At 47.3% G+C, this 71,738-nt stretch overlaps 1 protein-coding gene across 1 annotated transcript; it reads left to right on the top strand.

Annotated features, from left to right (window-relative positions):
- The first annotated feature begins 19,037 nt into the window (after positions 1–19,037).
- Positions 19,038–59,538, top strand: LOC144270103 (Krueppel-like factor 5). The gene is made up of 5 exons (XM_077826342.1): positions 19,038–19,205; positions 47,093–47,137; positions 51,189–52,083; positions 55,017–55,076; positions 59,360–59,538. Exons 1-5 carry the CDS (start codon positions 19,038–19,040, stop codon positions 59,536–59,538), a joined length of 1,347 nt encoding a protein of 448 aa, XP_077682468.1.
- Positions 59,539–71,738: the final 12,200 nt, after the last annotated feature.

Raw genomic sequence — 71,738 nt, 5'->3', positions numbered from 1 at the left:
GTGACACAGGAACTAGAGAATCAGGTCCCCAGACTCTAGGCATGATGGCGAGAGGGGGGTGTGTGTCTGAGAAGGGTGTGTATGGGGATGGATAGATGGAAGGATGTGTATGCGGATGGAGCTCTAGATAGATATCTTAACCTGAAACAGAGAAGATGGATCAATAGAGGGGAAGGTAGGGGATGGATAGATGGGTCTCTTTTCCCCCACCTACTGCCTGTCCTATTTAAATTTTAAGCTCTTTGGAGCAGGAGCCATCTGCTACTCATGGTTTGTAGAGCACCTAGCACAATGGGGCCCATTCTTGGTTGGACCTTAGGCACTTCCACAGTAAATGTGATTAGCAATAATAGGTATTGCTTAAGGTACATCAAGGAATTTAGAAGTCACTTTAATCTTACTAATATTACACCCAAAATGGCTGGGTAGCCCCAACTATCTCCTCACTATCCCCATCCCCGTCACATGACTCCAGAAGGGACCCTCCCTGCTTTTACATTTACTAACTTACCTCTCCCTGAAATCTTTATCAAGCAAGATGCCCCGAGGAAAGAAATCTGCTTGTGGAAAGCCAACAGTGTAAACAAGTTGTTGCATTCCTGTCAACCAGCCCTTGAACCTTCTGCTGCTAGGGCCCTGACTCCAGACAGCACTTGCACGGGAGCTGACGGTCAGGTAGGTTCCAGCTTTAGAGTCACTTGTGTCTGGCGGTTAGAGTAGAGGACTGGGACACAGGATGGGGGCATCAACTACCCAGACATCTGTGGGGAAAATAACACAGCTGGGCACAGAGTATCACAAGTTCTTGGAAGGTTCTGGAGACAATTTTTTAGTTCAGAAGGTGGAGAAAGCAATTAGGGGAGAGGATTTTGACAAACTGGCAGGAACTGGCTGAGCATTTGAAAGTGGAAGGCAGCTTGGGTGAAAGTGATCATGTAATGATAGAGTTCCTGATTCCAAGGAATGGTGGGAGGGAAAGCAGCAGAATAAAGATAAGGGATTTCAAGAAGGCAGACATCAGCAAACTCAGGGAATTGGTAAGTAAGCTCCCATGGGAAGCAAGTCTAAGAGGAAAAATGGGATGAGAGAGTTGGCAAAGACAGGGCAGGCTCCAAGCACCAGCGAACCAAGCAGGTGCCTGGGGCGGCAAATGTAAAGGGGCGGCAGGAGGTCGGGCTCTGGGGTGGCAATCCGTCCTCGGTGGTGGTGGGAATTTGTTGGCTGCTCCGTCACAGCGCATTTTGCGCTCGGCGGCAATTCGGCAGCGGGGACACGACTTTTCTTCAGTCACCTGTGGCAATTCGGCGGCCGCACCATCACTCCGCCTCTGTGTTTGGTGGCAAGGTGTTTTTTTTGTTTTGTTTTTTTTTTTTGCCACTTGGGGCTGCAAAAACACTGGAGCTGGCCCTGGGCAAAGAGCATAGGAAAGATCGGAAGTATGGCAAGAGACCACCCTGGCTTAACCTGGAGATCTTCAACAACCTGAAACTCAGAGAGTCCTATGGAAAGTGGAAACTAGGTCAGATTATGAGGGATGAATATAAAAAACGCCACAAACATGTAGGGACAAAATTAGAAAGGCCAAGGCACAAAATGAGCTCAAATTAGCTAGAGACATAAAGGGTGACAAGAAAACATCCTGAAACTACATTAGAAGCAAGAAGACGACCAAGGATAGCATAGGCCCATTACTCAAAAGTCGTTTAGCACTTCTGCCATGTCCACATTTTCTGTCGACAGAAAATGTGGAAATGGCAGATATGCTAAATGATTTTTTGTTTTTACCAAAAAGGTTATTAGCGATTGGGCGTCTCACATAGTGCACACCAGTGAAAATGAGGTAGGATTGGAGACTAAAATAGGGAAAGAACAAGTTAAAAATTACTTATACAAATTAGCCAGACAAATTAGATGTCTTTAAGTCAGCAGATCCTGATTAAATATATCCTAGCTACTCAAAGAGCTGACTGAGGAGATCTGAGCCATAGCAATTATCTTGAAAGTCATGGAAGATGGGAGAGATTCTAGAGGACTGGAAAAGGCAAATATAGTGCCCAGTCAAGCTGGAAGGGCATGTTGAGAGGCGATCCTGCAGGCTTTGGTCCTAGGTCCAGTTCTGTTCTAAATAATTCCTGTAGATATTGATAATGGCCAGGGCCGGCTCCAGGCACCTGCGTTCCCAGCAGGTGCTTGGGGCGGCACTGTGAAAGGGGCGGCACTCGTCTTTCCACGGCAGCGGCAATTCGGCGGCAGATTGACTCTGCAGGCTGCCACGGTGGCAATTTGGCGGCAGTTTTACTCTTCTGGCTGCCATGGCGGCAGTTCGGCAGCAGCTTCTGTCGTCAGACATCCTGCTTGGGGCGGCAAAAACAGTAGAGCCGGCCCTGATAATGGCATAGAGAGTACACTTATAAAGTTAGCAGATGACGCCAAACTGGGAAGGGTTGCAAGTGCTTTGGAGGAGAGAATTAAATTTCAAAATGATCTTAATAAACTGGAGAAATGGTCTGAAGTAAATGGAATGAAATTCAATAAGGACAAATTCAAAGTCCTCCACTTAGGGAGGAACAGTCAGTTGCACACATACACAATGGGAAATGACTGCCTAGGAAGGAGTACTGTGGAAAGGGATCTGGGGGTTCTAGCAGATCACAAGCTAAATATGAGTCAACAGTGTAACTCTGTTGCAAACAAAGCAAACATCATTCTGGGATGTATTAGCAGGAGTGTTGTAAGCAAGACATGAGAAGTAATTCTTCCACTCTACTCTGCACGGATTAGGCTTCAGCTGAAGTATTATGTCCAGTTTTAGGCACCACATGTCAGGAAAGATGTGGACAAATTGGAGAAAGTCCAGAGAAGAGCAACAACAATGTTTAAAGGTCAAGACAGCGTGACCTATGAGGAAGATTGAAAAAAATCGGGTTTGTTTAGTCTGGAGAAGAGAAGACTGAGTGTGGACATAACCGTTTTCAAGTGCATAAAAGACTGTTACAAGGAGGAGGGTGAAATATTGTTCTCGTTAACCAATGAGGTTAGGACAAGAAGCAATGGGCTTAAATTGCAGCAATGGAGGTTTAGGTTGGACATTAGGAAAAATTTCCCAACTGTCAGGGGGGTTAAGCACTGAAATAAGTTGCCTAGGGAGGCTGTGGAATCTCCGTCATTGGAGGTTTTTAAGAACAGTTTAGACAAACGCCTATCAGGGAAGATCTAGTTATTACATAGGCCTTCCCTGAGTGCAGGGGACTGGACTAAATGACCTCTCGAGGTCCCGTCCAGTCCTACACTTCTGATTCCCTGCCTGGATTCTGTTCTGGGCTCTTCCACCAATTCACTGTGTAACCTTGGGCAACCTCTCTTGCCTCAGTTTCCTCAAATGTGCATAATATTATAGACTAGTAGATTGTGAGGCTCAGTTCATTAATATCGACACAACTGCTTTGAGATCCTTGGATGGCAGGTATAGATGGGCCAAGAAAGAGCTGGATCTGGGTTGGGTTTAGTCTGAGGTTTGGCCCAATGTTTGGGTTTCACAGAGCTTAAACTTCAGTAGCAGTTCCTGTGAGATTTCCAGTTTTGGACTGTATCAAAACCAGGATCTGGAAAATTAGAGCCCTTTTGGGTTTGGATCCCAAACTATGTGAGGGTCTGCCTCTGGGAGCAGGGGTCAGATCAAAGCACTCTCTAACTTTTGTGCTTCCAGCCCGTTCCAAATTATATTTTATAACCATTTTTTTCATGCTTATTTTTAGAAGTTTCTTTATGTTCAGGTGTCAGATGGGAAAAGCCACTAATGCGCTCAGCCTATGGCTGTGTGTGTGGTGTGTGGTGTGTGGTGTGTGTGTGTGTGTGTGTGTGTGTGTGTGTGTGTAAGAACAGCCATACTGGGTCAGACCAATGGTCCATCTAGCTCAGTATCCTGTCTTCCGACAGTGGCCAATGCCAGGTGCTTCAGAGGGAATGAACAGAACAGGCAGTCATTGAGTGATCTATCCCCTGTCATCCATGCCCAGCTTCTGGCAAACAGAGGCTAGGGATGCTCAGAGCATGGGGTTGCATGCCTGACCATCCTGGCTAATAGCCATTGATGGACCTATCCTCCATGAATTTATCTAGTTCTTTTTTGAACCCTGTTATAGTCTTGGCCTTCACAACATCTCCTGGCAACAAGTTCTACAGGTTGACTGTGCATTGTGTGAAGAAATACTTCCTTTGTTTTGTTTTAAACCTGCTGCCTATTCATTTTATTGGGTGACACCTACTTCTTGTGTTATGTGATGGAGTAAATGACATTTCCTTATTCACTGTCTCCACACCAGTCAAGATTTTATAGACCACGATCATATTCCTCTCTTAGTCATCCATTTTACAATTTTAAAAGTCCCAGTCTTTTTAATCTCTCCTCATACGGAAGCTGTTCCAGACCTGTAATAATTTCTGTTGTCCTCCTCTGTTCCTTTTCCAATTGTAATGTATCTTTTTTGACATTGGGCAACCAGATTTGCATGTAGAATTGAAGAGGTGGGCGTACCATGGATTTATATAGAGTCATTATGATATTTTCTGTAGTATTATCTATCCCTTTTTTTATGATTCCCTAACATTCTGTTTGCTTTTTTGGCTGTTGCTGCACATTGAGTGGATGTTTTCAGAGAACTACCCACAATGACTCCAAGATCTTTCTTGAGTGGTAACAGCAAATTTAGACCCCATCATTTTATTTGTATAGTTGTGATAGTGTTTTCCAATGTACATTATTTTGCATTTATCAACATTGAATTTCATCTGCCATTCTATTCTGTTGCTCAGTCACACAGTTTTGTGAAATCCCTTTGTAACTCTTCGCAGTCTGCTTTGGATTTAACTATCTGGAGTGGTTTTGTATCTTCTGCAAATTTTGCCACCTCACTGTTTACCCCTTCTACCAGATCATTTATGAATATGTTGAATAGAACTGGTCCCAATACAGACCCCTGGAGGATACTACTATTTCCCTCTCTCCATTCTGAAAACTGACCATTTATTCCTTCCCTTTGTTTCCTATCTTTTAATCAGTTACTAATGCATGAGAGGACCTTCCCTCTTGTCCCGTGACAGCTTACTTTGCTTAAGAACCTTTGGTGAGGGACATTGTCAAAGGCTTTCTGAAAGTCTAAGTACATTCTATCCACTAGATCACCCCTTGTCCACATGTTTGTTTGACCTGCCCTCTCAAAGAGTTCAAATAGATTGGTGAAGCATGATTTCCCTTTACAAACAGAGTATTGTCTCTTCCTCAACAAATCGTGTTCATCTACATGTCTGGCAATTCTGTTCTTTACTATAGTTTCAACCAATTTTCCCGGTCAGGCTTACCAGCCTGTAATTGCCAGGAATCCTTCTGGAGCCTTTTTTTAAAATTTGGTGTTAGATTAGCTATTCTCCAGTCACCTGATACAGAAGCTGATTTAAGTGATAGGTTACATACCACAGTTAGTAGCTCTGCAATTTCATATTTGAGTTCCTTCAGAACTCTTGGGTGAATACCATCTCGTCCTGGTGACTTATTACTGTTTAGTTTATCAGTGTGTTCCAAAACCTCCTCTAATGACACCTCAATCTGGGACAGTTCCTCAGATTTGTGACCTAAAAAGAATGGCTCAGGTTTGGGAATCCTGCTCGCTGAAAACAAAAAATCCCCCAGCAGCGAGTCTCGGCGATCTACAGATTCTGGCTTGCATGAGGGGGCTAAGAGTAGCAGTGTAGATGTTCTCATTTGGGCTCTGAAACTGGGTGAGGGGGGAGGGTCTCAGAGCCTGGGCTCCAGCCCCAGTGGGAACTTCTCATGGCTATTTTTAGCGCCGTAGCATGAGCCTGAGTCTGCAGATCTGGGTTCTGTGACTTGTGACGGTTGGTTGGTTGGTTGTTGAGCTTTTTGTAGCGTAGACATACCCACAAGGGCACCGTTTTGGAAATGACTCCTTTGCAGAAGTTAGTAATGCCTATAACAAACACATACTAAAGTCCTGGGGATCCCTGCTGTGCTCTTGTGCTGGATCTGAAGAGAAAACATGACCAAAAGTATGAAGTAGAGGGATCGGAGTCCCCTTTTAAGGCTGGGGATTTCAGTGATGCTTAAGAGAATTAGCCGCACAGACACCACTGAAATTTCAATGGGATTTAGGTGGCTAATTCCCTCAGACCCTGTTGAGAACCCCAGCCTAAGGGCAAAGTCATAGATTTTAAGGCCAGAAAGGACACTTAGACCATCTACTCTGGCCTCCTGCATAGCACAGGTCAGAGAATTCCACCCATGGATCTCTTCCAGAAAGGCCTCCAGTCTGGATCTAAAAACTCCAAGTGATGGAGAATCCATCATTTTCCTTGGTTATCTGTTCCAGCCTTTGCTCTGGAGTCGCTCCTCACACCTCCCTAATCTGGCTGTCTGTTTCTGTCCATCAGATTTTGACAGCACCTTTAAGCATCTCTCATATATTTAATTCCTATACTATGCACAAACCTTCACCACTCCTTGCTTGCCTCCCACTGGAGTCCAGAGGAGCCGTGTTCGCTCACCCTTTGTCTCCAGTGCTGTGTGGATGATTGGCAGCTGGGAGGTGGCAAGGAGCAGTGAAAACCAAAGCAAAGCATTCAAAAAGCTCGATCTCATTTTTTGCTGGTGCGAGGTACTGTACAGTCGTTTCCCACTGTACAAATACAGCTAACATCTACAGCTTGCCAAAGGGATGCTGATTCATGCTGTGTTGGCCAGGCCCCTGGCTAACTGGGGAAGCGCTCAGTTCCTCCCCATATCTAAAAGGAACAGAGAAGACTGATTGTGGGTGGGGTAAAGGTGAATGTAATGCTTACAAAGGCGAGTGACTAATAACAATGGCAAAAGCCAGGTGAATTTCATACTGTTGCTCAGAAAGCTTTCCCCATGTGGTTCTGCCTGTGCAACCCAGTCCCGACATGCCGTCTAACCTCCCCTGCGGTGCCAGTCCTGGGATCCCCGCACACAGCTCCGTCCTAACCTAGTGCGCCCCATGCTACCTCAGTCCTGGATCCCATATATACCCCCGCCAGCCAATGCCTGTCAGGGCTGACCTGCAATAGAACTCTCACAGCTATGCCAGTCATGGGACACCTGCCCCCATGTGCCATGGGCAGAAATCCTTTAGAGGCCGGATTGAAATAAATGGAACATAATTTACCTGCTACTTAACCAGGGTGCCAACCAAGGCCATCAAATTGTGGATGGAATTTTGAGAAGTGCGGGGGAGGGAGAATTCCCTAATCACCCAAATTCCCTCCTCCCACCGCCAAACTACTAAGGTCTTATCTACATGGGATATGTCATGTGCCACACACATTGTGGTGTGAACATCCATGTGGTCTAATTATATTGGTTTAAATTCACATCTTAGGTTAGATTTAAAAAAAAATTTGCCCATGTAGTCCAGGCCTTAAGGCCTCTTCTAAACACAGGCTTTGTACTGGTAGAACTATTTCAGTTAGGGGTGTGAGGGTTTTTTACTTAATAAACCTGTCTGATTATAGTGGTACAATCACCAGTGGGTATACTTTATAGCTTAATCCCCTTCCTGTATGCGAGTAGCTAAACTGCTTTTGTATAATATAACTGTGCCCATAATAGGGGGATTGTACCACTCGAACTATAATGGTATACTTTAAGCTGACATAACTTGTGTATAGACAAGCTGAAGCAAAAATATGTAGGCAGAAGCAGAGAAAATGATGTGAAAATAGTAAGTGGGGGGGACGCAATAGAAAAGCAACACAAGTGAACATACAGATTACATCCAGGACAGGAAAAAAGAGAGGCAGATAGCGGGTAGGCTGGAGAAAGACCTGCAGGAAAAGAATGGAGACGGAGGAATGGAAGGGTGGTGACAGGATGGTTTTGCTTGCCCATTAGTGGCTGGTACCAGGTGGGTTCAGGACTGCTGTGATGAATAGGATGTCCAGCAGAGTGAAATGTCATGTAGATGTTTTGCAGCTCACTGCTTTTAAAGAATTGTTTCCATGAGAAACCAGCTGGGCGGATACACCTCACGCAGGAGGCAATAGGTGAAAGAAGTAACCAGCACATTCCGATGGCATGAGACGCTCGGAATTAACCATTCGCATGCTGGGAAATCGTTATTGTGCAACGCAGGGGTTTTGGAGGCAGCTGGATCAGTCGTTCTCATGCCTGGCTGCTGGTTTCTCCCCATTGATGCTTGCCTAGACATGTCCCTGTATTTTTCCTGTAACGCACAGGCACCCAGAATATGCCTGCTGCTTTTTGCTGTCACAGACCCAATTGTTCTTCGTGAAATGTTCAAATGTTGACCACAATTCCTCTGGCACTGACCAGAACCAGTGAGGATGTAATGTCAGAGGCTGCTGGTGGACAGACCCCATCTTAGCTGTAGAAGATCATAGCTTAGAGCAGGGGTGGGCAAACTTTTTGGCCTGAGGGCCACATTGGGGAATAGAAATTGTATGGCGGGCCATGAATGCTCACAAAATTGGATGCGGGAGGGGATGAGGGCTCTTGCTGGGGGTGCAGGCTCTGGGTTGGGGCTGGGGATGAGGAGTTTGGGGTATAGGAGGGTGCTGTGGGCTGGGACTGAGGGGTTTGGAGGGCGGGAGGGGGATCAGGGCAGGGGTGCAGGAAGGGGTGCAGGTTCTGGCTGGGAGTGCAGGGTCTTGGGTGGGGCTGGGAATGAGAGGTTTGGGGTACAGGAGGGTACTCCATGCTGGGGATGGACAGGTTTGGAGAGTAGGAGGAGGATCAGGGCAGGGCAGGGGGTTGGGGCATGGGGAGAGGCTCTGGGGTGCAGGCTCCGAGTGGTGCTTACCTCAAGTGGCTCCCGGAAGCAGTGGCATGTCCCTTCTCCTGTGTGGAGCGGCCCCCAGCCCTGCTACCGCCAGAGTGGGCCTATGTGGCTGCTTCCGGGAGTTGCGTAGTGTAGCCCCCGATCGTGCCCCGCAGAGCGGGGCCATGCTGCGGCTTCCAGGAGCTGCATGGTGCAGGCCCCAACCCGGAGCCCCGGCTGGAGCGCTGGAGTGGGTCAAGCTCCAGATCCCGCTCCCCAGTGGGAATTCGCGGGCCAGCTTAAAATGGATGTCGTTTGCCCACCCCTGACTTAAAGGTTAGAGCACATGCATGGGAGGCAGGATCCTGGATCTCCACTCTCAGCTGTAAAAAGAAAAGGAGTACTTGTGGCACCTTAGAGACTAACCAATTTATTTGAGCATGAGCTTTCGTGAGCTACAGCTCACTTCATCGGATGCATACCATGGAAACTGCAGCAGACTTTATATACACACAGAGAATATGAAACAATACCTCCTCCCACCCCACTGTCCTGCTGGTAATAGCTTATCTAAAGTGATCATCAAGTTGGGCCATTTCCAGCACAAATCCAGGTTTTCTCTCAGCTGTGCCGCTGACTGTCCAAATTATCATGGGCAAATAATTTGGAAGCTCAGGCTACTAGTTAGAGCAGGGGACCAGGGATCAGGACACCTGGGTTCTGTAACCATCACTGGCTCACTGTGAATCACTTCCTCTTTCTACACCTTTGCTTTCCCTCTCTGTACTGTGGTAGTGATAATACTTATCTGTCTCAGAGGGCACTAGGAAGCTGAGGCTTAAACCTTGGTTTTCGTGGGGATTGGACATCCAGAGCTCTTAGACAGCTTTGAGAATTTCAGCCTTACCTGCTGAATCCTTGTAAAATGCGTTGAGATCCTGGCCTAATGTGTGCTACCAATGGGCTGGTGGACACCCAAGCCCTTTAGCAATTGCTGTGCCATCAGTTCCTTGCGTCACTCCCAGCTACTTCCACTTGATGGTACCTCCTCTTTGTGACCCATGGGAGGTGCTGCTTCGAGGGCTACCATTTCCTCATGGCAGTAAGAGATAACGTGTGTTGGGACCGTGGGTGTCCGGAACCCACTGCCATAAAATACAGGACTGTGCACCAGCCGTGCCCTGGTCCTTGCCAGGTTGTGCATGTGGTGTCCTGTGGCTGACGCATTGAAATCAACAAGCCTGAGGTTATGTCCTAGGCTCCTGGGAGCACGTCAAACCCAAGGGCTGACTCTTGAGAACGAGGCGCATAACTGCACTTTATGGATTGTGGCAGCATATCATGGGCATCCTCACAGCATGGACCAAAGTCCTGTCCCACCATCTTCTGGGATGAATTCTTTGGTTTCTTCTTTGCTTGTGCCAAGTTCTTGGTCAGCAACTTGGAGAGGAAAGGTCCCTGACACATCTAGAGTCCTATGGGCTTTGGCTACACACTTGCTGTTGCCTTTGATTTGACTTTCAGTGGTCCCTAGGCTCCTAAGCACCCACATCATTTTTGAAAATGGGACTAAGGTTCTTTGGCCCAGATCCCCAAATGTGCCAAATGTATTTGATTTCAGTGAGCGTTAGGTAACCAAAAACCTCGGAGGATCTGGGCCTTAAGCCATTAAGGACTTTTGAAAATTTTGCCCCAAGACCCAGTCGACTCTTTAGGAAACAGGAAATGTGGCATATAATGGGTTAAAACACAGTGAGCTGTGGTTTCGTTCCTCTCATAAGCCCCAGGCACTCATTGTCATGGGGAGCTGAGCTCTGAGCTATATACTTGCTAACAACTGTTATGTCTCCTGGATCCCAGCCACTAAGCAGAGCCCTTGCCAGTAGCTCCTGTTACAACAAAGGCTGACAATGCTACCTGTGCTAGTCAGCGTGAGGTGGTGAACCCTGCTAGCCTTAACCTACCAAGGAAGTTTGCACGGAGCTGCGTGGGTTGTCTCTCAGATCATAGATTCCAAGGCCAGAAGGGGCCATTGTGATCATCTAGTCTGATCCCCTGTACAACACAGGCCAGAGACCTGCCCCAAAATAATTCCCAGAGAGAATCTTTTAGACAAACAGCCAGTCTAGATTTAAAAATGGTCAGTGACGGAGAATCCACTAGGCCCCTCGGTGAGTTGTTCTCATGGTTAATTACTCTCACTGTTTCAAAAATTAAAACTACACCATGCTACCTCCTCTTACCAGCTCTCCACCTGTCTCCCACAGCATCAGATTCCAGATTCTTGTCCACATCTTGAGGGCCTGCTACAGCTCTGCCCCTTCCTCCTCGGCCACTTTTGTCTCTTATCGCGGTGTCCCCCTGTGCTCCACCAGTGATGCTATTTCCAAATGTGTGTCTCCTTCCCTCAGGGATGTCTCTGTATCTTCATCCATGCACCAGAATCTCTTTCCTGAGCTGATCCTGACAGCCACTACCCTCGCCTCCTTCAGATCACCCACTGCTGGTGTGACCCCAACAAGTAACTGACCCGCCAACAATGGCTGGGTCTAATGGCAATCAGGGAGCCCCGATTTCAGTCAACCTGTCAATTCATAAATCATTGTTTGTTTTTATCTAACAGTACTTCCGATTCAGGATTACCCCGTCACACACACCTTCAGCCTCCTCACTCACCTCAATGTCATTTCACCATGGCCCTTTGCTTTCACTCTTACTTGCTGCCTGCATCCTGTTTCTAATTAGACTGGAAGCTTTTCAAGGCACGGGCTGTGTCTTCTTGTGTGATTGTGCAGCACCAGGTATAACAGTATGTCTGGGTGAATACTCACAGTATATTGCTCATGCTTTAGTATTACTACTACATGAATCCTGCTTCTGCTGCTTCTACTAATTCACTGTTTCCAGGATTTCACACTAACTACAGGCTGGCCTTTGCGGCTACAGATACTTCACTGGTGTTCAGGGACTGGAGGGTCTTCTGTTCCCTTGGGATCCAATGCTCAGCCAACACACAGCTGGGCTTAGAGTTGATTTGCATCGGTTGAGGACCTAGAAGATTGAGTTTTTGCTTGTAGACCTCTGTGCTGTCTGCAGCCTGAACTGTTCATCGGCAGGCTGCTGGCTTAGCTTCCCTTCCACTCTAACCCCTCTTGGCCCCTCAATACTGCTGCTCCTTATTGCACAAGACCGCACAGGTGTGCGGGTTTACATTCCCTCCCTGACTCTCTTTTCAAAGCGAATTCCCGGAGTGATCGGACTGGTTTGGTGACTGTAGATGTGGTGCAGAAGGGAGCTGGGGGAAGCAGTGTGCTTTTGAAGGGATCCAGAGAGGGATTTGTAAGATGCAAATTTCCCAGCGGGAAAATAAACCCAGGTGGCTTTGTACTTCTGTGACAGAGGTGGTGCTGGGGCTGGGGTCTGCTCCGTTTTGTTTTGTAAGCATTAGGAACACTTGCATTCTGGCTGTGATGAAATACAAGCTCTAGGGGTGACATTCTCCCGCCGCTGAGGGCCAGTACAAGGGCCCTGAATGACTTACATCTTACAGAAGCCCAAATTCAACCTCGGAAAGACCAGGGGGCTAAAGTCTGTTCTCTTTTACCCTGGTATGAATCCAGCATCACTCATCTGAGTGCCATGGATTATGGCAACTTCACCCAACAGAAGCTGGAGTTTTGTCTGTTCATATATGAGGAGTTAGGGGGCATGGGCCAGTTTGCAATCTGGATGTCCACTCTTGAGCATGGAGTCCCCAGTGTGGGTGTAGAGCACATTCCCATGTTTATGCAGTATTGTGAGACCATCATCACCAGAGATGGGCCCAAACCAGTACCTCCAGGGCATTTCGTAGACTAAAACACACACACGATATTGAGGCTGCAGCCTAGCTAAGTCGCTCAGGAAACCTATATACTGTCAAAAAGAAAAGGAGTACTTGTGGCACCTTAGAGACTAACCAATTTATTTGAGCATAAGCTGTAGCTCACGAAAGCTTATGCTCAAATAAATTGGTTAATCTCTAAGGTGACTAAGTCTCTAAGGCCACAAGTACTCCCTTTCTTTTTGCGAATACAGGCTAACACGGCTGTTACTCTGAAACCTATATACTGTCAGAAGCAGATATCTGTATATCTCTGGTGAGAGTCTGACCTGTTCCCAGTAGCCCTCTGTTGTGTGCATGTGTGGGGTTTTTTTCCTTACCCAACACAAACACCATGAAGAAATCACAGGGCCAGGGTGGGTCCCAAATAACCGTGTTTACTAACTATACACAACATACGAGGCCTGGCTACGCACAAGCTGCACCTCAGACTGGTTTGTGGCTGCTTCTAACAAGTAGTACAAGATGAGCGCCACTAAAAGGCCCACAGTTTATTTAAAGGGATACTACCCTGTTCCTGTCTGCTGTTAGGAAGCTGTCACGGGAACTGGGGAAAGGGGAGTAAACTGGCTCTCCGCTGCCTTGCCCCTTGGGCTGGCCTTCACTCCTGAGCAGAGCGTTTGTAGGACATTTCCATTCTGTGCTGGAAGCAATTAATACCCATTTTGCACTCTTCACCTCATGCAAATTACTGCGAGGTGCGGGAGGAAAGAGAACCAGGCCCTTTTGGAACCTGATCAAACTCCTATTGAAGTCAATGGAAACCCTCCCAGTGACTTGGAGGACATGTCGGGGGTGGATCAGGCCCATAGAGTGCTGTGGCCTCACCTTGGAGCAGAGCAGCCTGGGGTGTATGTATTCCCTAGGATAAGATGTGTGGCCACCCAGGAGTTTTAAGGCAGGGTGGGGGAAAACCTGTCCCACACTGATCTGGGGCCCAGGAGCCCCTGTCTATGGAGGAATGATCTCAGACACTGCTGACTTGGCCCAGCATCTGAAGGGTGTTGGATGTAGGTTAAATCCTCTCTCCTATGTACAGAACAAGGCAATTATCACTCAATTGACCCCTGTCTTCCATTCCCGGCTTCTGGCAGTCAGAGGTTTCGGTTTGTCCAGAGCATGAGGTTGCATCCCTGACCATCCTGGCTAATAGCCACTGATGGACCTATCCTCCATGAACTCATCCAGTTCTTCTTTGAACCCAGTTATACATTTGTCCTTCACAACACCCCATGGCAATGAGTTCCACAGGTTAGTCATGAATTGTCCTGGATAGCACAGGCCTGAGAACTTCACCCAGTAATTCCTGCATCTAGCCCAACAAATTGTGGTTGAGGATAGAACCCAGGAATTCTGACTTGCAATCCCGTCTGCTCTGATTCCTAGATTCCATAGCCAGCAATAAAACCCAGGAGTTCTGCCTCCCAGATTTCCCCACACCAACCACTAGACAACACTCCCTTCCTAAATGAATGTTAGAGGTGGGACTTCAGATATGGGATCTGAGTTTTGGTCCATCTCTGAGTATAATTCAGGAGTCATGACAACCAGTGTCCTGATCTAAGTGCCAGGCAAATCTCGTGACCGTTTAGGTGTGGACAAGCCTCCACCATATGCACCCTTGATCTAAAAATCCTCCAGAATTTCTGAGTCAGGTTTGCACTGAAGAAGGGATTTTAACAGCACTGTGCTGTGCCAGATGAAGTACAGGAAGAAGATGTCCATAGTACAGTCCCAAGACACGGTGTTTATTTTTTGTGTTTGGTGTTAGCTTTTTGTTGAGCACAGACATTGTCCTCAGTGCTGTGTGAGACACAAAGATAAAGGGCTTGCAGAACAACACCTCCACAAATCTCCTTATTCTTGGCTTAAATATATCAGTGCTTCCTTAGAGGCAATATCTGCCTTTTGCTGGAAAGGTGTTGAGCAAACCAAGTCACACAGATCATTTATAGACTCAAGGCCATTTCCTTACAAGTGGACTTGATGCAGATAAGAGCTTTGCAGATTGCTTTGTTTTAATGCTGAAATCAAAAGATCCTCCTGCTGGGAAATCATTGACAGAAATCAGTGTAGTCCTAGAATTTGACGGAATGATCACTGCAGGGAAATGCCTGCAGGTCTTGTTGAATTCCTAGAGGGGCCCAAATATGAATGCAAGGGGAAAAAAGGAATAAAAGATCGATTTCACTGCATAGCAGAATGTCATTTAGTCTCTAAACCCAAGGAATGATACCTTCAAATCAGAACAGTGTCCTGAGCTGTGTTATAGTAACACTTTGTATTATTAGAAATGGAAGAAATTTTGAAACTTGAATTTGCTGTAAGCTGTTCATGCAGTTTCTTTATTTGTGTGCATTTCATTTCTCATGGACAGAGGAAAGAGACTGATCACTTTCTCAGACTGGGCACTTTCACTTTCTTCTCCTTGTCAGTTTCGTTGCCTTAAATTCTTATTAGGGCCCGTCAACTTTTTAAAAAAATACAAATTTTGGATGCAAGTTTTTCACAAAAAGGATCAAAAATCTGTTGTGGAAAATGTTCATTATTTTGCCACCAGCTTTACTTGTGCACAGAGCAGTTCTGGAGTTTTCAGACTAGGTCCATATTGCGTTTCCTAGGTACTCTAGCAATACAAATAATAACTGTTATTGATAACAATAATTGCAAATCCTGCAGTGGGGGGGGGGGGGTTGGATTAAAAATAAATGTTTTCACTGATGTAAAAAAAAGTCCTGAAAACATTTCTGATAATAATAGGTTTTATGCAACTTGCTGCATTTGTAAATGTTTTGATTCTTCCCAACACTGTCTCTTTAATATTAGAACTTTGACTTCTTCAACAAACTGGATTCAGAGCAGTTCTTTAAGAGCATATGAGTACGTTGCTGAGTGTACTGAAGTCCAAAGTCTTGCATCTGATATAAGCTATTTGTTTTACATATTTGTTATGTGTTCTGTTGGCGAAAGCCTGGGGCGCTAATAAAGACTGAGTGATTGCTTGCATTTTTTTGGAAACATTTACTATCAGTGTTTGCATTAAAGGACTGATCTTGTGAGGTGCTGAATGCTCTCAGCTCCCACTGAAGCTTTTGCCAGCAGCACGGAAGAATTTCAGTCTGGGATCAATTTTTCATCCATATCAGATGCAAGGTAGCAAGGATTGCCTTCTACCTTCCCTTCTAAGTCTGACCGCTGAAAACAGAGCTTTAGGGACTTGAGTCCCCTACCGAAATAACCTGGCCAGATCCTCTGCTGGTGTCAATCAGTGTAGCTCCATTGATTTCCAATGAATGATGTTGATTTACACAGTCCAAAGCACCCTGAGTGGACTGGGGAGTCTGACCCAGGGGATACACGTAAAGCTGCCACCGATTTGTAAGTGCAATGTGGGACAATATAATCACATCATAACACTGTGCCTCTGGGTATATTTACACTGTAATTTCCATCTTGGGTAGATATACCCGGGCTAACTCTGACTGAGTTAGTGCATTAGAAATAGGAGTGTATCTATGGCTGTATGGATGGCAGGATCTAGGATTTCAAGATGGGATTATACTTGGGGTGGTTAGCCCATCCCACTACTCATGCTGCAGGAGCTGTACTGCTATTTTTAGTCCACCAGCTTCATCAGGGCTAGCGCAGGTATGTCCAGTGAAATGATCCCTCCAGTTCCAGAGTAGACAGACCCACTGTGTCATAATGCCCCACCATGGCTATTTTCCCTTCATCTATGATGCTGGGGGACACACGTTGCAATATCGCTGGGACGTGTTGCATGATGCAATGTCAGAACACAATAGTGTGATGCAAGGCCTTATAAACCTCTAGTTTCCCAGCTTGTTGGTCAGAGCACAGAAGTGTGAAAATTGTGATCATTCCCAAACATTTTGATGGCTAGAGACAAATGAACCGCAAAGATTTAGAGAGGCGATTCAGAGAAACCCCCAGAAATGCTTGTGATGATCCAACTTTGTGTGTCCACAAAGCTAGAAACCTTCTGAGAACCAAGATTTCCTCTTTTCCTGTGGGAATTCGGATGCTTCCTGCTTCCACATGAGCCAGAAATAGAGGACAACCGCCTTTCCCCATGTGGTTAGTTTGGCCGTTCCTGCTTTTGCAGCTAGACACAGCAAAATAGGAAATGTTATTCAAATGAGAGACTTGGCTTCATCCTGAATGACTGTTATTATGGTAGTTCCAAGGAGACTCAGTCATGGATCAGAGCCCCATGTACAAACACAACAAAAAGACCGCTCCAATTAGCATACAGTTGAAGTATAAGACAAGAGACAGGTGTATGCAAACAGACCGATGGCAGAGCGCAAGGAAACAGTAGTGGGTGATAGTTTCGTTCTTACTCTACCGGACCTGGTTGGCTTATGTCTGTAGTGGTGACCTTGTGAGTAGATCAGGGATGTTAGGAGCAGAACTGGTTGAAACGTTGGGTTTTCTCTATGAAAAGTTCAGAAAAAAATGAACAGTTTTAATTTTCAAGTTTTTACTTTCTTTACCCTGTTTTTTGATTTGTGAAATGAAATGTGTTGAAGCAACATAGAAAAACTCATTTTAAATGGTTTTGTTTGGAAATGTTTCCTTTTGGCTTTGGATTTTCTTTCCTTTGTCTTTCTCATTCTTTTGCTCCATTTTTTCCCGTGGAAAAGTCAGAGCTCTTCCCACACTTCTCTACTGGAAAAAGTTTAAAAGTGCAAGAAAGTGTCCCTCACCCTTACTTTCACTTTTAAAACTTTTTTCCAACTTTTTCTGGTGGGGGGAAAAAATAAGAGAATGTTGTTTTTCCTTCACTCTTTTTTTTAACCTTTTTCCCCCTTCCCCCCCCCCAGTAGAAAAAACTAGGGAAAAGTAAAAAGTCGGGAAGTGGGAATTTTCCCATTATGTTAAAAAAAAAAACAAAAAAAAAACAAACTATTTTTTTGTAGGCTTTCATAGAATTTAAGGCCAGAACGGACCATCATGTTCATCTAATCTGATCTCCTCCACATTGCAGGCCACAGAACCTCACCCGCCCACTCCTGTAATAGACCCTCTAAACTCTGGCTGAATTTCTGAAGTCCTCAGAACCTGATTTAAACCCTTCACATTACACAGAATCTACTTTTTAAATTCTTGATTTAATGAAAATTTTCAGTGAGAATTTTTTTGGAAACCAAAATATTAATTTTCACCCCCACCAAAAAATTCCGTTTCAATGAACCCCCATTTCTTGATGAAAAAACAGTTAGTCAAAAATTGTTGACCACACTCCTAAGTTAGTAGATTACTTTCCAAGATCTACTATATTCTGGATCTCTCTAGGGCAGGATGGTCTGGCGGTCTAGACTCTAGAGCATTGCTCTGCAGAAAGCCAAGTGCAAATCCCTGGGCTATGGTCTCAAGATCTCCAACCTGGTGGAGCATTCAGTGCCCAAGAAGGGAGCACCGTACATGGCTCCTCTACCTCTGGTCGCTCAAGGAGTGCACTTACAGGCTCCAAAATGAGTCCTGTCTTGGCTGAAAGAGCAGAGCTGTGATGCTGTACCCAGCAGTGTTTATGTGCGGGGTGTCAAACCAGTGTGAGCATCCAGGCCCTGACAGGGGACAACAGAACACAGCTACAATTGTGTCACTTAAGGTTTGTCTACACTAGAAAGGGTTTGCTGTACTGCTATAGCTATACTGGCAAATCCCCTGGCAGAGAAGCAGGTTATACTGGCAAAATAGTTTTTTTGCTGGTATAGCTTCTAGCAATTCTGTGAAATAAGCCGTACCAGTAAAAAAAGGGTTTTTGCTGGTATAGCTGCATGTACTCTAGGGCTTTTTGCTGGTATAAAAATGTTGTGACAAATCACAGCCCCAGCCGACATGATTATACTGGCAAAAGTTTCTCGCCTACCCTGGCCTTAGATTCTCATGCAAGTCTGTCTGTAATTCTCTCTCTCTCTCTCTCTCTCTCTCTCTCTCTCGGTATACCTGCTACAGGTAACATGGCTGGTGGAAAGAGTCACAGAAAGCAGGGCTCTGTACTCATTGTATCTTATGTTGCCTTAAAGAGATGTCGGCTGGCTTATTGGCCAGAGCAGTGTTAGTTCCAATCCTGATTGGCTCAGCCGGCCTGTCACTGAAGTTTGCCAGGTTAGTGTGCCTCCTACTTCAGGACAGGTAAGACTTTTCTATAACAGATCAGACTTCTTAAGGCTACAGTGCACCTGGATTCCTAAGGATTAGCAACGGGCTTGCTTCCGAGTTCTTGAATCCCTTCCAGCTTTGTCCAAACCCCTTTTTTTTTCTTTTTAGTTTTTGATTTGTAACACATTCAGAAGGGGGGGAAGGGGACTGTAGGAGGGATGAGCAGCAGTGGGCTGGTTCTGAGCACCCCAAATCTTGAAGAAAGTACAGTGTTTACGCAATTAAAACCAGTCAGAATGTCCGGGGAGTCTGCTGAAGACACCTCAGTCTTTGAAGACATCAAACCTGCTATAAGGATCTTGGAAAACCAACATGACCTGGCGCAGGTAAGAGAAAGCCTTAATAGCTCTCATCACACCTCAGTATCCTTATTGATGTGGAATAATGAGGTACTGGCTGTCGATTTTCAGAGGTTTGTTTTCATTATTTGCCACTTTTGTGTTGGTTTTTTTTTAAAAAATGTTCAGAGAAAAGCCAGATCAGAATACTTCCACTGAACACAGCCCTCCCCCAGAAATTGCAGCTTGCAAAACAAGCCTAGCCTGGGGAAACAAAAGGCCAGATCCTACGCTGGTGCAAATTGGTGTAGTTCCATTGAAGTCCACAGAACTGCCCTGATATACACCAGATGAGGATCTGGCCCATCAGTGTATAGTTATGAAAATTCCCTTTCTGTGGGTGCTAGACTGGAAAGATTTCAAAGCATGTACTTTCGACAGAAAGAATCCGTCGGTCACTAGATGATAAAGGTGTGGATCTGATTTTTAAAGGGAAAAAAATTGCAGCTGGATTTTGTTTTGTTTTTGCTGTTTAAATAGACTCCCCGCCCCCACCCCCCGATTATTAAAATTTTTTGAGGGGGATTTTAGAAAGTGTTTTCTGCCAGGTGTGAAACAAATGGGTAGTGAACAATCCTCTGGAACATAGTTCCAGTCATTTGTTGCATGATCGGAAGAAGCCAGTGTGGAAACATTTAAGTTCTATAGGAGTTTGATTTTCATCTTGGAGAAGCAGTAGGACAGCCCCTCTTGTAAAACAGAGAAGATCACTAAGGAAGGGCTCCAGGAATGGGTACTTTCCTGTAGTTCAGGCTCTTATTTTTCAAATCACACTAGTGGAGACAAGAATGGAATTCTCCTTGAAATTCCCCAGCGCTGCTGCTTCCCTCTGTGAACAGCAAGGCCAGAGATAAAGCAGTGGATAAGCTGCCTGGAAATAAGCCTCCAGCCCCCCTCCCGAGTCACAAGCAAAGATCCCAGACAGAGAAGATTGCTGAAAAGCTCTGGGTGCGGCAACCCCGCTCGCTCAGATTGCGGGGCCGGTTGTGAAACACGGGCAGTGTCCTGCCCCACACTGGGGAACCATTTTACAACTGTCGCTGCAAAGCCGCCTTGCTCTTTCGAGATGAAATGCAGGAGTCCCAGGGGCAAGCAGTTCCTTCATCTGCCTTTAAGGCAGGTTAGCATCACCCTTCTTCCCCCCCATCCAATCCAAGTGGAAATGAGCGAGAGTTTTGGAAATGCCCTTCAAGGAGCTCTTAGAAAGAAGTGAAACCCAGTGGGGCAAATCTCCCCTGGTGTAACTTCCCTGATGTCAGTGGGGCTCTACCAAGGATCAAGTTGTCCCTAAAGAATGAGCCTTCATGGAAGGTGAAAGGAACTCTGGGATCTGAATGACTTTGGCTCATGGTTTTGAGGCTTGGATGGGCCACTTCTTGGAGCCATGTCTCCTGTTAGTGATTTGCCGCCGTTCCCTAGAGCAGCCTGCCTGGTTGCTCCCAGAAGTGGCGCAGAAAGCGAGGAGGTTGGCGTTGCTCTGTGGTGTCTTGCTAAGTCAGAGTGCTAAGCTGGCTAATGATTAACCCTGGGTGCGCGCCTTCCCAGCGCCATCTTGTTGCAGGCGCTGGGAACTAGAATGGATCTATGTGCTCGGCTCTGGGAAGCGGGTGGCAGGAGGGGAGCAGGAAGGCTGTTCCTGGATTTGAAGGGTGATCATGGTTCTTTTAGGACAGGGCATGGTGCGCCATTGCCCTGGACCTGACTTTGTGTGGGCAGAGAAGGGAGAACCAACAAATAAAATAATTCTCGGTCAAGTGGTCCCCTGAGAGGTTCTGATTCTCATCTCTGGGTCGTGCCAGAATTCTGGCTGGGAATCTGCTAGCTCAGGGCTGCTGGCATTAGAAAAGAGTAAGACAGGAAGTTGCTAGGAGGAGTGGACGCCACTCATGGCCTCTTTGCTGTGACCTGGTGTTCTGGGAACTTTGTTTTTAAAGTCTAGTGAGAGGGACCATTCCCTGCAGCCTTTTCCCTGGGTGGCATGTGCCACCCACAGCCCGCTTTGTGTGTTCTGCTGCCGGCCCTTGCACTGTGCCAGTGATTCCTCTGCTGTCCAGGTGGGAGTAGCGTGCAGCCCATCCATCAGGTCTGTACTCTGCCAACCAGCCAGCAATCCAAACCCACCTCCCCTTGTCTTTAGAGTCCCTGGCAAGGGTGGGCTGGGGAAGTGTGAGACAATTCAGTGGGCACAGGAGGGAAGTTGGTGGTGGAAGCTCCAGCTTTCCATACCACCACTACTGCCACCAGCAGTAGAATGTGTGCCATGGCAATGGACGAGGCCAGAAAGAAAAGGGTGCATTTGTGGAGCCGTTTAGACCCCAGCACTTCTGGGAACACACAGGGCAGAGGCCAGGGGTGCCAGCCATGGGGTTGATTTCCCCCTTCCCCTCCATGAGAATTACTGATGCAATTACCTCAAAGGGTTGGGTTAGGTAACAAACGGACTCAGCAATTCGCAGGCTGGCCTGCTGTCACCCTCCAGCAGCAGAATCAGGGTGGGTGCTGCTGCTCCATGTCCCCCTCCAGCAGTGGGACCAGAGGGGGACACAGCAAGCTGGTCTGATCTCCCACTCTGGCAACGGGACGGGGGGGGGGTAAGCAATCTCATCCCTCAGCAATAGGACAAGAGGGGATGTTGTGGGGTGGCCCTGTCTCCTTCTTTGGCCTGGGGATGCCCTGGGCAGGCATCAGGACACTGCACAAATGTGCAGGAAGACATGGTCTAGCACTGAGATGGCAGGGGGATGCTGGGCTGGCCCCGTCTCCCGCTCCAGGAGCAGAACCACAGGAGGTGCTATCCCCATCCCTCCCCCACACCTCTGCAGCAGGCTGGGTCCCGCTGGATCCTGGGCTGCCCCTGCTCTCCCACTTGCAAACAGAACCCCTGGCTGCTCCGAGTGCTAAGTCAGCCCAGACTCTGTGATATCCCTCGGCAAACTCCTGGGGAGTTAATCTGAGGCAAGGAACACCCCTGGTGACCCTGAGAGTCCCACAGACAGCTGGAGAGTACTTCAGAGCCAACACCCTGGCTGTTTGTTACCTATGACACATGCTTTCCTCAGTGGTCTGACTGCTGAGGATTTGCACACACACCCCCCCCCCTGCACATGCGTACACAGACCTCTCCCCCATCCTTCTCCCAGACACAGCGCATGCATTCACCCCCCCACCCTCCCCACACTCCTCCCACACAATGCCCATGCACACGAGTGCATACGCTTAGAATATGGTGGGGTCACATTCTCGTAATTCTCCCCAATCCCCCCCCTTGTTTGTTGCCCCCCACTCCCCATTCAAAGCAGACGGGATGGCTGTGCTGGGGAGAACGAATGAACCATCCTTTACCTCCCTGCAGAGTTGTAGGGAAAGTTGTGTGGTTGCTTGATTTGACTCCTGGCCCCACTGCCGTCCAATGGGAGTTTTGGCATTGACTGCAATGAGAACAGGATTTCATCCGTGAAATCATAGCTTTGCACCACAACACACACAGCGATTTCTGCCTTTCTCTTCCCTGAAGAGCTTTTCTGACTTTTACAGGGACAGGCTTGGGCCATGCAGTTCAGATCCTACGGTAAATTTATCTGGTGGGGAGGTGGGTTCATGATTCAGGGCTCCAGTTTGGGGGTCTTGATAGCAATGGGCTAAGAAGTTTGGATCTTGGTTTTGTGCATGTCCCCTTCAGTCTGTGGATGGCCGGTTGGTTTAGGCTTCATTCTGGTTTAACTCCAACTCTGATCTGTACTGTTACGTCTGATCCCGCATAGCACCAGACATAGCACATAACTTCTGGTGAACTAGAGCACCTCTAACGGGAGAGACAAGTGGGTGTAGCGTGGGGAAGCCCCTTGGATTAAACTCTGAGGCATGTTGAGACGAGGCAGGGCTGTGACTGTGCTGCCTCCGGTCAGTTTCGCCAGCTCCAAGTTCAGGAGAAGGAAGCCCCACCCTAGGTGTAAGCTCAGGAAATCCAGGCTCGGGGATGTGCGGGCGGGGGTTAGCCTTCTCCCCTCACAGCTCGGTGATGTCAGCGGTGACGTGTGCAATGTATCAGTGCCCATTCCGAAGAGTTTCATGGATTGAGAAAAGGAAAGGCCAGGTTTGTGGGGCTCCTGGAGCAAGCTCTTGCGTTCAAGAACCAAACAAGGATGTGAAGCACAAGGCCCATCATGGTTCTGGGGCAGGTTCTCATCTCAGTCAATGTGAGGCCAGAGAGCAAGACTTTACAAAATGAGGGCCTACTTTAGGCTCCTTGATCCATAGTTGAGCACCCAGATCAGTGCTCTGATTTTCAGTTTTACTTCTCCCACTGACTTCTCTGAGGGTTTGCTGACGCTGCGAGGTCGGGGGTGCTTCCAGCTCGAGGAGACATACCTACGCCAGCTCTTATCGATCTATGTTGCTATTTTTAGAATGGTAGCTGCAGTGGCGCAAACAGCATCAGGGGCTAGCTGCCCAGAGTACAGTCCTGTCCAAAAGACAAGGTACATACTCTGGGCAGTTAGCGCCTCGTGCTGCTTGCACCACCATGGCTGCACTCTATCTTTAGTGCACTAACTCAATCAGAGCTAGCGTGGGTATGTCTCCACGAGTCAGGTATCACACCCCAGCTCCAAGTGTAGACACACCCTTGGTTTCAGGAGCTGCTCCAGATCTGCACCGGCGTAAGTGCCACTTGTCCTTTTGATATGGGCTCTCTGGGCTGATTCCTTCTGGCACGATCTTCCAATGCAGGGCCTGGGAAGGAGGCAGGATATTGGCAGTAATTGATTTGCTGTAGTGGAGGAATTCAGGGAAATCTCTCTCCCACACACAGCATTCCCCTCTCATCTATCCGTTCCCTGGCACTAAACATCAGTAATGTCCCAGCCAGGGAATATATGCCCTCCTACCCTCTGTGGGCTGGACTTTGATACCTGTATATGGGACACTTTTTGGCACTTTCCTTAGTAAGGACAAAGCATGGGCTTCCTGTGATATTCATGGCATACACACAAGGAAGTTGGATAAAAACAGCAGTACTCTTGCTTGAAGATTGGAACCTAACATGGCTTTATTTCTTAGAATTCAGAATGTTAACACAATCCCCCCTCGTCCCCCCCTCAAAAACAGCGAGAGACAAAGCAGACTGCTCCCCTAAGGCAAAGAGGCATAACTCACCTGTCCTTGCTCTGGACTGGCTGTCTGCAAAGTGCTGACTGACTCTGATCACAGACTTTCTTACAGAGCCGCCTGCCTGCAAGCAGGACCAAGAAAACCCGAGAGAATTTAAAGTGATCGATCCCAGTTTTAAGACCAGACTTCCAACACCCCACGTTTCCCAGGACTCTGGGGCTTGCATTATGGTTTGCTGACTGTAGACCTGATCCAGTGCCTGTTGAAGTCAGTGGAAAGATGCCTGTTGACTTCAGCAGGCTATGTTACAGTGCCCTAGTTACCTCCCGTGTCCATTTCGAGGGAGTGCCATCAGAGAGACCACCTCCAGTGGACCCCCAACCTGGGAAATCCGAGTCAGTCAACTTGTGAGAATGCAGCTCTGTTGGGAGTTGGGGTGCCCTGTAGTTGCAAGCCCCCAGGAGCCTCATGAATGTGCATACATGGGGCACCTTGTTAGTCCTCTGCTTGCCCGCTCGGTACCCTGCAGCTCGTGAGGACAGGGATGGAGCCACCCTGATGCCACAAGCTGAACCACAGCCAGCTGGCCTAACTTAAGATTTCCCAGCCTGGCTCGCTTGCTGCCAAGAGCCAGCCAAGAGTTCATCAATTTCACTGAGCAGAAGACAGGCTGTGACTCCGGCCGCTGACTGCCCCCCCCCCCGCCCCTGTGGCCTTTTGTTTTCATAGGCACGCAGCCGCGGTCAGGGCAGGATCCCTAGGGGCAATAGCAGCAGTTTCATAGAGCTATAAAGACCGGGCTGATCCTGGATCCAGAAGGCATCCCAGGGACTTTTCGGAGCCAAAAGGGGCCCTTTGCAGGAGGAGGCTCAGGTTGGCTGGAGGAGGGGAGGAATTTTGTGGGCTGGCACGTGAGCGGAGTAGCTCTGCCTGCTGTCTGTAGTGGTGGCAGCTCCTGTCCAGCCTGTCTGTTATTCCAGGGGTTCCTGCATTGCACAATTGGGAGCCTCTTTCAAAGCCAGGCTGGCAAACACAGGCATCAGCCCTTGATTAGTTTGTTCTTTGATCTCAATCAAGCGAGGAGTTTGCTTCTCTCCCTCCCCACATTGCTCTTCATTAAGTGGTCATAACCCAAGCCTTAGGATGATTAGCCAGCTGGACTCAAGGTTACTAATCAAGGGAGCTACCAAGGAACCACCAAGGCAAACAGAGCTAGTGTGTCTCTGCTTGTTTTAAATTTAATCTTTTCACCCTCTCTCCTCAGCAGCATCTGGTATCAGCTGTGGCTGAGCAGCACAGAATGGCTGCCACATCCCCTTTCACAACATCTTGCTCCTGGCTATTTCTGTCACTGTGGAGCTCTAACCAATCAAATCTCAGTGCTGCCAGCCATCCGGGATGCTGCAGAACAGTATGAGTCTTGGACCATTTAGCCTATATTCCTGTCTCCACTTTAACAGGAACGTTGGATTTCCCATGCTGGGTCAGACCCCTGGGCAATCAAACCCAGTGGGTAAGTCTACACTGCAAAAAACCCGCATCTTAGAGTCCAGGTTTGTAGGTGTTCCCGTTCAGACTGGACTTCAGGCTCTGAGACCCCTTCCCCAGGTTTCAGAGCCCAATCTCCAGCCCAAATGGGAACATCTACACTGCTAATTATAGTGCCAAAGCACGAGCCCGAGTCTGTAGACCTGGGCTCTGACGCTCACTGCCATGGGTGGATTTTTTTATACCTCATGTCTCTTCCCCAATGATCCAGAGGCATGTGAGAGGCAGAAAGGGTGGCCTAGTGGATATGACACCACACTAGTATATAGAAGCTGTGGGTTCAGTTCCAGTGTGACTTTGGACTCATCACTTCAGCTCCATGGGCCTTAGTTTCCCCATCTATACAATAGGGATCATGCGTCCCTTCATCAAAGGGATGTTTTGAAGACAAAATGCATTAATGAGTGTCAGTTGCTCAGACATCATGGCCTTATGAGGGCCAGAGAAGTACTTAGATCTACAAATTCCCAGTTAACCATGCGATACTGTGTATCTGGAGAGAAGGGCCATGGGCATGAAATTCTCAGCCTAGTGATAAAGTCTTCCAGCCTTAGTATCAGGCTCTGAGATTTCCCAGGACAGGATGTCCCATGAGGCAGCCATCTGTGTGGAGAAACACTTCTGTTTATTAGTTCTAAATGAGGAAGAGAGAGAGTTCAGAGTTGTCTCAGGGTGGTAGCTGAATAAATGGGAGTTTCGGAGATCCTTGCTTCAGGAGAAGGGGGTTTTCTGAGCTACTTGATGGGAGTTTATTAAAAAGGTTACTCCCAGTGAATGAGTCACCAGGGCAATAATAGACCCAAGATGATCGTTAAGACAGCATCTCAGAGCGTGCAAAACTAGTCTTTCCTATGGTCTTCTCTCCTGACAGGGGACAGAAGCTAGTTTTCATGTATTAGGATCTCTCTAGTTGTGGCCCGTTTTTTCCATCGGAAAGTTTTGTCCTTGAAAAGCAGCTTTTTGATCCCTGTGGAAGTTATTGCAAAAAATGTTGGAATCAGTCTACGTTTTCTGATTTTTTTTTTTTTTTTTTTTTTTTAAATCCCAACCAAAAAAAACCTCATTTTGATTTTTATTTGAATGGAACCAAACCATTTTTGATGCTCTGATTTTGTCCCCCCCAGCCCCCATTTGCCTTTTCCCAGTTCAACAAAAAACGGGGGAGAAAAGGGAGAAGGCGGTCAAAATATAAATGAGAAAACCTGATATTTTTCATTCCCGCTTGAATCAGACAGAATCAAAGGGGAACTCTTTGTTTTAAATCAAACGGTCATCTGACCCAAAAAATCAAAACCGTTGGTGGAAAATTTCAAACAATGAAAATTGTTTCTTTTGTTTGAATGGTTTTGAGGGGAAGAAATGCTGGTTTCCAACCAGTTCAAGTTGTCAGCAAGGTGGCACTGAGTGATGGGCCGTGCCCAGAGCATCGGATCTGAGCTCCTGTGAGCTTGGCTCAGGGTCCAGATCCCCATTCAGAACTCATGGCTTGAGCCCATCTCTAGTGACCACCCCCATCTGTACTCAGTGCAATGGAGCCTGTGGGGAAAAGAGTCAGGGAGCCCCTCTCCTACCCCCATGCAGCAACACAGCAGGCTTGTGAACTCGTGGAGAAGAGCCAGTTCTTTTGCAACCCCAGGCATGGCCTGCGGACAGTGGGGCGTGGCCATGCACAATCCCAGCAGCTGTGGTGTGCAGCCTATGCCAGCGGGGGAAGAAAGGCTCAGCAAAGCGCTCTGTGCTCTTGCCTCACCCACCAGCCATCCCTGTGCTGACAGAACAGCTGCATTTATCTCACTTGATCAATTCCCTGCCACTGCAGGGGTCCTGAGTGCTAGGGGGCTGGGTCCCTCCTATTCTCTGCCTGTGGCCCCAAATAATTGAGTCTCCTGGGGGCTGATACTTTGGTTTAATTTTGGCCAATGGGCTTGATATGCTTGGGTGGCATTAGTGGCCTGTGATAGACAAGTCCGACTGGATCCTCTGGAGGTCCCTCTGGCCTTAAAATCCACTGCCCCTTCCCAGCAGCTAGCACCCACAATATCTGGGCCTTTGTAATTAATAGCAAGCACTCCCCATTCCAAGTTCTCTGGGAATCCACACGTAGACAGCTCAGGTCACTCCCTTAGCAATCTGCTTTGGCTGGCCCTGCTCTTTCCTCTTCTCCTTGCTGTGGTTTACACCATAAATGACCTGCCAATGTGGATCAGATGCTTGGCAGACAATTCGGGAGACCTCTGTTTACACCCCAGGACAGGTAGATCATGACAAGCTCCCTGCTCCGCTACTCAGTGCCTCACCTCTGCCATCTCTATGTGCATCTACACTGCAATGTAAGCCCAGGCTTAGCACAACTCGAGTAGCAGACCCTGAGTTTGTTATCCTGGGGCTTGTGCATCTTAACTGATTTGTAACCACAGGTTAGGAATTGTTGAATCCTGGGTCCCAACCTGCAGCTTCAGTGTCTATACTGCATCATGTGGGTCTGAGTCTATCCACCCATATCCCAGACTTCCTAGCGCCCTCCCAAAATGTGGCCACTCTAGCCCTTTGGTCATGATGCAATGTGGTAAAATTTGATTGTCTAGAGGACATGGAAAGTCAGCCCGTGGGACTGTGAAATGCTTTTGGCAGGCTCTCAGCACCCGAGTCCAGTGGGGCTGCGTCTACACTGCAAAGCGATAGGGCTTGAACCCTGGGTCCTGGCATGTCTCAGGCTCAGACCCTCCACTCCCACAAAGTCCTGGGCTAGCACAATTTGCGTGTAGACAGAAGGAGCGTTAGGCTTGAGCCTGAGTTCAAACTCTGGGCTTATACTGTAGTGCAGACATACCTTAAGAGTGAGAGGGAATGTTAGTCCCCATATTTTCTTCAGCCCTTGGTCTCCCTGCTGAGAACACAAGATGGATGGTGGTTTTGGTGATGTGACTAGAGACCGAGCCCCCAGAAATCAGCCTGAGACACAGAGTCACGTAGGTCATTGACACACCTCAGATGATACCTGCAGGTGATCTCTACCACCCTGGGCTGGGTTTGAACTGGTGGTAGGTAAGAAGCTCCATATCTCCTTGCCAATTTCCTGAGACACCCAGCCCCCTTCCTCTTCCTTTGTCCCCACTGCATGCTGGGCTTGGGCCTGATCCTGATCCTTGTCAGGAGTTTTGCCATTGCCTCGCACAGGAGCAGGGTTGAGCCCTCTGATTGTGCAAGGAGCCCCCCTTTGATTTCCTTGTGGCCTGATGTAATTCTTTGCTCCTGCCCGGATCCTGCAGTGAAATCAGCTGTGTCTGGGCCCCTGCCAAGAGGAGTGAGATCATGTGAAAAGGGCTCAGGTTTCCATGCTCAGGCAAAGCTTCTAGGAGGAAGTGAACACGTAGCCATGGGAGATGAGGATGGAGTTTAATGCCTTCCATGCTGAACAGCAGATGCGTCCTGTGCCTCTTCCTACTCTGCCTTGACGGCTCTGATCATCTGGATGGAGGTTCTAGGGGACACCAGTGAGGGCATGAAGGCGTTAATGATCCTGGGTTAAAATGAAGTGGTTCAGATTGTACCAAGCTAGTGGCAATTACCAGTGGATTATAGGAATGATCGAGGGAATTCAATGGCTTGTGCTGGCCACTTAGCTAAAGAGCCAGATTCCACCCAGTATAAGTCCAGCGTCACTCCCCAGACATCAGTGTCAGAGTAACTAGTGTCACTCTGGATTTACATTTATGTAAGTGATGGCAAAGGCTCAATGTCTACATAGCAGCTGGGAGATGTAAATTCAAGCTCTGGTAGATGGACACACGCTAGCTCTGTTTGAGCAAGTGCCTAAGTATAGCAGTGTGACAGTATGTACTTGGGGGGATTGGACAGGATTGGGCTTGGGTGTCGCCACTTGTAGGCAGTAGCTTGAGTGGAGCTAGTGCTTGAACATCTACCTGCAGCAGAATTTACCTCTCAGCAGCTGTGTAGACGTACTCTAGGAGACACCCGCCTGTCTTATTAACCTCTTCCTTGCTGTTAGCCCATGCTGTGGCATGCCTGCTGTCAGATGACTCCAATGGGATCTGTGCCCATCTATCGCATGCTGGGAGCTTGGGGCTGCACTGTCAGAGTGAGGTCCATGGGTGTATGGTACCCAGGGCGCTGATCATGACTGAATGGGGCAGTAGGAGACCAGAGGTTGGTGTGACGGGTTGGATCACAGAAACCCCTTGGGGACTGCCCCCTGATGTGTTGAGACTACCCCTGAGCCTGTTTTCCCTGGCAGTTTGGGACTTCAGTGCCCTGCCTGGTTGTGCCAGACACGCTAGCCTGCAACAAACACAGACCCAGGTCTGAACCTGGTCCCCCAAAAGCTGCAGGCTTAACTGAAAACAGCTTAAGAAATGCTCCTGTCTTCAGCATTCAGATACCCAGCTCCCAATGGGATCCAAACCCCAGATAAATCCATTTTACCCTGTATAAAGCTTATACAGGGTAAACTCATAAATTGTTTGCCCTCTATAACACTGATAGAGAGATATGCACAGCTCTTTGCCCCACCCCAGGTATTAATACATACTCTGGGTTAATTAATAAGTAAAAAGTGATTTTATTAAATACAGAAAGTAGGATTTAAGTGATTCCAAGTAACAACAGACAGAACAAAGTGAATTACCAAGAAAAATAAAATAAAACATGCAAGTGTAAGCCTAATCCAGTAAGAAAGCTGAATATAGATAAAATCTCACCCTCAGAGATGTTTCAGTAAGCTTCTATCACAGACTGGACCCCTTCCTAGTCTGGGCACAATCCTTTCCCTGGTACATTCCTTGTTCCAGCTCACGTGGTAGCTAGGGGATTTCTCATGACTGCAGCCCCCTTTGTTCTGTTCCACCGCCTTCTATATCTTTTGCACAAGGTGGGAATCCTTTGTCCCTCTCTGGGTTCCCATCCCTCCTTCTAAATGGAAAAGCACCAGGTTAAAGATGGATTCCAGTTCAGGTGACATGATCACATAGCATGGTAAGACTTCATTACCGACTTGGCTGCAGCCTCTGTAGTCAATTGTCCTGGGTATTGGGAGCCATCAAGATTCCAAACCACCATTAATGGCCCACGCTTTGCATAATTACAATAGGCCCTCAGAGTTATATTTCATATTTCTAGTTTCAGATACAAGAATGATACATACATACAAATAGGATGACCACACTTAGTAGATTATAAGCTTTGCAATGATACCTTACAAGAGACCTTTTGCATGAAGCATATTCCAGTTAAATTATATTCACACTCATTAGCATATTTTTATAAAATCATATAGAGTGCAACGTCACAGTTGGGTTTGATGATCTCCCTCGGTAATCATTTCTCCAGAGCTAGAAATACATGCAGTGAAATGTATAGCACCAAACAACAGCAGTAGGGTAACAGCAAGCCCCTGATGTGTTGAGGTGTAGTTGGGTGCTTCACTCAGGCTGACTGTGCTATGGAGGGACCATTCTCACTCTCAAGGGGAAGTCAGCACCTCTGTTTGCTCTGCAGTCATGCATGGATGGCCTTGAGCAGCTCTCTGGGCACCTGATCTGATCCACGTTGAAGTAAATGGAAAGGGCCCCATGCCCTGTGTGAGGGAAGGACTCTGTGACAGGGTACAAAGGGGACTAAAGGAGAAAGCCCTCAGTGCTCTGAGATATCCCCTAGTGACTCCATGGGAAATAAGGCTGAGCAAGTGATGGAATTTTTGGTTCAGGGGCTGAAATGAAAAGAAACAATTGGAAACCTGGTTCAGTTGGAAGAAAAAAATTTCAATTTTTTTGGTCAAATTAAAAAAATTCCGTTTTGAATTGAGTGAAATGTTTCAAGTAGCCCCAAGAGAAAATTTCTTCGAGTTTTCCACTTTGTTTTGGATGTTGTATGCCTTTTTTTCCCTTTAAAACCAGCCAAATTTAAAATCAAAACAGCATTCTGAGTTGAAAAGTCAATACAAAATGGTTTGACTCTTCTGCGATTTTTTTTCCCCAACCAAAATTATTTGTGGAATTTGACCTGAATTCAGCAAATAGTTTTGGACTCCAGAAAATTCATTTTTTGGTTTAAAATCCCCAATTTGTTGAAAAAAATACATCCAGCTCTAGTGGGAAGCTTGCTCCTGAATTCTGTCCAGTCCATCTGATGCTCCAAGCTCCCTCAGTGTGGCCCCTGTGACTGCAGTGCTTGGAGCTCCCTTTGGCCCCACCTAAGCTGATCTGAGCTCCCCTTGTCTGATCCATTCTGAGTCTCGCTTCCCCTGCTGCTTGGAGCGGGCCCCTTTCACTCCACAAGGAGGTCTGGGGTTGTGAAATGTGGGTCAGAAAGGAGCAGATGCGGTAGCAGGAAGGAGTTCAAGGAAATGAAATGGCGCTGGAACAAGATGTTCTCAGGTTGTTTCCTTGGCTGCCGGGCTGAGCCATTATTGGCACTCCAGATCAAGGCACCTGATAACGGGCTTTCCCAGGACCTTTTCACAAAAGCCGTGTGCAAGGTGTCACTGATCAGCCGATGACTTCAGCGCACAAGGAGCTGGCTGGTCCTTCACCACTGTAAATAATGAGGCAAGTTTGGCCTCAACCACTTGATCCTGTCCCTGCTTTCACAAACCATTTTGTAGTCTTTCCCCACCAGTATCTACATTAAGTGTGCTGGGCACTGCTGGCTGTTCATGGGGTTTGACAGCTCCAGCTGCCTCTGCCCTCAGGGGCTGGTTCACGGGACTATATTTTAGTAAGGAATAGATTGCAGGCTTTCTGGGATAAGGACTAATTTCTTTTGTCCTGGGTTTGTACGAGTCCCATCGGTGCTATGGTAATACAAAATAATCCCTATAAATGAATGCACGTTATACAGAATGTTATGCCACCACACACTGTACCGGGCAGTTGGATGAGGCTGTGGATGAAATTAATTAATGGGACAGCCCATTTTCAAGGTTCTGTCTGGCTTGAAGGGCAGTTGAAGAGTCACCGGTGTAGTTCAGAGGTCTTGACGCCTCAGCGTTGCATCAATTAGTGATACCATTGCATTGCCACATCCTGACATAACGTGGCCATTTGCTGAGGCAATGGAAAATTAGATTTACACTCATTAGCTAGATAAACTAGTGATTCATAATGATTTGTAAGGGCCAAATGCTGCCTTTAGTTACACCTAAGTACTCCACTAGTGCTGGGTGGTTTGCTTAGCCCCAGCATTCCCATTGGAATCACAGATTTGCACCTGTGTAAATAGGAGCAGAATTTGGCCAGTGGGAGTCATTTCCACAGAATCGGTGTCTCGGTCATTTATTTGTAAATAACATTTAATCTGCTAAAGTACTTGGCACTATTGATCAAAATATGTGTGACTCTGTGTGTGCTCACTGGCTGAGAAAGCAGGGATGTAGGTCGCACAAGGCCTGACACTGTGCTGTAGAAACATGCATGCGTCTGAGATCGGCGTGTGCATAGTGTTACCATGATATGCCACAGATGGGTAAATTTCATACGTCGTGTGGTGCTGGAAGCTTTTGTGAGATGTTGCATTGCCCATATGTGCTGGAGCAGATCCTGATTGTGCAGAGATGGGAACAAAGACCTGGGAAGGGATGGAAGAACCAGGCTGCCTGTTATCTGCCAACGCAAATTGAGACTTGCTTTTTATTTTGCTGTACTGGGCAAATGTTTATGGGCCTTATTCTCCTCTCATGCTGGTGTAGATCAGGAACAAAGGTTGGCAGAAAATGTTTTTCCCATCCTGTGAATGTTTTCAGGTTTTTGGAAACATTTCCCGTGGAAGGAAAAGTCAAAAGTTTGAAAGTTTTTATGAACTGAAAAATCTTAGAAAAAATTGGTTCAGGTCAAGTGAAGTGTTTCATTCTGATCATTTCAAAATGTTTCATTTTGCTTCCAATCATTTAACATTTTTTGTTACTATTCTTAGCTAAAATTTCAAAGTGAAGTCATTTTGCACTTGAAAAGTGAAAAGATTTGTTTAGAAAATGGCAAAACAGCAAATTTTGACAACTTTGAAACTTTTCAAGTGGAAGCGTTAATCAGAACTGACCCTTTCCTGCAAAATGGTTCAGTTTCCACAAATTGGGACGTTGTTCTTTTTAATGAAAAACTGTTTTGTCGGAAATTCCCAGCCAGCTGTAATTAGGCGTAAATCCTGTGAAAGGGATGGATTTAAACAGAAGGAGAATCAGGCCCAGGAGTTCAGATCTGAGCCAGCCCTTATAAGAAGGAGGAGAGTGGGTATGATTTCCATGGGGAAAGAATTGAGATCCTGTTCATTCAGCACAATGAATGTAGTCTATTCATATTCAAATATCACCAAGCCATATACACTTGTGCAATTGGTATGTGGCAAACCTGGCTCTCTTTCTGTAAATATGGACAGCCCCATGCACAGAGGGGCTGGTGCAGTTCTGCTCTGTCCCACCTCGAGGGCTCCCAGTGCCACAGGAAAAGCATGGAGAGTCCGAGAAGTTCCTGAAAGCTCCAGCATCCGCTTCATAAGAAAAGCCATGAACTCCTGCTCCATCCTAGCATTCCCCTTGCAACAATGCTTCATAGGAAACTGCTGCCTTTCCCTGCAGGCTGGCTACAGCGTTGCAGGAGCACGTGACAGGAGGATGAACTACGCTGCATTAAGGCTCTTACCGTAGTTCACTACAGGCCTGGATCCAACGCTCACTGAAGTCCGCGGGAGCCTTTCTGTTGATTTCAATGGACTTTGGATCAAACTGTAGCTGGGGGTTGACGGGAGGAAGCAGAAGAAGCCTTGAGATGTGGCAGTTTTAAACTCCCTCTCCCCTCCCCTTCCATCGCCCCAGGAACCTTCCCTTTCTGGCCCCTTTCAGGCCACCTTTCCAATGCAAATACTAGTCAGCAGCTATGGAATTTTGTTTGTACTCTCAGTTTGCAAAGTTGGAGCTGGCAGAGGCTGTTGGGTCACTAATCATGCCTGAAAAAGGCAACCAGGCTCATGGGGATGAGGAGACAAGGGGCCGTTGGAGCTTAGGTACCTGGAGGAGCTAAAGGAGGAGGAAAGTTCAGACAGAAAACGCAGTGCAGTATATATGGTGACAGCTGTCGAGAAGCAGCAGGGGCAGACTCTGGTCTCAATTACTCCAGTGTGAATCCAGGGAAGAATCCATATTTGGCCTGAGATCAGAATCTGGCCTCCCCGTGAGCTTCCCCCACCTACTGTTTATATCAGATTAATCCCTCCACCAAGAACTACTTTTCAGAGTGGAAGGACATGCTACATGACTCCCACCGAAAACCTGCCTTTCAAAACAGGTGTTAAAGTAAATACTTTTCCAACGAGGCAGCCCTACCGGAGCAGAGGCAGTGCAGTCTAGTGGGCAGGCCACTGGCTGGGATGTCAGGAGACATTCTGGGGTTCTGTTCTGGACTGTGCTCGTGGGAAAGTTTCTGTATGTTTTGGTTCTCTGCCCAGCCTGGGTCTGTCTGTTTAGACTAAGCTCTTGGGGGCAGGAGCTATCTGTCACAGTGTGCGCGTACAGCCCCCAACATGATGGGGCCCTGGTCTTGGTGCGGGCTGAAAAATAACTAATAACAGGAGCATGGTAGGCTCCAGCTGGCTGCAGTGCTTTAGCAGTCCCTGTCACAGGTAGTTGAAGGCATCGAAGGCTTTGACCTCATGCAGCTCAGTACATCTGCACCAATGCTCTGCTAATATGGGCTCTACCAGGGCTTGGGGCAGAGAAGATGCCAGCTGACTTGGGTGGGCCAGGGATCAGGCTCTTAATGACCTATACTAGCTAACAAATTACAAGAGCCTGAATTTACATTGGAAACGATTCCTTTGGAAAGTCTGAGCTGTGATTTCCTGCCTTCCCAAATGCAGGCCTCCTGGGGATCCAAGTATTGACCCAGGTTAACGCTATGGTTCCTCCTGAGAGGCTTAGCCTGGGGAGCGATAAATTCTGAGACTGCTTCACTGCCTGTCTGCCAACTCCCTCAGCTGTCTATTCTGCACAAGAAGTATTGTTTGTTAGCTCTGGAGGACCAGCGCAGAAGCATTTACAGTTGTGCTGTGTGTGTCAGGAGAGATATCTTCCACAGTGAGATGAGAGAAGATACTGTAGATCAGGGCAATAACAGATCTGGAGCAGGGTTGCTGCTAAGAAAGGGCCCAAATAACCAGACCTGGAGTTGTCCAGGAATCATAAGGGTGGGGAAAAAAGGTTGCTTAACAAACCCTGCATTAAAAGATTGCTCTAGGTCCAGCAGGAGTTAATTCAGGGGAGCCCCAGGGCCTGTGCTACACAAGAGGTCAGAGTAGATTGTCACAGAAGTCCCTTTTGGCCTTATAATCTATGAATAATGTTGGACAGGTAGGGAGTCCTCTTCAACTTGGGGATAGCAGAGTCTGCAGTTGCACTAATGTCTGATGGGGCGCCCCTCAGTCCGGTCACTTATCTGGAATATTTCATTCAGAAGACTAGGTTGTTTTCCATAGATACAGACTCCATCAATGGCAACAGCCCAGGTTCAGTACAGCTATGCGTAACACAGAACAAGAGCTCGATCCAAGGCCAGGGCCTGTAGTGCTGCTAAGGGAGGTCTTACCATGACAGTTATGGATTCACGGTTGTTTCTGCTCCCTTTCCCAAAGCCCCAGTCAAATGTGTCCTCTCATTTTCTGTTTGGTAGACGCTGGAGCTTGGACCTAGGGTTTAGAGCTTGGATTTAGACTGGGTCTTCTCTGTGCACCAGCCTCAGCGAAGCGAGCAGCGGATTTCTGAAAAATAGTGTTGATTAGGAAATTTCCCCCATCCTGCCTGCAAAAAGCTGAACACCTCTGCCCAACTTCAGGCTTTTGAGGGGTTTTCTCAGGCTCTCCGGGTTTGCATGCACGAGTTTTCTACCATCGCCAACTAAATCAGGGGAGCCAATGCCTTTGCAGACGCTCCATAAACTTTGTTGCAGGACATAAATGTGTGCGGTTTACCCTGAAACTTTGACCCAGATCTTCAAAGGTATTTAGGCTCCTAACTCCCAAACCTGGAACAAACCTATATAAGGTGCCCATCCTAGGGATTACAACCATGTTAGCTACCTCCAGTTAAGTGGCAATCCATTAACTCAAGGTAGAAAGCTGTAGTGTGGTCATAACCCCAGGGGCCTTGTGTACACTAGGGAACAATGCGATTTTTTTATATTGAGTTAGCAACCCTGAGGTAGGTAACCCCACTGGAATCCCCACTTAGCACATAGTGCAGACACAGTTTAACACCTGTAAAGTTGTGCTAGCTGGCTGGGGTTGATACTAAGTGGAGGCTGTAGTGGAGAGACGCCGATTTATGCCAGCTGAGAATTTGACCCATTAACTTCAATGGAACCGTGGCCAGTTTGCACCAGCTGGGGATCTGGGTGCATTGATTGCCTTGGAGCTATGATGATACACACTGGCTGAGTATTTGGCCCTCTGTTTGTGTGTGCGGAGTTGCTTGAAAGGAATCTCAGACTTTTCTCCTGGTAGGCCGGGCTGCCTGTGCTATCACTAATTCTTAGACTCAGAGAGTTCTAGAACAAATGAGGCAACAAACAGAAACTGACTTCAGTTGAGGTCAATATCAAGACTGAATGATCAGAGATGCAAATATTTGTACAGGTCAATATTTAACTAAAGGGACAATAAATGCTGATACGGAACCAAATCTGTATATAAATACATTCTATTTATAACACACATTTTTAAAGGGGTGCTGCCAAGAACTTGTCATGACTTCTGATTGATGTCTTTCCTTCCTATTGTTGGTAATTCCTTTTTAGGAGCTTGGAAACTGTGTTCCTAGCAGGTGTGTGTGTGTGCGAGGGGAAAGTGGTTGCACTGTAACAGATCCATGCCTGCAGACAACAGACTTGGGTCCAGAGCCACAAGGTGTTTAGGCTCCTAACTGCTGCTGATTTCCATGGACGTTAGGAGCTTACGTACCTTTGTGGATTTGGATCTGGGTTCCTGCCACACACTTGAAGAGGTGGGATTAGAATCCTAGTCCTTCAGCTTCAAAACAACAAGTCTCTGCTATTGGAACTAAAGAAGAGCTGCTTTTGCTGAGTTTTGTATGTGGCCTAGCTACTAGCGGGAAGTCCCACTCGTACACATGGAAGTCCAGAACCTGTATCGCTGTAGCACCTGTGTAACGCTATTCACATCAGTAGTCTCACTGGCTTTTGTGGGTCTACTCAGGTGAGTAAAGCGACACCCATGCTTAAGGGCCTTGTCTGCTATTTCCTTTCCCCTGCCCTTTGTCTTCCTTATCTGTTGAGACTGAAAACTCTTTGAGGCCGGGTCTGTAGTTGTACAGTGATTAGCATAGCATAATGGACCTCTTGTCCATCAGCCCCTAGGCACTACCAAAATAAACCATCATCATCATAAAGGGTCCTGAATGAAAGACTTAGAGACTAACCAATTTATTTGAGCATAAGCTTTCGTGAGCTACAGCTCACTTCGTCGGATGCATCCGACGAAGTGAGCTGTAGCTCACGAAAGCTTATGCTCAAATAAATTGGTTAGTCTCTAAGGTGCCACAAGTACTCCTTTTCTTTTTGCGAATACAGACTAACACGGCTGATGCTCTGAAACCTGAATGAAAGACTGTTGACGACGTCCCATTCACTTCACCAGGCTCTGAACCAGGTCCTACCTGTTTGCAGGAGCAGGTTCAAAGCTGGTATCACGGCAAGCACCCGATGGCAAATACGTTGGGTTGGAGTGGTCAGAAATCAAAATCCTGGAGGAATGCTGAATGGTTTTTTCCCCCCACTACCAATGTAATGATCCTTTTCTGTTTTTAGCAGACATTGATTCCCTGCTTGGGTGCTGAAAACACCTGATGTTGCTATGGTTGTTTGTTAGTTAATAGCTTCAGCTTATACAGCACCTAATCATCAAACCAGCAGCCTGAACTGATCAGCACAGTTCTAGGTACTGTGATCATTGCCTGCTGTTGCTGCTGAAACGGCAGGGGGCGCATAAGCCATTGTTTTGTCTGTCCCCCCAGATTAGTCAGTTTTTAAAACATGAGTTTTCATGATGAAAGGATGCTTTAAATTTTCTTTTCTAAAAGGGACTAAATTGGACTGACTGGATGGCCCTGGAGAAAGGATGTGATCTTGGTTTTATGGAACGTTCTACCTCTAGGGCATTGGTTTGAATCCAGACTGAGACAGCAGCACCAAATTGTTCCTGTTTGGTGGCCATTCTGGATTGAATTGGTGGATTTCAGCCCAGATCATAGTAGATAGCCATTCTGGTCACTGCTTCCCTTGTTGGCTGTCTCTTTGGAGAGGCTAAGGATCCCATGGCATCATCTGTGTGACTTGAAAATGACATTTTAATTTTTGTGAAAATTTTCAAAAGAAATGAAATGGTATGGTATGGTTTTGTACAAAACTGTTCAGGGATTTTTTTGATGATAAAATTGGAAACGAAAATTTTATTTTCTTAAGTGTTTTTCCCTTCCCCCTTTTTTTTGGCTGGGTGGGGTAGGGCACACTACAGTCTGGTGGCCAAAGCCCAGTACTTTTGGATTCTGCTCCTGCCTCTACAACTGACCTGCTGTCTAGTCTAGGACAAGTCAGTTCACCTCTCTGAGCCCCAGTTTCCTCTGGAAAAATGGTTCTGATACCCAGGGCCAGATTAACCTTTTGTGGGCCCGGCGCCAAACATATTTGTGGGTCCCCATGGAGGCAATGGAGCATGGCATGGGAGGTCAGTCCCTGGAGCCGGGGGCCAGCCAGAGGCAATGGGGCATGGCATGGAAGGGGCGGCCCTGCTCCACCCAATGCGAGGGCACTATTTACAAACCAGCAGTTGCCAGACACACAGTGGCCTGCTCGGCCCTGTGCTGCCAGCGTGCCCCTTCCCCTCGGGGGGCAGGCCCATGCCACGTCACACAGCCCCCCCCCCCGTGCCCAATACCCCCCAACTCTCTATGGCCAGAGACCCCAGGGCCCACTATGCCCAGCGCCCCACGAGACCCACCCACAAATGCACAGCGCCCTGCACAACACCACCCCTGCCCACAGCCCCACCACAACTGCCCAGCACCCCCCACACAGAACCCCCACGCACTAGTACCCCAACACACACAGATCTTCTCTGCCCCTTCGCAGCCCAGCACCGCCCCAGACTCCCCACGGACCCACTCCCCCAAGCCCTGTCTCCTGGCCGCACTCACCAGCCCTGCTGGGAGGTGACTGTGTCTGCTGGGCTGGTCCCAGGGCGGGGAATCACTCTGGACCCTCGGGAGTGGCGCAATCACCCAGGCCAGGACCTGCCTAGCCAAGCCCTCCACACTGTCTCCCACCCTCCCGCCCCACGTCCCCACACACCTGGCTGAGGGTGGCCAGGCTTCTGCACCAGTCCCAGGTGGCTCAGTTCTGGGGAGACAAGTGGGGCCCATAGGTGGTGGAAAGCAGAGACTGCCCAGAGCCGGAGGTGCACTGGGGTCTGGCCAGGGGGCTGAGAGGAGCAGGGGGTGGGGCCAGGGGGCGGAGAGGAGCAAGTAGTGGGCAGGGGGAGGAGCGGGGTCTCGGGGCACAGTGCAAGCGGAGCAGGCCAGAGCCCCTTCTAGGCATGGGCCTGGCTCCAGGGAGCCACGGGAGCCATTGTAAACCTGGCACTGCTGATACCTACTCACTTGGAGTTGAGAGGATGAATTCATTTGTAAAAAGCTTGGTGATTCCCTGCTAGAAAGTACTAAAGGCTTTCAGTATAATCATTTCTGGAGTGTGTCTCCCTGCAGTATCTAGACATCCCAAGTATTTTTTCTCCTGCTGATCTTAATTAATTAGCCTCTTACAGTTTGTATGGCAACTTCCACCTTCTCTGTATGTATATATATATCTTCTTACTATATGTTAACAGAATCATAGAATATCAGGGTTGGAAGGGACCTCAGGAGGTCATCTAGTCCAACCCCTTGCTCAAAGCAGGACCAATCCCCAACTAATACCATTCTATGCATCCGATAAAGTGGGCTGTAGCTCACGAAAGCTTATGCTCTAATAAATTTGTTAGTCTCTAAGGTGCCGCAAGTCCTCCTTTTCTTTTGGCGGATACAGACTAACACGGCTGCTACTCTAAACATCCCAAGTATTGTTACTGCCCATAACCTCATCCCAAGCTAGGTACTTGTCAGTGAGCCAGGGAAAGGGTTAAATCCTTTTTCTCTTTGTGGCAGGCATAGAGGAAATGATTGACATTAAAGCACCAGCTCATTGACTTTTCATGTAATTGAGGAGAACCTAATAGGTGACTAGGTTAGCACATCACTGAGTCCTCACCTGCACTTTCCTCAGTCAGCCCAGGGACAAGCATAGCAATTGTGCATGCAAACAGCTAGAGCTGGTCCAAAAATGGTTTTTCATCCCACAAAAAAATTCCAGATGTTACATTTTTTTCATCCCAATTTGGGAAAGGCCAAAATTATGATTTTTTTTTGCAAAACAAAATTCTGAAAAAAAAAAAAAGCCATTTGGGATCAGTGAAAACATTTTGTTTTGATTTTGACCCTTACTTAATTGCATTTTATTGTTTAAAATATGTCAGCTATCGCCATTTGAAAATGAAAAACCGGAAGTTTTTTGTTCTGGAAATATCAAAAGGGGAAGTTCCAACACTTTAAAAAAAAAAAAAAAGGCTTTTCGTATTTTTATTTTTCAAAATGCAGTTTCGTCACAATCTGTACGAGGTTGTGAAATATTTTGGTGTAGTGGAAACAGCATTTTCCAAGGGAAAAGTGGGTCTGATGCATATTTTCCAACCTGCGCTAGTAAAAGCCTCTTTAGTGAGGGAGCGAAGTTGTTTGAAGACCTCAATGGGCTGCTTTACAAGTGAGCGGGCTGCTCCTGTGCTTGCAGGCAAGCTGGGGGAGCAGCAGCAGAGCACTGCGTACTCCCCTCCGTGGGAAGGCTTGGCTAATGCCCACTTCTCTGCGATTCCCGGCGCGCGTAAGGAGAGAGCCCTTCTAGGAGCATTCTGCTTTCAAGTGGCTTATGTCACACTCACACCTGTGGGTATGTCCACACATGAGCTGGAGGTGTAATTGTCAGCGTGGGTGGACATATGCTCGCTAGCTGTGACTGAGCTAGCTTGCTAAAACTAGGAATGCAGCTGTGACGGTGTGGGAAGCGGGATGGGCTAGGCCAGGCTAGATTCCCAGTCCATGACTAGGGTCTCAGATGGGATACTGCTGGGGGGGGGTGTGTAGCTCACCCCTCTTCCCATGCCACCATGGCGACACTGCTCTGTCTAGCATGCTAGCTCAGTCTCAGCTAGCATGTTTACTTCTACCTCAGTTGGAAGCGATCACCTCATCTCCAGTGTAGATGTACCCACAAAGCTGGGCTCCAGATAGTGTGGTAAAAAAAGCAGTGTGGATGTTGCGGCTCCGGTGCACACTCTGGGTTGCCCCCTGATCTCAACTACAACGTCCACACGGCTATTTTTAATGTGCTAGGTCAAGCCCTGCTAGCGCGAGTCTGTCTGTCTGGGCTGGGAGGCTGGCTCCCCCCTGCAGTATGGGCGTACCCTAGAGAACAATAACAGTTAAGCCACAAGCCGAAAGATCCCATTCCTTACAGTGTGCTGCTGTGACCAGGACTCTGCTCTCACCATTCCAGTGCCATGGGAACAGAGAGCCTAATTCAGCTCTCGCTTATTCCACCGGGCTGAGTTACTCTAGAATTGGAGCGGAACGGGGCTCAGAGATATTACTGGAGGAGAGAAGATTCCTGAAATGTATAGTGCATTTTGGGGGTGGGAGGGGTTCTTGTTGGAAAGAAGCAGAGAAGAAAGAAAGAAAGAGAGAAAGAAAGAATCATAGGGTGACAAAAAAAATGTCTCCTTCTTGTGGGACTAGCTCAGAAGAGGCAGCCTGTTCTCCAGAGGAGGGGATAGAGGACACCAACTGGTTGACTTCCGATCCAGCATCACAACAAGGAATTGTTTCCAGGAGGTCTAAAAACCCAGTCTGGATCTTCTGCCTCCTTATTGCAAGAGGAGTGGGAGTGAGAGGGTCTTTGTCCTCGCACTACCCACCCCCGCCCTGCCTCTCTTACCAGTACAGACCCGGTTACCTCACACTTTCAGGTTTGTGGAAATTCGTTGCCTGTGAATGTGCAGAACTGAAGCGGGCCAATGCTTATGCAACTTGCTGAGCCTGAGCATCCTGGCCTGGCTGATGGAGTGGGTTCGGGTGAGGTGCATTATCTCAAAGATCTTCCAGTTCTGGCCAGAAAACATTCGAGCCAAAACATCATCAGTAGTCCCTGAGCCCTTGATCCTAGGAGGTGCTGAGATCAGGACCACTGACGAATTGGGCCCGATGACACTGGCATGTGCTGTGCATCTAATTCCCAACCAATGGAGCACCAAGCATAAGGAAATGAATGGAAGAGGTTTTCAGATGACTCTGTTTTGCTGTTCTGATAGGTCATAGAGTGATGGGTTCAGATAGGCAGTTACACTAGGAAAGGCTCATGCTGCATCTTCCCTTTGTCTTTAATAGAAGCCATTATCCGTGTCACTCATTGACCCAGCAGCAGAGACAATTTCTTGTTTGCCTTCCAATCCCTTGACTGAATAGCCCAGGAAGAGGAAGCAGAAACCAAACTATGGTGTGCATCAGTCATGGGATTTCTGCTGGATGCATATGGTGGGATTCATGTTGCACGCCTGTGATGGGTTGGTGATGCATACTCATCGTGGGGTTTGTGTTGCACGCCTGTGATGTGCTGGTGATGGACGCTCATCATGTGGTCCATGTTGCATGCCTGTGAAGGATGGGCAATGCACACTCATTGTGGGATTTGTGTTGCATGCATGTCATGAGATTTGCTTTTTCATTTTTGCAATGGGGATGTTTTGTGCTTTTATGTTATTTGACACTCTTACCTGGTGTGTTTGTCACTTAACAAGGTCAGTCGATATGCCTGCTTCCTCTGACCTGTAGCTCCCTCCAGCTAGTGCTAATTAATCTGAGGAGTCACAGGAAATGGCATGGATGGGCTAGAAGGAGACCAAAGGACTAGCTCCATCCACTGAAATCTGTCACAGGGCACCTCCTCCTCTGTAGGGCTGATTTGTTTAGAAGCCCAGGGATATGTTTGTACCTAAAGGCCTTACACTGGTGGCACAGTTCTGAGGTAACTGCATCTCTGATCCCCTCCGGGAGGGCCCCCCAGTTAGGTCACAGGCCTCGAGCTGTCACCGGTCTTGGAGCAGAATCACACAACTCTCTACCTCTGGATTTCGGATGCGGTTCCTCCTGCAATCCACTGTGGGTCTGACTTTAGTCCTCTTGTCTTAGGGGCAATGACAGGGTTAACCAGTGGCCTGCCAGCCTGTATTACGCAAAGTACTGTTTATTCAGAACAAAGCGTTCCAGGGAAAACCTATCATAAAAACAACAAACAGCTTCGATGCAGGCCGAGCTTACCGGGGAGGCACTCATCTTCCCCCTGGAGATCCTTGCAAGTTTCAAAGTATGTCAAGCCTTCTCACAGGGTCTGGTCACAAGCAAGGTGGATGCCTGGCTGCTGTCCCTTTCCATTAGTGCTTTGGTGGAGCTGTGGCAGGTCTGCACATTATGGACCAGACGTAAAACTTTTAACTGCTCTTGCCTACCACCCTCCCGGCCCTGGACTCAGTCGGCCATTCTGGCTAAGCCACGCTTTGCTTTTTCCAGAGTGCTAACAAAGGTCTGACTTTGCTATGTTCATCTGTTCAGACTGCTTCCTTGAAAGGGCAGGGCTGGCTAGTGGAGCTGAGGGCTTGAAGGACTCCTGTCTTCATAGGCAGCATTGCTTAGTGGGGCTGACAGCTGGAGAGCATGAGTCCCTGATCTAACACTTATTTGCTGGGTGGCCATGGGCAAGTCACTTCTCTCTTGTTTCCTCCCATCTCACAAACAGACAATGTTACTGCCTGACCTCACAGGGGTTATGAGGATTTGGGAATAGCTTCTATGGGCCTCACACTGCGATTCTTGTCTTTGCTCATTCCCCACAAGTCTTGTTCCTTTCATAATGTCTGTGTTTCCAGCCTGTTTATTCCCAAATAGAAGGTGATCCGTTTCTGTCTGGGAAGTCAGGGGTCACCAAGCTCTGCGGGGTTTGGCATGGTAGCTTTCCCCATTGACCTGAAGAATGTCCGCCCTGGCAGCAGACCCACCCAGCGACCCCAGGAAATCCCTCTTCCTCCCTCAGGGAGGATTAGGCCTCTTAAGAGAAGTGAGATCCGAGGTCCGCTGAGCAGGCCGAGAACCAGCTCCCAACTCATCTGACTGGTTGGTTTATCCCCCGGACATGCATTGTCCACAAGGAAAGCAAGAAAAGTGCTGAAAGTGGCAGATCGGGGCAAAGCAGCATAATTCCATACCTTGCTCCCACTCTCCAAACCCAAGGATAATGGGTTCCCCACATTCTATAAGGAAGAAATAGGATTTACTGCTGAGCTCAGAAACGAGGGGCATTGATGCCCTCAGATCATAGGGTGGGGCGGACAGCAATAGTAACCACTGACATAATGATTTTCAGACATCAGCTTATCCTCATAACCCTCATCTGCCTGGAAGGGAGGTAAATAGTATCACCCCACATTTAACATGTAGGAAAACTGAGGCAGGAGGGATGCTGAGTGACTCGTCCACAGGCTCAGCCATAAAAACTCATGGATCAAAGGAGCTGGTGTTCTCTTTTGTTCCATTCTGAGCCCAGGATCTACCTGGTGTTAGCTCTGGGGTTTGAATGTATCTCCTTGGCTCGCAGTTCTATGCTCAGAGCACCAGGCCACAGCTCTGAACACAGAGCACTAACTTATTCCTCAAAACTTGAGGGCATGGGCTCTCAACTGGAGGGTCATGATCACTGCATTCCCAATTTTACTAAATGGCTGCACGGGCAGGGGATTCGGGAGTGCTGGTATGGAAAAAGAGGTTGTGTTATGGAAAAGGACCATTGATCTAGGATTCCTGACCACAGTCTAAAACCATGAAACCTCCCCCATGACTTTATTGTTTTATTTTGAATTTTTGGATGGATCCTGCAGCAAAATGTGTAAATGTGTTCCATAGGTAATTTTGCCACAGGAATAAATGTAGGGACATTTGTGATATTGTCACAAGGTAGAATTTTGTTGCAGAATTTCCCCCACACAAATTCACAATTTCTTGCAAACAAACCCACCCTTTTCTAGAACAGTTTCCATTTTGTGTGCAGATTTGCAAAGATTTGCAGCTCTGCCAGAAACATTAGGGAAAACAAATGTAAATTGATTCCAAATGCATTCAAACAGTTCGCTGTTTGGAGTGGAGTTTCAAAGCAATAGGCATTAAAAAACAGACCATGCAAATTACAAAGGAGGCTTTTTTCCCTAATTAAACTAGTCTTGGGGTCCGTTGCGTTCTGCTGGGTTTGGCTGGCCCACGGTGGGGCCCCTCTGGCCTTGGCAGGCTTGTTGGCTTCTCCCAAGGTGATGCCTATGTAGTTGCACCGCCTGTGCTGGTGGGGTGCTGTTGCTATGGATGCCCTCTTGGGGATGCTGGCAGAAAGAATGGTTAGCCCTGTGTTTCCTAGCAACTATCACCAAGCAACAGTGGAAAGTAGACCCCTATCCTCTGGGAGATGAAGACAGCTGCTAGGGGGGGACGGACTGGGGGGAACCTGCTGACAGCAGCTGGGACCAGATGGAGTCATAGGTAGCAGCCATCGGGGTTATTAAGCAGAGGGAGCAGCAGCTCTCTAGCTCACTGGCTCTCATGTGTGCGTGTTTGGTCCTTCTGATCGGCCAGTGGTACTAACGACATTGGGAGAGGGCTGCTGAGGTGCAGCCAGGCATGGAAGGACAGTCCCCGGTGCACATGCAAAATGGCAGCCGGCATTAAGAAAGCCCCAGCCAACCGGCTAGCAAAGCACACATTGCTCTGCAGGGCCCTTGTGCGGAGTGTTTCTCTCCAACAGCCAGGCCCCTGGCGCGTCCGAGTCATTCATACCCTGAGCTTCCATGGCAACATGGCTGCTCAGCAGGGCCACTGGGTTTGGTACAGTGTGATAAGTGTTAATGGAGACGCGCGTGTCCGCGTGCACGCCTTGGCCTGTCTGGGGGTAAAGTTCCATAGGATGCTGAGTCTCGTGTTTACTATGAACTGCATCACGACTGCCCAGTAACGGGCTGTGTTTATTCCACAGCTTACTGCACTGAGGATGGAGCAGCGAATGCCGCTTACTATGGAGGTGAAGGTTTTTATTATTCTACATATGCGTATTTCTGCCACCCGTAAAGCTCACTCGGGGTAGCGGGTGCCTTCGTGAAATGCAGCTGGTTTCTCCTTTGCAGATGTATCGCCGGTGTTCACTAAGAACCCAATTAAGGGCCAAGAAACTGTAAATAGAGCGTGCTGAATTCTCCGCTCCCTGTCCCTCTCCCCACCACACTGGATGCAGTACACGCTGTAGATGAGCTGTACTGCTGATTGGAAGGGGAGTCTTGTGGTGAAAGCTCTGGCTTGGGGCTTAGGAGATCTGGTTCCGTTCCTGGCTCTATCACGCTCCATATGTGACTACAGGCAAGACCCTGAATCTCTCCACACCTCTATGCTACAGCTGTAAAATGGGTTCCACCTACTTCCTTCTCCCTCCCTCCGTATTGTCTGCTAGGTGTTCTCGGGACAAATTTTTGGGTGGCCTCAGAGCAGCCACCAACTCTTGCTGGTGGCCACTTTCAAACTTTTTCCTAAAATACTTAATTAGCTTTAGGAAAACCAAATAAATAGGCACATACACACATCCAAATCACTGTAATTGATTGATAGCTAGCTAGCCAGTCTGTTGTGAAAAGTGATATTAACAAACATAAAGTATCACTTTTCACAGCAGCCTTACTCAGTCTTGGACAAGTTAAGCCCGGGATGGAGGGTCGAGGGAGGCAGCAGGGGCCAGTGGCGATGGGAGTGGTTGGGGAGGCAATGGGGGGCTGGAGCCTGAAGCCCCGTAGCCGGAGCCTGAAGCTCTGCGGCCGGAGGATGGGGCCAAGGGATGGAGCCCGAAGCGTGCCGCTGGAGACTGTAGCTGAAGCCTGAAGCCCAAAGCCCACCGCCCCTGGGAAGGTGGGGATCTCACCAGCTGTTTATTCCTCCAGCGCTGTGCCCCAGGTGTCTCCAGAGGTGGGCAGGGCCCAACCCCTGCTGGCGGCCCCAGCAACCAACACTAGGTCAGTGCATCCAGGAGCACCGGGGAAGGTCCACTACTTTGCCCTCCCTCCTGCCCAATCACAGCCCAGGAGGCTGTGGCTGCAAGAAAAGCCCCTATTGGCGCGATGCGGCCACGGTGGCTGCCTTTGAGAAGCGCTGGGGGCAGGGAGTGTCTCTTATGATGTTCTTGTAAAGTGCCTGGCACAACGCAGGCGTAGTCATACAACAGTAAAAACACTCTTCCCTGGGACCCAGGATAGAGCCAGTGTCCAATTACCGTGTTACGGGTGCACTTTGATGCCAGGGGGATTGCCTTTCAGATGACACACAAAGGGGTGTCCTGGCAACTACTCCAGGTTCCACTGCACTTTACAGTGCAGGGGCTAGCCCAGGTATCCTGCTTGTATCTGGGCTCAGGTCATCCCCTTCTGCTGGCCTATAAATGGTGCTCCAGCTGAGCCTGGGTACAGTATTCTTCACTTCCTGTTCCACACAATGGGCTTGTGGGGTGCTGCTAATCAGCTGCCCCATCCCATCCCTGAGCTGGCTGCATTTCAGTAATGGGAGAGGTAGATTCAGTTTGCTGAGTCTCCTTTGGGGGCAGCAGATGCAATATGGTGTAATTTATTATTATTGGTGGTTCAGTGAAGTTTGCAGAGGTGAGGTGGGGGTTAAGGAGTCCCGGTCTGAGAATTCACAGGATTAAATAGAGCAGCATGGAATTCATGCACAAAGACCCAGTGGACCAGATCCTCAAAGCTATTTAGGTGCCTAACTCCCATTGATTTCAGTGCAAGTTAGGTGCCTAAATACCTTGGAGGATCTGGGCATCCTTATGGAAACCTCTTAGAAAAACTCCTTTCCTGTAAAGTGAAGGCAAGAAATCAAAATACCAGAGATAAGGGAACCTTAGAAGTAAAATATGTGTGACACCCACACTTCCCTCCTCCATCTCCCTGGCGAGTGGGTCATTTCATTGCTCAGGTATGTGCGGCATTCAGAGGCGGAGGGAGAGCCCCTGGTACTGCCTAGCAGTGATCTGATTCCTGCCTCTAAAAATAACAGGCTGGAGTGGCACGAGTGCAGAAAAACCAGGTGAGAGCAGGCGGAGCTCCAAGGGCTCTGTGCAGTCCTCACGCAGGGATGAGTCCAAATAAGAACCACGGATACTAATGCTGTGGAAGTTGGGATTCAGATCCAAACTGCAGCGTGGGCGTGTCCCTAGAATGAGCCCAGCCCCAATACCTGAGTGCAAACATCTCTGAAACGTTGGAAAAGTTCAGAGTTTGATCTGATTCTAGGTTTGCACTTTGTGGCTCTGGTCCATATTGTCTGTCACTGTGACACAGGGGTGGTCCCAGATCAAAGGAGAGTGTTGGACCTATAGCACCTAGGGGAATAGGTCAGACATTTAACACAAGCTGAACTTATTGGGGCAACCCCCCTGCTTTGACAATGTCCCCTCTAGTGATAGCTGGGAGCTTTCCAGCACATCTGGCTTGACGAGGATGATATGCTAATAACACCAGACAGGAGGGTAGAACACTTCTTGCTAGTCTAGGTGCAGCCAACAGCAGCCTAAGGTCCCAGTGCAGCCTGTACAGTTCTGCAGCAGCAGCCTGTTGGAGATTTCATGTCCCAGCCAAACTGCTCTGATCAAGATGGAGCATTGCATGCTGGGACATGTAGTGTCAGGGAGCTGCCTCCATTTTAAAGAGCAGGGCGGCTGCAATACTTGCTCCATTAAATACGAATTAGGCGTGGTTCTCGCTTCCTGGCGCATTGCCAGTATGGCTCTCGATTGGGCAAAGTCTGGGAATCTTTTGAAGGAGATATAGACATGTCTTGTGCCATATAATGTGAAGGGTGAGTAAAACACCTTGGGCCCAATTAGTCTCCATTGATGGCAGTCAGGTTGCACCAGGGAAGACATTGGCGCATAGCGATGCTGTTCATTGCTGCAAAGCCTTCTGGCAGAACGCGCAGTGGGCGGTGAAGAGATGAGCGTGGTTTCTTGCAGTATTCAGTGGGCTCAGCCAGCCTGTATCTGCAGGGCCCAGGGAAACTGGACTGTTTTGCCAGCTCTGTTACATATGAGTGAGTATATGAGGTCTATGTAATAAGAATGACACATGGGTAACCACATAATTAAAGGCTGCAGCTCCATTAAGGAGTATTATTGGTAGTATCGTTAACCACAGAGCACAGTTTGAGTTGTCAGATGCTAGGGTTGAATTTCTTAGTACGCTGCTGCCCTTAGACTGTTGAATCAATGGGAGCATGTCCAGAAGATGCTCTGTCAGATAGGAATCATGAAGGAATCTGGAGTTTGATGATATTCGTAAACATACATAGAAATTCATAGGACTAAAACTCTGCTCTGTTGTATTACAGATGTGAATGTTTCATAGGGAGAATGAAAATAGATCCGTTTCCCTTTTGTTCTAGTCTGTTTCAGATCTAGGATCTCATGTGTTAGTACGAGGCCAACGTGTTCCCAGGGCTGTGGGCGGCAGTTAAAACCCAGCCTCATCCTTTTATTTTCAAAGCACTACGAAGGAACAATGAACCAATTGAATTTTATATAGTTTAAAGGAGAGTTGGGCCTGAACCTCAAAGTTCAGATCCAGATCCTAACTCCTCCAAGGTTTGAGGGCACTTGGATCTGGTGCTCGGACTTAGGCTCATCAGCTTTAATTTTAAGTTCTCCCCCTCTTATTATTTATATAGAAAATCTAAATCCTGGCCCTTCTTTATTTGACTGCATCCCTTTCGCTGTTGTTGTGTTCTCTCCCTAACTACTTATGCATCCCTCATCACTGTAGTATCCAAGCACCTAACAGCCATTTTATCCTCACAACAGCTAGGGAAGGATTATGCCCATTTCACAGAGCGGGGAATGGGGGCACAGACTTGAGTAAGTGCTTTGCCTTAGGTCACACAGGGTGTCAGTGGCTGAGCTGCACTCCTGCATCCGAATCCATTGTCCTTTCGTGCCCTTTAGCAACACTCCTATCTTAGATGTTTGTAGCACACCCATCACCATAGCGTCTGAATGCTTTACTCAAGAACTCTTTCTTTTGTTCTCCCCGTAGGCACGTTCTGAAATGGACAAGTACCTCTCCAGTCAGCTGCTGCCAGTTCCAATGGTGCCAGACAAAAAGTACCGCAGGGAGAGTGCCTCTGTGGTAGATGAGTTCTTCTCGACAGAGAAGCCCTCCTCCACGCCATACAGCGTGAACATCAATGTGATACTGCCTGACACCACGCACCTGCGAACCGGGCTCTACCGGCCAGCCAAACCCCTCACCCCCTTCCCACAGATCAAAACAGAGCCTGGCACCAGCTTCACCCAGCCCTGCTCGTCCGCAGCAGGCTCGACACAGACGCTGCCAGATTTCACCAGTGTCTTCAGCATGCCGCAGTCGGTGGCGGTGAACAATATCTTCATCAAGCAGGAAATGCCCTCGGAGATCCCTTTGTCTGGCAGCCTACAGCAGGCCCAGCTTTACCAGATGCCCATTGGCAATGGTGATGCTGATGTCACCACAATGGTGCCCTCTACTGGCAGCACCACAGCCATCAACACCATCAGTGGCGTCACCATGTCCACAGGCAGCGCCATGCTCCCCAGACCCATCCAGCCCAGCGGACAAGTGAAGCACTTCCAAAATGTCTCCCAAGGTCAGGGGAACTTCAACGTCACCGGGCATTTCTACCCTGTCCCAGGACTGAACCTGCCCCCTTCACCTCCAAACTCACAGCCTGGCAGCCCTGAGAATCAACCCGAGCTCATCAACACCATCTCGCCCCCGCCCTCCTATGAAGCCACATTTGGACTGAAGCTGGTACAGTCGTCCCAGATCCCCACACTCCCAAACGGTCTCGGGACCCTCTCCCAGGGGCATATTATCATGCCAACCCCCAAATACAACAGACGCAACAACCCAGAGCTGGAGAAAAGGAGGATCCATCACTGTGATTACCCAGGTATAGCCACAGCGGCTGTGTTGGTTTGGTGTCGGAATTCTTTCGTGATGGGCGTAGCTCTAGCCTGTCTGAAATTTGCCATGCATTTGTCCAAAATGTCCCCTCCTCCCAAAGTTGTTCTATGTAGCTGACTGACACCCTCCACCAGAGGTGGATCCATTGTAGTGGTGAGCTATGCAGCGATATCTATGTGCATACTATATGGAAGGTGCACTTTAGTATCTGTGAGAGGCATATCACCACTAATACTATGTTGGCTCCAGTCCACATGACAGACAGCTCATCTCTGCAATGGCCATCAAAGAAGCAGTTTCAGACTCTGGAGCCAACATTCTCCTTTTGATGCAGCTGGCTAATAAGCTTGCATATGAGCTATTCTTTCCCATGTGGTAGATTGTATGTTGAAGAAGAGGGGACATGATAAAGGTATAAAGAATAATGGATTCTCCAGAGGAGGTAGATCAAGTCTTGCTATTTACCCTTTGTCTTAATAAATGTGTTTGTAAATTGGAGAGGGTTCAGAGAAGAGCTACGAGAAGGAGTAAAGGAGTAGACAAAATGCCTTCTAGTGATAGACTCAAGGAGCTCAATCTATTTAGCTTAACAAAGAGAAGGTTAAGGGGTGACTTGATTACAGACTGTAATCATCTGTTGGGGAACAAATATTTAATAATGGACTTTTCAATCCAGCAGAGAAAGGTCTAGCCAGACAAATTCAGACTGGAAATAAGGTGTAAATTTTTAACAGTGAGAGTAATTAACCAGTGAAACAACTCATCATTGGAACATTCTCACCATTGCCAATTTTTAAATCAGGATTAGATCTTTTTCTAAAAGATCTGCTCTAGGAATTGTTTTGGGAAAGTTCTCTGGCCCGTGTTATACAGAAGGTCAGACTACATGATCACAATTGTCCCTTCTGTCCTTGGAATCTATGAATAATACAAGAACATGGAGGCATTCAAGGAAACTGACAGGCAAAGCATTGAAAACTGATAGAAGGAAATGGTTGTATTAACACAACACACAAATAGCGTGTGGAACTCATTGCCACCAGATATCACTCAGGCCAAGATGTTAGCAAGGTTCAAAAAAGGATACGGGTGATGAGAATATCCAGAATTACAATAGCTGTGGTTCAGAAACAACCAAGAGTTTTACGAGTGGCCTTGTTTAGGACACACCAAAGTTAGGGGATGTTCAGAGCCAACATTTTGGTTTAGCCCATCATAGAGGGGTCTTTAGTAAAATTCAGTTATAATTCCAGTTTCTCTCTAAGTTGAAGTGTGTTTAGATCTGGTCCCATCTCTAACTGGTGGAGACCAAAGGAGACCTGGTTTGAACCTCAGCTGCAAAGGTGGCTTATGTAAACGTCACTACAAGTTCCAGCTATGAGGTGGGGGGGACTCCCCTAATTAGCTGCATTTCCTTGGGGCATCTGAGTACCAGACTGGTAGATGCAACACTGCAATCTCTCAGTGACATTGGTTTATGTATGGTAAACTTCAAACAAAGAAGAATCAATCTGATCTTGGTAAAACAGATTCCTAGCAGAGGAAAAAATAGCCCTTAAATTTTAGGGAAGCTGAGGTCTGAACTCGAGAGAGAGCATAAAAGAGCTGTGAGCTGGGAAAGCTAGTGAGGTGCCAAATTCAAAGAATTTGGAGTATGGCTTCAGTTCCGATGAGCATCAAATGTCTGGATGAATCTGATGTTTAGCTGAACTATCTGCATGTTGTGAATAGAGCTAATTGGAAAGCAGAATTTCCATCCCATGGGAGAGTCTAGCATTTCAACATTTGTTTTTCTTCTGATTCAGAAAAGTTGAATTTCAAAATTTTTCATGGAATCAAAATTCCAAAAGGTTTTTGGTACAGAAACATCAATATGTTTTGTTTCAATTATGTTGAAATAAGGTAAAGACATTTTGTTTTGATAATGTCAAAACACTATAATATATTAATGATGCAATATATAAATATAATGCAATACTAAAATGATTCTTATATTATAAAAGTTGAAATGAAACTAAATGGAACACTAAATAAAAGTGAAAGTTTTTTATCTCCTAGAAGGAAAACCTTTAGCAATTATAGAAAAAAAATGAGAGAGTCGAAATCATAGATTTTGGCACTTGTCCTCAAAAGTATCATTGAAATTGACACATTTCTCCGAAATACGTTGATTTAGATGAACCTGCATTTTCTGATTGCAAACTCTGCCTCCGAACATTTTTCAGTCTGCTCTGCTCTTGAATATTGAAAACTGGGCCAGTACTTCACACATTTGCCAGTTCTTTGCACTTTCTCATACATCATCGTCTTCTGCTGGAGCTGGAAATACCACAAAAAAAGAGCCTTTCTTGCAGTCTTTTGGCAGTGGTTCTAGAATCCAGAAAGTCAGAGGCAGCGCAAAACTGTCAAATAATAATGCAGAAGTTAACATTTTTATGCTACCTACGTACAAGGTTCAGATTGAGCATGGGATGATATCTTGGGTCTGATAGATTTGATCTTAGTCAAACTGATTCTCCCATCCCCAGTCAAGACACGTACATGTGAGAATTGATTGTACTAAGGAATAACACATGGGGGTCCTATTAGAAAGTTTGGATGCTCCTTTGCATGCCTGATTTGCCATTGTTGTGCACTCCTTGCTGCAAAAAGCTCTCAATTTACGGGTGAAAAAACTCCTCCTCCCCCACTGACAAATGCAGTCTTCAGTCTGAACAAGCTTCCTTGTTTAGCTGCTATAGAAACAAGCCTTACACATGTACTAATTTGCAAACGATTACCCACAGTTCTTTTCAATCCTCTTTCCTTCTGGCAACTTAGATTTGCTGCAGCTCACCATAACCGTGGTGTGTGTATTTTAAATCTTCATTAGAATGAAACATTTTTCACCCTAAGGGGTTTCTGTTTTTTTTTTTACAGGTTGCACGAAAGTTTACACCAAGAGTTCCCACTTGAAGGCACATCAGAGAACTCACACAGGTAAGTGTACACCTGAGTATGCCATAATACTTAGGATCTCTCTAGCCATGGTATTTTTATACCATACCCATCATTGGGGTGGTAGCTGTTGATTTCAATGGTATTACTCCAAGTGCAATCTGATCGCAAACCCAGTGAATGCAGTTAGATAAACAGATCTAGTGGTGTTTGTGGAGGAACCAATCACAGAGGTCTAATGGTGTTTGAGAACAAAAGACATACTAGTTGATGCGCGACACGTTGGTGTGCTTTAGAAATCGCACCTGCACATTACCCCACTGTGTAGACATGCCCTGAGTTACCTTTAGAGACCTCCTGCACTTGGCTAGGGTATTGGTTCAATACAGACTTGGGGAGGAGTCCCGCCCATTTCATTCTGTGCCCTCTGCATTTTCCCTGGAGGTCTCCCATCTAAATACTAACCAGGCCTTGCACTGTTTAGCCAATGGGATTGCAGCCTGAAGTGATTTGGCTGCATATACACAGCGTATGAGGAGAATACAGAAGGGGAAGGGCCATCCCCTTGGTGAATTGTTTCCCCTTTGAGCCAAGGGGAGAGCCCCAGCGTTCAATACTCTGGGCCCTGAACAATTAATTAAAACAAAAAATATCCAACAGTGCCCCAGCGTTTCCTGCATAAACCCAGCCCCCTGGCCCCTCTCAGCGCAGGCAGGTGGAGGGCTCCTCCGAGGACAGCCTGAGCCCTTATCAGATCCTTGGCCAGTCCCAGAACCAGAGCTTCTCTCATAAATCTCTTTTATAGAAGTGTTGATCTTTACTGGGTGCAATTAAGCTGTCCCTGGGGTCACTTTTCTTTTTTTATGAGCAACGAACAAATCACAAAGCAAGTCTCAAGCCTGGGAATCATTTCTCCCACCTGGCTCCGCTCCTATTTCATCTTATCAGGCTCCGGAACGAGGCATGAGGTGCAGTATTTTCTCAGCCGTGCACTGTAGAGACGTATGCCGTAGAATGCCTCAGGAGGAGATGGGAGGAAAGAAGGCCAAGGGCTGTGTCCAAGCTACTACGGGCAGACGGTAGTAAGGAAGGGCACTGAGTTCCCAGAGAAGGAGCTTCAGGATGGGGAGATGGTAACAACCGTCCCCTCTTTACTAATAAAGAGCTCTTCTGCTGACCCCAACCAGGGCCCTGCCCTTGCCCGTTAGCCCTTCCCATGAGAGATGTGTAGCTCTCAAAAGTTGCCTGAGCCATTGTACAGTGACCCGATGAGGCAAACCCCAGCCTCTCTGTGGAGCCATTTATTGGCCCTGCTGGGACCTGAGTTTGACGTGAGACCACGTCCTTCCACCACCTGCCTCAAGATGCCCTCTTCCTGGGGCAGAGGGACGAAAGAGGATGTGCCTTGAACTGGCAGGAGTATTGGTGGAAATAGATAGGGGGAAATCCAGAATGGTGGAGAGGAAGCCATTGATGAGTCAACTATATTGGGAGGTTATGTAGCAGGCAAGTGTTCCCCATGCACAAGCTCAAGGCCACCATATTCAGCCTAATGAGTACCCAGAAATCTAGAGTGGAAAGGCCAGAGTATTAACCCGCATGGTACCTTAGCATCCCACAAGTAGCTGCACTCTGGCAGTGACTTCGCTCAGTCACTTGAAGGGTTAATAAAGCTATTTGGGATAACCCACCCAATGGGATCTAGCCTGGGAAGTCTATCAGGCCCAATCACGATCACCTTCCCCTGTGGTTTGCCTGTTGCTATGGTCTAGGCCATATCAGTCTCCAGGGGACACCATTCATTGCCCTGGCGCCATTGTGCGATTAAATATATAACCCACTGGCCGCTCACCCACCTCCCGGGGGATCGGAATGCCAATTGGGCCCATTGTTCCAGCCTGTCCTGCCATGCTGTCCTGGGGGAAGGAGCCAGCTTGCAGGACAATGGAAAGCATTTTGTTTCCATCCTGGAGATCAACCTGTTATTGTTTGAAAGTAAAAGGCCTTGGTGTGGCTGACCCAGCCAGATGACCTGGCTGGGACAATGGCTGAGTCTGAGCGGGGCAAACCTCGCCTTTGTCTTTCAGCTTAGAAAACTAATAAAGACGCCCACAAACCCATGTGATCCTGAGTGTGCCATAAAATTTCCCAAGTGCTGCTTGTAAATTGAGCTTAAATTCTTATTGACCTGAGCTATAAACATATTTCTCACGCCTGGCAGAAAGCTAAGGTGCTTTGCATTTCTTCACATTCTGTTTGCTGCTGGGTTCACACCTCATTCTGTGTGTGTGCACGCGTGCATGGGAATGTTTGTGTGGGGGCATGCAAATGTACACGTATGCTTGTATACAGAAGCTTTCTGTGCGTGAAAACAGGCATGTTCATGCGTATGTGTCATATGTGCCCAGAGATGCATGTCTCTGCGTTAGCATGCACAGGTTTGTGTGTGCATGCATCATGTGAGAACTTGGTGTGTGTGTGTGTGTGAGAGTTCATGTTTGTGTGCAACCACAGATATGTTTATGCTCAAATATGTATGCCTGTGTCTGTGGGCACATCTGACGTGCACCCATCCTGGGGCATGCACATGCATGTTGCCTGTGTACGTGCACTTGAGCTGTTGTTAAGTTCTCCATAATTGGCCGATGAAATGGTAAATATTTGAGGTCGGGAAAGTCAGCACATTCCATGAACTCTGCCTGCTTGCTCAGGCTGTTAAAGAGCGAGGACTAATATTTGAGGGGACCACGCCCTGCCAAAGCGTGGGCTGCGGCACTCAGTCCAGAGTTCAGTTCAGCTTCCTGGGCTGCAACCGCTGCAGGGTGCGGCCAGCCTGTCTGGATTTGGAGAGGAGCTGGGTGAGGCTGGCAGTGGCTTTTCCACATGAGCTCCTGGCTGGCAGAGACCCTTCCCCATTTGATCTGCAGGATAAACAGGGAGGTGGGGACACTGAGGCACAAAAACACACTGAAATGTTCCTGCAGGAGCTCTTCTGCGCACCAAAATGTCACAGTGTGAAGAGCCAATATAGAGCTGGTTGGAGTGTGAGGTGGGGGCAGAGTTCCAGGGAAAATTTAGCTGGAAAACAAAAATCTTTGGACTCTTCCATGGAAAATTTTGATGTTTCATCAAAAGTCAAAGCTGAAACACCCAGGGACTTTGTACAAAGCACTGAAGCCTAACCTGACTGAGCCTGACTCAGCTGCCGTAGGGATACCCTCATCTCGGAGGGGAAGCTCACGGTCTGGAGAGTGACCGTTCAGATACAGCTGAGCAAGAAGAGTTAGGGATCACCCAGTGAGTGACTGCACATGTCATAGGAGAACACACCTACGTACCAGAATAATTAGCTAGCTATATATGTCCGGGGATGGATGGTTGGACAGAGGGGTGCGTAGGGGGATGGATGGATGGATAGAAAGATACGTGTTTGGGAGGCAGGATGGATTAATAGAGGGGGAAAGATGGATAGATAAAGGAGCGAGTACAGGGATGGATAGCGAGAGGGGTATGTGTAGGGATGGGTGGATGGTGGTTAGATAGAAGGATATGTGTTTGGGAGGAGGGATGGACGGATGTATGGATAGATACAGGAGTATGTGTAGGGATTGGTGGATAGATAGAGAGTGGAGTATGTGTGCAGGGAAGGGATGGATGGGTAGAAGGGATGGATGGATGGATAGAAGGATATGTGTTTAGGGGGAGGGTTGGATGGATAGATAGAGGAATGCGTATGGAGATGGATAGCTAGAGGGGTATGTGTAGGGATGAGAGGATGGTTGGATAGATAGAGGGGTATGTGCTTGGGAGGAGGAATGGATGGATGGATAGATAGAGGGGAGGGATGGATAGTTAGAGGAGTATGCGTAGGCATGGGTGGATGGTGGATAGATAGAGAGTGGGGTATGTGTGTGAGGGAAGGGATGGATGCATGGAGAGCTAGAAGAGAAGGGAGCGATGGATGGATAGCTAGAAGATGAGGGAGGGAGGGATAACTTGAAGAGAGGGGATGGATGAATGGATAGCTAGAAGAGAAGGGAAGGAAAGATGGATGGATAGCTAGAAGAAAAGGGAAGGAGGGATTGATGGATAGCTAGAACAGAAGAGAAGGGATTGATGGATAGCTAGAAGAGAAGGGAGGGATGGATAGCTAGAACAGAATGGATGGATGGACAGCTAGAAGAGAAGGGATAGATGGATGGATAGCTAGAAGGGAAGGGATGAATGGATGGAGGCTGACAGATGGATGCCTAGACAGGTAAGTACTGGACACTGGTATGCTGCTCTGGTGCACACCGTAACCTCTGGCCTGTTGCCCCCTGCAGGAGAGAAGCCATACAAATGCACCTGGGAAGGCTGCGACTGGCGCTTTGCCCGCTCCGACGAGCTTACCCGACACTACCGCAAGCACACAGGTGCCAAGCCCTTCAAGTGCCTAGCCTGCGGGCGCTGTTTCTCCCGCTCCGACCACCTGGCTCTGCACATGAAGAGACACCAGAACTAGTGGTAGAGCTCCTGCCCTGCTCTTGCCTCCCTTCCAGGAGCAGCTGGGACTCCTTCCTCTTGGACGGATGACTCGTCTTGTACATAGGAACAAAACCATGCTGTGATCAAATGGCAGCGTGTGAGCTCTGTGCACGCTCCCTCCTTGTGCCTGTCACCAAGGTACTCTTAGTTAAAGGATGATTAAAACTATATCTGTGTCCTGGCCAGGATCCCACTTCCTGACCAGGAGATGTTCCTTGGACTCCAGGACTCTCCCTTCCAGTGAATTTGCTATTTATTTTTCACTCTGAAGCAATTTTCCCTTTTGTCTCAAACTCTTTGGAGCCTTTCCTTCCCTTTCGGGGTCTGCCTCTGGTTGGGAATGAGCAGAAATATGTTGGGCAGATGGGCCGCTGGGCTATGGGAAGCCTTTATCAAGTTCTTTGTGGAGCCTTCTTGGACTGAGCTATTCCATAACCAAGTTGCCACCACAGGTGTAGCACACAGGACGTTCAGGCCATGCAGGAATAGCAGTGAGTGTTCATGGCTTGTTTGGAAAGTCAGGTCTTTAGTCTTCACCCCTGTGGTTGCAAGAAACAAGGGCAGGAAAACCTATCCCCAAGAAGTGCTGCCACGGCTGGGACAGATCCAAAGCAGACGACAAAGCCGTTGTTCATGCTTTACTGAGACCACCTGATGTTTCCCTCAAGAGAGGCGGCTTTGGGTCATGAATTCCTATGTTTCTTTGCCAGGCATGTCCAACATCGGGCCCTTAGCATTTCTGTTTGGAGGATGGTTTTGGCTTCTGCTCTCTCTGTTGTGAGAACTAGGTTGGCTTTCCGAGGTGGGAAGTGGCCAATCCCCATGAAGAAAAAAAAAAAATGACACACTGGTTTCCCAGAATGCATTGTGCCTTTGATTTCCAAGGATACATTGAGTGGGGCCCCCCTCAGGCCTCGAACACAAGAGACTGGTCATTACAAACCACTTTTTCCTGTTGCCATTTGTGTATTTTACCACATCCAGAAAAGCAGCTTTGAAAACAAACTTGTGCAAACTGACATCATGTTACCTACCTCACAGGTTCATGGCCCCACGCTCTGCAAGGAGCCTTCACTTGTCTTCCGCAGAATGCCTCGATGTGCAGCGTACAGGGGAGGCCCCTGAAGCACACGAAAAATTAAACATGGGCAGAGTAAGAATAGGTTATACCCACTGAAACTGCAGCAACGTAGTAGATAAGAAGCAAATCAGGACACGGAATCAGCCTAGCATGTTCAACAGTACTTCGATTTTTCCTGGCTAACAAATGTAAGTAATGTACAGACAGTGACGTGTGATAAAAAATCAACCAAAAGGCAAAACCACACAGGCTGTGGAGATTCTGGAAACTTTATCCCACATGCAGCCTACAAGTCAAATGTGGCCCATCTCTGCTCTGAAGGAAGCCAATCAAACTTCTGGTGAACATAGCCAGTCCTGTATGTCTGTCCAAGAAGATACAAGGGAAGGCAGATGTCAGGGCTTGTACACGCTCGTTAGTTACTGAGTTAGATTTACACATGCATTACTGTAGGTGTGGCCCTGGAATACCTGGCAAGCTACCCACAAAGTCTCAATGTTTGGGCTGTCCCTGATTCAGTGCTTTCTAAGCAGTTTCTCTCTCCAGTCCAGGGGGCACATGTTAGACCATGTCAATTACCCAACTGCAGTGATTCATTGGGATTAAACGTTAGTGACCTCCAGATGTGCAGGCAGAGCTGGGAGCAGAGAAGTCCCTGCAGAGCTTGGCCCTGGATCTGTGAACAGGGACATGGCTCATGTCTTGGCTTGTTGAGCTGCTTTCCCTGGGCTTACCGGCTCTGACTTGATTCTGCTCTTCAGACTTGCCGGCTCACCTGAGTTCCTTGCCAAATGCTCCAGGAAGCTCTGGTGGCTGTGGTACTCCAGCATGCTCCCTGCCTGCCTGCCCCGTCTTTCCTGTTTTGACCCTGACAAATGGCAGACGCCCAGTCAGGGCCTCCAAAGCCAGGCTTGAAAAGCAGTCAGAGGATAATCATAACTGGAGCCAAAATAAACGAGGAAGGGAGCCTGAGGGTGTGACTCTGAATTGCACCCACCCCTTTCTAGGGTATTTTGGAGACTCCTCTATGCATCGCCATCAGGGGGCTGCATTTCTTTAATGGAAGGCCCTTGTTATAATACAAAGACCCCTGGGGAATTGATATGTGCCATATGTTCATTGCTGTAACGGATGCATTATTTTATCGTGTACCTTGTCAAATAGGTATGTACGTGCACATATATATAAGTGTGTGTGTGTGTATATATATATATAGGGTGTGTGTGCGTGTGTAGGGCAGCATCTGCTTCATTGGCACAGATTCTGGTATGCAAAGGAACATGGCAATGAGGTGGTGGTCCTAATTCTCCAGTGCTCAGTGTATAGGGTGGAGTTGGTGGCCTCTGATATACAAGAGATCAGATTAGATGATCTAGGATTTCTGGTCTTCAACTCTCTGATGCTACGGTTCTCTGTGTACATGGCTTGTTCCCTTTTCGTTCATGACTTGCTTTAAAGCAAGCTTCGTAGTAAGCATCTAAACCTGAGCTGGGACCAATGCTATGCCAACAAACACCATGTCACACCAGAGCACAGCCAATCCCAGGCGTGCCATTTTCTGGGCTCGGTGTGCCATGTATCTATCAACGAGATGCCTCCCACTGAATCTGTACGCCGCCGGTTGTGCCAGCATGCATCCGTTTGTAGAGAGGGGTTCTTGTGTGGATTCTACTGTATGATGGCAGGGTGGGGAAGTTCTCTGTGCCCTGAGAAAGGTCTTGTTGTTGAGAATGTTCAGGCCTTCAGCACCCATGCGCACACACACAGAGAGTCTCTGTCATTCGGGATTATCTAAGATGAAAGGCATTTCATTGTAAGACAACAACACATGTTTAACCAGTCACATCTCCTGGCTCCTGGAAGTTAGGGCTGGGTGGATGGATTGGGTGGGAACCCAAACTAACCATGTTGGAGCCTGTCAAGCCCAACCCAGTGTTGGCTTGGTTTCAGCTGACATAGCATTGCGATATATTGCAAATGCCACCATCCCTGTTGCTCATGAAACTCCCCCACCCACATGCACACACCCCAAATATCCGCAACACAGGATCCTAATGATTAGCAGCCTGGCTACAACAGTTCCATAGAATAGGGCAGCTGGAGAATGCAACATTAGCAAATCAGAGTTCTGACTCTCACGGTTGGGCTATGTGTTGACCATATTCCACCATCTAGCTGTGTGGGCAGCCCTCCTGGACACGTTGAGAAGAGCCACATTCTGTTTGTGGTTTTGGGGGAGTATGGAGCCCACAGTGTGAAAGGCTGGTGGTGGGAGAGCCTCTGATAAAGTACCACATCAGCTGCACTGTGACAGCGCAATGTGGGAGTGATGTCTTTACCTGCAGAGGGCTTTGCTGTAGCATGTGTAAGACTGGACTTTGCATGGTATCCTGTGTGCTTTTGGTGTTTGTTTTTAAATGCTAAGCTTCAACAGAATCAAAGGAAAATTTCCCTGCAAAAGAGATGAACGGCAGGTTAAAATGTGAAATATTTTATACCTTGGATCTCCTGGCTTTAGAGCTGAGTAAGAACCAAACTCCCTCTCTTCCTCCCTGTTAAATCTCTCACACCCACGCAGTGTCATGCTGGCAGTGGAGGACTAATGGGCATTACCTATTCACTGGAGCGGGTAAAAACCGGCCATTTGATTTGTTTGGCGGGAAATGTCAAGGTTTTCAAAATTTCCTGATGGCCCTTTCTGGGGCAAAAACGGTTTTGTTTTTGAAAAATGGTTTTTGGTAAAATGGTTAGTTCAAAACAAAAATTTAAAAATTAGTTTTTCGAAAATCAAATTATTCCCTCAGAGCTGAACCAAACCCCATTGTTTTTTGAACTGAATGTTTTTGATTGAAAACTGAACTAGTTTACTGAAAAATATCTGGATTTTATTATTACTTTTATTTTTGGGAAAGAAAAGAGAAAATATCGATTATTTTAAAAATTTTGGTCCAAGAGCCATTTTTTCATCAAAACAACACTCTGCTCTTCAGCTTTACCTGATCCCCAAGAGAGACATGCTGGATCTTTGGATGGGGCTTGATAGCATTTGAGGAAGCCACATACTCCAGAGTGGTTTTTGGATAGTGCCTCCTTGCTAGGTTGAACATCATTATAGAAGGTCTTTGGCTCTCACAGCCAACTGGCATGTCTATTATTATTCCCAAAAGAAACATAATAAGCCCAGACCAACATATGGCCATGTCATGGGGCACTGAGAAGAGTGGACCATCAGAAAGTTTGGGAAGAGCACTGGGGGCTATTTCTATGTTTGAAACACCTCAGGACACAGGACCCACTCACTGGATTTCCCAAGCTTCCTTCAGAACAAAATGTTGGGGCGTAAATGTCCTTTTTTCATTGTCATTTGTGCTTCTGAGCGTGTAACACACGAGCGGGATTTCTGTAAATAGTAGGGAATGCTGTACAGATTTTTTGTATGTGGATTTGAAGCAATTGTTTATTGTATAATATGAACACACACCAAATCGGGACCTGGAAAACTGTGGTGGAAGGTTTCTTTTCTGGATATGTTTTTGTTTGTTACTTTAAAAAATATATTAATTCATCTGCTATTTTGTAATAAAATTATCCTGCAGGGAGGGATATGTTCATTCTTCTGTCCCCACTCCAAACACCATCCCAGCACCCAGCTCTTGCTTCTTGCTACCTGCCTTAAATACCATAACCAAGCTGCTAGCACATCTCACTGTGGACAGATTCCTGAGATCGAGAGACAGCAGTTTTAAGGCTTGAAGTAACTTCATTGCTCTCTGCAAGTGGGTCGGAGGTGGGCTGTTCCACTCAAGTTGGTGAAAAATAGCAAAAAGGCGTGGAAGGAGGCGCTGTTTCCTCATACCATTGAGCTATCTAATCCTGCCTGGAGCTGATGCTTTAGAGGAAAGTGGAACTGCCTTCTTCCTCCAATGCACACGACTGACTGTGCAACAATGTGTAGGGAAAAGCAAAGGAGAGAATTCCTCCCAGCCCTTCTCAGGTGATCATCATCCAACCTGAAGCATGATCCTTGATCACCCTTATCCTATGTTGTGTAGCGACGAGTGTTTTTAGGTTTTGTTAGAATGTGCAGCATGGAAAGGCAGCTAAAGGGTTAATCAGCATTTCACTCTTCTCACCCTTCCCCCCAGACTTGGGCCCCTTCGTGCCCTGAAATGAGCACACACTCAGTGAGGCTAGCGGTCCCTCATGGAGCCCTCTAAAAGACCCGCCGCCCTGGCCAGAAAAAGCATGTTTGCTAACAGTGACCTCCAAGGCATACACCTCCCCTAGCTCCTAGAATCCCATAGGTGACTTTGCAGGAGCAGTCTCCCCAGCGGCTCTCTTTACTGGGGGATTTTGAGGGGGAGGAGGGCGGAGGGAATAAAACCCCTCCCTTGAGTTAAAAAAAAAAAAAAAAAAAAAAGAGAGAGAACACAAGCGTGAGCTGATGGGTGTATGATGTAATGGGTGTCCAGGATGTTAAACTCAACGTGTACATTATTATTATTTTTTTTTACAAAAAGGAATGAAATAAACAGATCTTTATAAACCATGCCCCCATGAGTGTCACCTTCCTTCTCCTGCTGCTGTTTTGGGATGGCTTTCTCCGGCTGGAATATGGCATCCCTCTCTGTACCTCTCCTAGTCAATTTCCCAAAGGCATGGTGCACTATGCCTCAGGGCGCCGGGTAAATGCCCAGATAACAGACATGCTCGGGCTGTCGGTGCTGCTTGCACAACAGAGCCATTGGGTAAGTCTGTACTGAAAGCACAGGGTTCTGGGTGGGTTTGTCCGGCCCATGCTGAAGTGTCTTCACTGCTCTGGCCCCCGAGTTACCTAGCTAAAAGCCTTGCTTGGGTATGTCTACTCAAGTGGTAATCACACCCTTTGATGGCATGATAGACGTACCCATGGACTCAAGCTTGTAGGAATGGTTTCCATGTCGTCTTTTTCATTTCTGAACAAGCATAGGGGGTAAATCACACCCAATGTTCCTGCCATTTCTTTACTGCCTTTAAAGGGCAGAGGAAGTGTTGCATTAAGAGCACCGGCAGAGAGGAAAGATGGACTTAAGGTTAAGGTCCTAGATTGGGACTCGAGACCTATTATAGCCCTTTGCTGTAGATGTCCAGCATGACCTTGGGCAAGACATTTAAACCTGTGGTGGCTCAGGTCCAAAAATAGAGGCCCTCTGAAATAATGTTTTTGAAAATTTTAGCTTTCATTGCCTCGGTTTCCCCATCTATAAAATGGGGATAATGACACAACACTCTCTCACAGTGGCATTAGGATGCAAAATCCATTAGTGTTTGTGACATGCTTGGATACGACAGAGGTGGGGCCATAGAGCGGACTTTAACATGCCAGACGCTCACTGTCTCCTAAAGGAGTCAAATCCCGGCTCACTCTGTATCTGACTGCCTATGGGAGGAGAGCTGCTGTCTATGCACAGACACCTACCTAGGAGCCATCCTCTGCTGAGGGGACTGCTCAGTCAGGCACCAATACTCCGAGTCTGTGTAACTGGGAGCAGGAGGACACTAAATGACAGGGTTTGTGTCCCACCCTAGGATGCTGGCCTCTGGGTTGAATATATCAAGGTATCAGCCAGCAAAGCTGATTTTTATCAGGAGTTGTATTGTGGTGCTCCTCAGAAGAACAAGGATCACCAAGAGCATTCAAAGCACAGCACGGCTCCCTCCTCCCCAGCTGGTGACTGTGTTTGACTTCAGTGAGAGGCCAGCGTGGAGAATAGATCTCCATGCGCAGACTCCTGGATCATTCTTCTAGCTCTGCCATTGATTCTCTGAGATATGGTGCTGAGATCCCAATGTGAGAGGCCTCATTGACAGACCAACAGATAGATGGATTGATGAGATGAATGATCTGGTGGTAAACAGCTTTTATTATTCATTGGCCTTTATGTTTTCATTTTCCCAGCGATGTTATGAACAACGCTGGGTGAATCTTCCATGAAGCCCAAAACCATGAGGCGCTCATCACCTTTGAACATGGATAGAAACCTGGCTGTGTTTAATACAAACCTTTCATTGACACTCAGTGGGAACCTTGCTTTGTCTCTGCAGAGGGACAGTCATTCAGAGGCTGGGTTTCTCTTGGGTCTGATGACAAAGTTAGTGACAGATGGTAGGGCTTCAAGGTCAGCCAAAGCTCTTGAAAACCTTGCTGATGCCACCTGCAATGAACCAAACCCATTTGCTTTGTGTTTTCCCTTTGCCAGAGCAGATACAAAAGAATCTAAACTTAAAGCAAAACTCAAATCTACCGCTATTGCCTTCAGAGAAGCTAAACTGATTTACTCTCTGCATTAGAGCTTGGCAAGAAATGATTTTCCCATCACAAGAATTGTCAAGAGTTTTTTTTCTTGTCCCAAATTGGGATGTCAAAATCTCAAAAATTTTCGTGAACCAAAAATACCAAAATGTTTTGGATCAGCTTGAGCAAAAGATTTCTTTTTGAGAATTTTGAAATTTTTTAAGCTCACTCTTTTTTGTTTACATTAAATTAATTTAAATTTCAAAATGAAAAGTCATTTTGAACCAAAAAATCAAATGTTTTTCGTTTGAAAAGGTCAAAACATCCTGTTTTGACAATTTTGAACCTTTTTAAAGAAAAATGTGTCATTAGGAAATTTGTCAAAAACCAATGCTTTCTACAAAGGGTTTCAGTTTTGACAACTCAACATTCTCCTACCAAAAAAATGCTTAGCTGAAAAAAACCCTACCCAGCTCTACTGTGTCTTGGTGAAGACTCTTGTCACTAGAGCAGTTCAGAAAATAGAATTTCTACGTGCCAGGAAATGCTGAGATTTCAGCATTTATCTTTGTCTCAAAAATGGGACAAAAAGTTGAAATATCCACCATTTTCAAGGAATTAAAAATTCTATTTGGAAATGTCAAAATGAAAAACGTGACCATTTTTGATCAAAGCCAAAGGTTTGGTTTACAAATGCCAACGTTTTTGTATATATTTCAGACTGTGAAATGGCTGACTATTGATTCCAAATGAAACGTTTTGTTTTGAATTTGCCTGGCAAAAGATCAGAAAACAATGTCAAAAATCAACATTTTCCTACAAAAAATGTAGATGTTTGACCAAACAAACCAAAACACTATTACACTGGGAAGATTTTTTGGTCAACATTTTTCAACCTCTCTAGTATTTATGCTGTTTTAGAAGGACACCTTTTCAGGAGTCTGCGAAAAGTAGCTTTAGAGTCTTCACTTGTGGTTTTTATAGTCTCCTTTATAGTCTTCTGCTGCCTTATTTTTCTTCTAGTCTTTCTCTTTCCGCTGCCATTTCCAGGTTGACTAGTGACTTGCAGAGTGACTCAAGGAAAGAGAGCTGCAAGAAAGATTAAGGGAGTCTCTTGAAATCCAAGGCAGGCAGGGGAACTAAGCAAGTCACTCATAGTCAGTTTCCTAGAATCAGAAAGGGCCAGATCCTTAAAGTTATTTAGGCTCCTAACTTCCCTTGAACTCAATAGGAATTATGTGCCTAAACACCTTTAAGGAGACGAGCCAAAAATCCTCTTGTTGTGTTTCTACCCCTGCCTGTGTGAGCATCTCAGAGTGAATAAAACTCATGATTTAGGTTCTGCTCTGTTATGTTGTCCTCACTATGATCATGTGAATGGTGGGGAATTGTGACGCTACATTTAGGAGATGGTGCAAGATCCTTAGCCTCTTCTCTTGAAAATGGCCTGTGGGTCTAGGTGGATGAATACTAAATATTCTCACTCAAGATAGCAGTGAAAATGAGGGTGGGATGGAGAGACTACATCCTACTGTTTATTTTGTAAAGAATGAGTTATGGCTCTGACTTATATGGTGCTTAGGTCCCTTGGTGATGGCTGCTTAGATACCTAGAGGAGATAGATGCGAAATGTAATATGAACTGGGATGATTGGCTAAGACATGAAAAGCTGATGGTAAGAGACCATGCAATGGTACGACATCAGGCCAGACCGCTTACAAAGAAGCTGGGTTGAAGGGCAGGAGAAAGAGCATTCTGTTCAACTCAGGAGCTCCACTCCTGGTAGGTTTCAAGGCTGCGTCTCAGGAACTGAGTACTTCTGGTGGGTGAAAGGGGATTCACTGGAGCTCCCAGACCAGCAGCTCTGCTTGTGCTTAATTGGCTGCATTGCGGCAGCAGAGATATAGCCTCTCATTTTGCTGGTACGGGAGGACTAGAGCTGTTCAGCAGAGTGTATAGAAAAGAAACACGGGAGTTCCCTCCAGAGGCAAGGTCCCTTCATGGGAATCTGTGCCCTAGTGTTATCACTGTCTGAATCTGAGTAATCAAAATCCTCCACGATCAAAGTTCTTCTCTTTCTGACTGCATCTCTTATCTATAATGATGTTTCCTAGCCTGCTTTTCCTACGTGCCCTGGAGTTCCCAAAGTAACAGCCAAGTCATCACCAGAGTGCAGCTGGAGGCTATCCGCTGAGCTGAGGTTTGCCTGCAGTGCCCTTTGATTGCATGGACTGCCTGTGGCTAGACTGTGGCTGGGGCAGACCTCTCAGCTGAGCACTGGGTCACGCTGAGGTTTTGAACTGCTAACCCCTGCGATTCCACAGGCAACCTGAAAAACTAGAAGAAAGCAAAGGTCGGAAAGAGCGTCTGTCTGTGCTCAGAGTCAGGGATGCCAACAGATAGGGCAGGGTGGCATACCCTTCACCGCTGGAGACTGGGGAATGAACTGGTAACACTGAGTCTGGTGGCCTCATTTATACAATTCCTGAAACCCCCCCCCCCCCGGCTGCACAGTTGACAAACTCTGCTTAGGGGTAACCAGGACTGGAGCAGCAGGGGAGGGGGTGCTGAACGGAGATGCATTAGCAGAGCATAGCAAGAGGTGCTATTGCTCAGTTTAACTGATTTTTTGACGTGGTCTCCAGTCTCCTTCTCTACGGGCATTTGCAGAGACGAGTTATGACATGATCTCCCAGCGCCGCTGGTATGAACTGAGCGTGTCTCATATTCCTACATGCCTGATCCACACAGCAAGAGGTAATCACATGCCCATACACCTGAGCACTGCATCAAACCTCCCTTTCGGGCTGACGGTTACTGCAGCACATCATTTGCTTATCAGCTACTTCTGCTGGCTTTAAGCTGGCTATAAACTCCCACTGTTCCTGACAAGCTCGCAAGGGCCAGTGAACAACTGGAAGATTTGAAGTGACCCAAAGAAAGTCTAGAGGGTGAAATATATAACATGTGAAATTGACTCGCTCCTTCCTCTGAAGAGCGTCCTGGAAAACCTGGAAGTGCATTCACATGGGAGACAAGCGTGTTTTGTATGCCTCTGGCTCTTGATTGGTTTGCTAGGGACTTGGAATAGGTCCATCTTGCAATGGATGGAAAGGATCCAAACTGCCCCAGAGTATTGGTGTATGCATTTGGATTGGGTGTCCAATTGCTGAGCTAGGGCCTTCTCCTGCTCCTGCTCCTGCTCCTATTGGGCCACATTTGGATACCCTTACACAAGTTGAGAACTGCTTCCCTCCTCCAGTACTCCCATTCATGCTGGTGTGTGTACACAAGGGGTAATGGGAGTGGAATGATCAGAACCACACCCATTGAAATCAACAGCAAAACTCCCATTGAATTCAATGACTGAGGAGAAAGATAGATTTTCAAAAGTATCCAGCAGTTCCTTTTGAGAACGATGGAGAATTTCCCCCTCCTGCCCTGCCACCTCCTATTGAAACCAATGGGAGCTGCTGAATGCCTAGGACTTTAGAAAATCTAGCCACTAGCGACCAGCTGCAAAGCTAAGAACTGCAGCTGATTTCCCTCAGCGTTCAGGAGTGTTTCACCTGAGGATTCTCGGGTTTGAACCCATCCCAAAATTCAAAGGAAAAGTCAGTCACAAATGCCCAATTTTGCCTGGTTTGAGATCAAAGAAATGTGAAACTGCCTCTTCCACAAGGTTCATGACACCAAACAATAATAGGTTTGTTGTACACTGAAACTCATCCCCCGGGTGTGCTTGACAGGTTCGTGAACCTTAATGACCTCCTTCAATACACCTGGGTTAAGGTTCAAATTTATTTGAGAACCAGCAGCAAGTGGCTTTGGGTATTGTAAAGGAAACTAGCTTTATCTATCTATGCATGTCTACAGCAGTGCTCACTCGGGTAAGCTGTATGAGCATGTACGAAGTAAAGGGTACTAGTTAATAGGGGTCAGGACTTCAAAATAGCTCAGTACCCAACTTGCACTCAATTGACTGAGCTCTTCCAAAAGTCTAGCCATGGGTTTTGGTGCCTAAATGGTGGCTGAGCTGCCAATTTACAACAGGTTGGGAATTTTTTGAAACAATGTTTTTTCACTGGAAAATACAGATTTATTGAAATCCAAATGGTGCATGGGAAAGGGTCAGTTTTTGACAAAGTTTTGATTCACAAAAATGGTTGGAAGAAAGTTTTCAAACATTTTGCACGGACATTTTCCCAATTCAAAACTCCAGTTTGCCACTTCGAAATGACGTTGTGTTTTGAAAATTAAGCTAATTACAACTAAAAAAGGTTTAACCCCCACCCCGCCCCACCAAATAGGTCGAAATCTAAATGAAACATTTGATTGACCTGAATTAAATTTTTTTTTTCAGATTTTCAGTTTGCTAACATTTTTGACTTTGGGATTTGGGATGGGAAATTTGTTCAATATCGCAAATTTTTTCACAGGACGAGAAAACCATTTCCAACCCAGCTCTGCTGCCACTGTTGGAACAGATTCTGCTGGGTGCTGAGCTCTTTTGAAAGTCTGTCCCTAAGAGTTTGGGATTGCTGTCAGCTCCTGGAGCGCCCAGGGAACCCTCGAATCCAATCAAAGGAGGACGTTTACAGCACCAAAAAATGACCAGCCTTCGCTGGGCATTTTTGCCGGTGTCCCCACTCTCGGGAGAGATGCCTTTCCTCCGGGGTCACACTATCTTGGGGGGGAGGGATAGCTCAGTGGTTTGAGCATTGGCCTGCTAAACCCAGGGTTGTGAGTTCAATCCTTGAGGGGGCCATTTAGGGATCTGGGGCAAAAATTGGGGATTGGTTCTGCTTTGAGCAGGGAGTTG

The sequence above is a fragment of the Eretmochelys imbricata genome, chromosome 9, assembly GCF_965152235.1.
Source record: "Eretmochelys imbricata isolate rEreImb1 chromosome 9, rEreImb1.hap1, whole genome shotgun sequence".
Lineage (NCBI taxonomy): Eukaryota > Metazoa > Chordata > Testudines > Cheloniidae > Eretmochelys > Eretmochelys imbricata.
The sequence above is the reverse complement of the archived record's forward strand: the minus strand, read 5'-3'. Positions and strand labels throughout refer to the sequence as shown.

Excerpts from the sequence above, each read along its gene's own strand:
- LOC144270103 (XM_077826342.1), top strand. The coding sequence starts at position 19,038 with ATGAGCAGCAGTGGGCTGGTTCTGAGCACCCCAAATCTTGAAGAAAGT. Across the intron at positions 52,084-55,016 it reads CCATCACTGTGATTACCCAG|GTTGCACGAAAGTTTACACC; the intron begins GTATAGCCACAG and ends TTTTTTTTACAG. Across the intron at positions 55,077-59,359 it reads ACATCAGAGAACTCACACAG|GAGAGAAGCCATACAAATGC; the intron begins GTAAGTGTACAC and ends TGCCCCCTGCAG.